Source organism: Arachis hypogaea, chromosome 4 (genome assembly GCF_003086295.3).
Source record: "Arachis hypogaea cultivar Tifrunner chromosome 4, arahy.Tifrunner.gnm2.J5K5, whole genome shotgun sequence".
Lineage (NCBI taxonomy): Eukaryota > Viridiplantae > Streptophyta > Magnoliopsida > Fabales > Fabaceae > Arachis > Arachis hypogaea.
Window position 1 is genome coordinate 120057664 of NC_092039.1, and position 72089 is coordinate 120129752.

The window sequence follows — 72089 nt, forward strand, 5'->3', positions numbered from 1 at the left end:
CACTGCAAACAAATTAATTTTACACATATTTTGTTTATCGTGTAAACGAAATATACACGTCTCATTACACCCACCATATTTCGTTTACAGTATAAATAAAATATATCTAAAATTAATTTATTTACACTGTAAACGAAATATGCAATGCGATGTAATTTGGTAAAAACACGGGAAATTATCTATATTGGTGGTAAATAATACCATTATTTAATGTATATAAAAAAAATCCCATATATATGCTTGTGAAAATATTTTCATTTTTTTCTTTTAATCAATATATGATTTGAAATCTGTGGCGATATAGTATTGTTATATGAATATTACCATAATCTGTGATAGTCATACATCTATATCTAGATTTTATTTTATCTTATTGACCATATTGGATATTTCATATGAATATATGATGCATGTGAAACATTATTTATTTATTGAAATTATATTAAAAGTCTAATTTTGTTCTGCGAGTTGACTAACATAAAGCCACATATAATATTGAGTTTGGAAGTTAGAGGATCTTTATTTATTTTAAAGATGAAATTAAAGGATACCTAGCTAGTAAATAGATCTCAATTGTTGGAAAATTAAATTAAGTATTAGCTTTGAGAAGAGCTATAATAATAAATTGGAATAAAAAATTAAACAAAAGAAAAAAACAATGATAAAACTTGACCTTATTTTGAGCCTTATTGGGAGTTTGTTTGTCTACCTTCGTTTGTGTGATTGTCCAAGTTATTTATAATAAAAAATTTTGTTATCCTGTCTTAAAGAGATTGGTTAAGTATACTATAAAAAAATATTTTAATTTTATTCATCATAAAAATATTTTTTCATATTTTTAATATATTAAATATATCAAAAACATTAAAACATTTTTTTATCATATACTTAACTAATATGTTTAGAGCACAATATAACAAAACCCTATAATAAAAAAGTGAAGAATGAAAGACAAAATTAGGTGTTGCATGGTTATTACTTCAAGTCCTAGATGCCTTGGATTATTTGGTATTATTATATACTATTTGGAAATAATTCAGACTCCTAATTTATTATTCTAACTTTTTTATTTTTAAATGAAAAAAAATCTAATTTCTTAATATTTTAAAAAATAATATATATCTAAAATTTTATTTAAAATTTAATAAAAGAATTAAAAGAATAAATTAAAACTTCCCATCATTATTCATAAACAAACATGAATATTAATCAATTGTTACACAGTAGAATGCAAAAATAATTATATAAAAGTAGACAAAAGTATGAGTATCGTAATGATCGGTTCGTTGATACTTAATATTCATGTTTGTCATATATATAGTGTAGATTCGCAGAAATTTCTTTCATGGTTGTTAGGATAAGCTCTTCCAAAGAAAGTAGTTTATTACTTTATTTAATTAATTACTTGCTTTTCTCATTAAAAATTCATTTCATGTGGCATGAATAAAAAGAGGTGGGAGATTGTTAAAGTGAGGAATAGGTTTGGAAACATTGTTTTGGAACCAAAAAAATAAAAAGACAATGATTTCTGATTGAGGTTGCTGGGACCAAATTAAACCAAAGCTGCTTTATCATCATGCAAAGCTTTAGCTTTGAAAGCTTATCCAAAAGAGAAACTTTTTCACACGATCATTACAATTACATACATGTTCGAAGTATATCATACAATAGTTAAGTGAATCAATCAAATCAACTAGGGAATCAAGAAAAACCATCTCATTTATTATGCAAGTTTTAACTTATGGAGATGGGTTAACTTAAAGAACACTAACATATAAAATTCGCTTTCAATAGTAATTCCAAAAATTTCTCTTACTTAAGTGATCTCAATTTCAGAATTTGCTTTCTCAAAATCTTATCACATTTTGAAATTCTTCCAATATTTCAAAAAGTAACGCATGCATCTAAAAATAATTTTATAGAAAATAAATGACAATTTGTACTCATAACAGATAAAAATGCTGACATTTGTATCTATGATAGTCTGAAATTAAAGTTATACTCATGATAGATGCTCTCTGTGTGGCAAAAGTGCCCTGACTTAGATCTGCGCTTGATTCGTGGGAATCTGATCTTAGGTGGCACTCCCTCCCTTATCTTCAACCCCTCTTTGCTCGAATTGACCCAAAGTCTCGGGACATAAATTTGGAAGAATCTAAGAGCCTCACTTCTCGGACAGAGTCAAGAAAGCCCATGGAGCTCGAGACCTCTAAGCTAGTGGAGGTAACAACCCATTGTAATGCCATAGACATGGCTAAAGCTCTTGAATTCTATCTACCTTCTCGTTAGACCAATTCCTATACTTTTCTAGTTCTTATAATCCTTCAGAGTAAAAAACTCAAGACAAAGAATTCAAAGAGACTTGCTTTTATCCAAAAATGGAAGTCTTGATTCTCGAAAAATCAACTAGTTCTACCAAAGCAATCTATGATTGAAACAAAAATAAGAACCATATTCAGTATTTCACACAACCATTCTCATCAGAGAACTCATAAATGAGAGAATCCAAATCCAAAAACCAAAAATAGAATCTTTGCAACAAAGGGTATCAATATATAGTATTAGTTCACAGATAAAGCATGAGTTCTCTCATTCATTCCAGCACCATCGGCGTCAACCTCTCCTCCTCCGACACTGATGCCGTCAACCAGAGCCTCATCGAGGAGACTAACCGCATTCTCGCTGAGATCCGCTCCGACTCCGACCCCGACGACAACGACACCCCTTTCAGTCCCAACGCCAGCGCCGCCTTCTCCATAGGCCCCAAGATCTCCGATTGGGATCAACAACGCCAACAATGGCTCCAGCAAAACCCTGAATACCCTAATTTCGTCAGAGGTAAAGCTCGAATCTTGCTCCCCACTGGTTCACCTCCAAAATCCTATGACAACCATCTTTGGATTCTCCATTCCGCCGTAAGGAAAACTCGGCGATAGCACTAAAAGATCAAACATTTCCTAGTCGTATTTTCCGGAGAGCTTCTCTCCTTCCTAGTCGGTAATGAGGCAAGGGCAGCGGCATTGTCGTCATGAGAAGGGCGTTGTCATCACGCAATTTGCAGCCATGACTGCGGAGAGCTCGGAAGGGATGCTGAGGATGGCAGAGTAACAAATCGTTCGGACAGAAATGCTGTGGGAGGAAAAGATAGAGCGCGCATGGATGGTTTGGCACTGAGTGTAGACGTAAGGGTGAGTTTTGTTGCAGATTTGTGGAGGAAAGAGCCGTTGGAGTACGGAAGAGGAAGGGAAGGTAGAGAATGTGAGGATAAAGGAATAGTGGTTGGAAAGCATGAGAGTGAGGAGGGTGTCCTTGATGGGATCAGAGGTGGTGGGGAGGGAGAAGAGGATGGCTTCGTCGGCGTGAAGGGTGGAGTGGATGGTGAGGGAGCGAGTGTTGAGGAAGAAGGGGCCAGAGTGGGGTTTGGAGAGTGAAGAGTGCGGAGGCGTGAATGGTGGAGAAGGGGAAGTCGAAGTGCAAAGTTAAAGCTGTGTGAGTTGTGGCTGGCTAAGTTGACTTAGTAAATATGTGAGAATCAATAGCCATTGTTAGAGAGAGAGAGTGTGTGTGATTGAGAGAGAGAGGGATTGAAGATAAGGGATGGAGTGCCACCTAGGATCGGATTCCCACGAACCAAGCTTATATCCAAGTCAGGATACTTTTGTCACACGGAGAGCATCTATCATAGATATAACTTTAGTTTTAGGCTATCATGGGTACAAATGTTAGCATTTTCATCTCTTATGGATACAAATGGTTATTTATTCATTTTATAAAAATAAAATATTTTAAAAACATTTTGGGTTTAGTTAAAACATATCCATCTAATGTTAATATTACCAATTGAAAATATTTGTATAGAAAAATGTAAAATCTAAATTTATGTTAGATTTGTTATTCATTTATTTAAAGTAAAAATATAAAAATTTATATTAACAATATTCTTAACGTATGTTTTTAAAATATATATTGACTAACAGAAATACTAAACAACCAATTTTTTTAACTAAGTTTAATCAGGTCAAATTTATATATCTTATATTTTCGTTCTCGTTCTTTTTTTATTTTTCGTCTTTTTCCTCATTCTCCACCTTCATTATCATCTTCTCATCATCATTATCATCTCATCATCTTCCTTCTTTTTTTTTCTTCTTTTCTCGTTTGATTTTATTTTTCTTTTCCTCCTCATTCGTTATCATCATCATTATTATCATCATATTCTTCTTCTTAGTTAGTTTAATATCACACAATTAATTTAACGATAACAAGAGTGACATAGAAATCTTAGGTTAATAACACAAAAAATTTGTTGAAAATGACACTAAATTTTTTTATAAATAATACAAGAAATTTTAAAAAATCACATATCCAAATTCTTAACTCACTCAACCAATAAAATATATTCAAATATGTTTTGGAACAAAAAAAAATAGCAATTTATTACAAATGACATAGGAATGGCAAAACATCTTATATGTGAGTTCAATACCACTCAATTAGTTCAATGATAAGAAAAATTGGCTATAATTATTTTTATGTCACAATTAAGAAATTTCTGTGCCAAAATTAAGAAGCTTTATGTGTTACAGTTAAAAAAGTTTGGTAATATTTTTCTAATAAATTTTACACAATTCAAAATTCTCATTTCTCTTCCTCTTCTTCATCATCATTTTTTTCTTCTTGTTTCACGTTTTTATGATTTTTTTTTGTTTCACTCTCTTAACAAGAACCCGTGTCATGGTTAAAAAATTTTGGTACTATTTCTAATAAATTCTACACAATTCAAAACTCTCATTCTTCCTCTTCCTCTTCCTCTTCTTCTTCCTCTTCTTTAACATTATCATTATCTTGTTTCACATTCTCATATTTTTTTTAATTTTATCCTCTTAACAAGAACTTGTGTGACGGTTAAAAAATTTGGTATCAAAATTAAGAAATTTATTGTGTCATGGTAAAAAATTTCGGTGCAATTTTTCTGGATATATTCTATATATTTCAAAACTTTTTATCCTTCTCTTTTTCTTCTTCATCATCATCTTCTTCTTCTTCATCTTCTTTTTCTTGTTTCACCTACTCATAATTTTTCTTATTTTACCCTCTTAATAAGAATAAAAATAAAAAAATAGAAGAAAAAAATCAAACAAAGAAAAAGAAATAAAAAATAGTGCAACAACAAGGAAGAAAAGAAGGATGAAAAGAAAAAAATTGCAGCACCAAAAGAATGGAAATAAGGAAGAAACATGTGAAGAAGATGAAGTATGTGATTCATGCGCATATTTTGTGAGTAATTTTTATTGGGTTTGAGCAAACTTAGTTAGACTTTGTTGACAAAAATGCTTGGATGTGTAGCAAGACCAATTAATTAAACCTAAATATTTCAATCAAAACTAAGTGAATACTTTAAGCATATTATGATTTTTTAAAGAAAAAACAATCATTTGTCCTCATGAACTTTGCAAATACTGAGAAAAGTACCCATCAAACAAGGAAACTAATGTTGTACCCATGAAAGATGGGTTCCGTATGATAAAAGTACCCAAACCCTAATTTTTTGTTGATATTTTAATAAAATTTTCAAATTACTCCCACCATTTATCTTCAACCTCAATTCCACACCATCTCTTCTTCCCCAAATCCCAAGGTAGAGCTTCTGGTGGTTATGGGAAGTGACATAAAACAAGCTGTCTTTGGGCATATAATCAGTAATGAAGAGCTTCTCTCCTCCCAACGGTAGTTGGTAAACGAAAGGCCCTAATATATTCTTATGCCTCATCTCAACATCAAACACATCCCTTCCTATTTTGTTCATATCCCTTATATTCTTCACCACTACCGACATCCCGTTCGTCATCCCCGCCTTGTACGCTGACCTCAGCCCCCTGTTTTCCAGCACCTTTATTGATGCCTTCATCAAATCCTGCAACCTAAACACCCCTCTCTTGTCATTCACCATTACAAGGTCCCCCATTCTCTCTCCCCTCCCCTCCCCTCCCCCATGTCCCTCTGGTTGAATTCCCTCTCTTCACCATCCATACCCTTGCCACCGACCCCTCTCCCTCTGACACCCTCTAACCGTTCATGCTTGCCACGTGAATGCCTACCAGTGAATCTATACTGTTTATTCGAACTCATCATTTTTTTTCGTGCCTTTACAAACACAAACAGAAGTGCTGTCACTACCGCTGGAAGCTCCAACTTGGGATTTGGGGAAGAAGAGATGGTGTGGAGTTGTAGTTAAAGATAAATGGTGGAGACAATTTAAAAATTTTATTAAAAAGTCAACAAAAAATTAGGGTTTGAATACTTTTGTCACAAGAAACCAATTTTTCATAGGTATAATATTAATTTTTTTGTTTGATGGGTCATTTTATCAGTGTTCACAAAGTTTATGGATACAAATGATTGATTATTTTTTCTTTCTTTTTTTAGCAACACCTAATAGAAATTTAATTGAAAACAATTACTTATTATAAAGATTTAATTATAAATTTTTAAATTGTAATAACAAAATAAAAATTTAGTAAAATAAATCTACAAAATAATTATAACTATATTTAATACATTAAAAATATTAAAAGCTTCTAATTTCTATCATTGAAAGTTTAGTTAATAGTGTTTAATATGATAGCAGAAAAAATCTTTTGTTTATTAGGTAAAACACGCACATAAATCAAAGCAATGCCGATATCACATGAATCTCTCAAAACAAATAATATTATGTAGATGTTTTCAATTATACTTTTATATAAATCGAATTAAAGAGATTCAAATAACACATTATAATACTAAATCGAAACAAGTGTGTTCGAATTACATGGGAACATTGTAAATAGATATAATTAGCTTCGATTTACATGCGAATTCACCCATGGCGTTATGGCACATAATAATTCGATACTGCTTGATTCAATTTAGCCCATGGTAATGTATCCCATGGTAAATCGAATTATATAAATTTGAATTACATCCCATAAATAGTAATTCGAATGAACTCAATTCGATTTAGTAGTGGTGTTGTGCTCATAGTAAATCGATACAGATAAATTCAATTTAGTATAGATTTTGCTATATATAAAATTCGGATTCACTTGTTTCAAATTACATTTTACCATACCAAACCCATCCAAAAGACCAAAACGAAAAATCCAGAGTAACTTTGGAAATATATACTAGAAGATTCAAACAGCGAAAATAGAAGATGAGCCGAATTAAATCTATCAGTTGGACGGAGTTGTCCATATTGCTGGTAGCGTCCATGAAGAGGTTAGTGAATGAAACTTAATTTAATTTATTTTCTTAAAAAAATAAAGAATTGTTAGTAATATTAAATTTCTTAGAATTTGGTTATTATAATTATTAAAATTTTTAAACTTCAAATAGTAGTTAGAGTATTGATTTAGGGGTAGTAGTTTGTTAGAGCATTAAAATTACAAATGCATATTAGATGCAAGATAACTAAGTGTGTTGACTGAGTAGTGATAACTGATTTAGTTACAATTTGTAAGTTTTTAATGTTAGATGTTTAATTATTGGAGTTTGGCTTAATTTAATTTAGGTTTCAAGTTTTAGATTGAGTAGGGAGTAGAAGACTAGCAAGGATCTGACGTAATTTAATTTATTCAAAATATAAAATTATTAACTATTAGATTAACGAGGCACTACGAGTTTAGTTATAATTTAGGGTTCAGCTTTCTATCCTAAATATTAGATTAACTATGTTTTGTTAGAATTTCATTTAATTTAGATTAATTTGATTTAATTTAATTTAACATAATTCAACAATATTAGGCTATCTATGTTCAGATTTTGCAATATTCGTTACATGAAAGTTTTTTTTAATTATCCGTTTTAGGTGATTTTTGTTTCCTAAATTGTTATGGTTCTTATGGAATTTTTTCATCATCATGCAGTGCTACCGATGTATCACGCGCATGAGGAGGTAGCATGATATGCCCCTAGACGAGAGGATCATGTTGTACTTGTAGATGGCCGCGTTAGCCCATCTCGAGAGGCTCAACGACTATTGATTTAGGTTGGATGAGCCATTAGTTAGTGCAATTGTTGAGAGGTGGTGTCCAGAGACGCATACTTTCTATATGCCATTCGTGTGAGTGCACAATTACGCTACAAGATGTAGCGTACCAGTTAGTGCTCCCAATCGATGGACAGTACGTTAGCGGATGTCTGACAGACTTCAAGCGGTACATCGATGGCGACTATCCAACATGGGCTTGGTTCGATGAGTTATTGGGTGTGTTGCCGCTAGCGGACTGCATCGACAAGTTCACTGTGAAGTGCACTTGGGTGCAGGAGACATTCAGTGACCTTCTCCAGGGCGCAGACGAGGAGACAGTTAGGAGGTATGCAAGAGCGTACATCATGATGCGATTATCGACACAGCTCTTCGGTTACAAGTTTGGTACATACATGCATATTAGGTAGCTGTCGTACATAGCGAGATTAGTTGACATGGGCAGATATAGTTGGGGATCTGCCGTTCTATCGTGGTTATACCGGTGCCTATGCTGTGTGGCCAACAAGCATGTGGTTAAGTTGGCTAGTCCACTGTAACTCCTCCAGTCATGGATCTTCTGGCGGTTCTTGGGTTTTAGGCTCGATGGATTTGACGTCTTTAACTGGCCCTTGACAATGAGAAACTTAATGTTAATAGTTGTTTTGTGTGTTACTATTTTTACGGTTTATGCCAGTTGTTGATAACATATCTTGGGTCACAGATGGTCAGGTTATCCGCCAACATTGAGCGAAAAGGGACCTTGAGTCACGCACTGCAGACTAAGGATAGATTTACTTCAGGTTGGCAATGTGAGTTTTTGACATTTCAATCTTTTATTGTTCAGTTATTTTGTCTCATTACTGGTCATGAAGCCTTTTTTTGGAACTATTTCTCGATAGTTCGCTTGGATTCCATACAACTTACCGAATGTTATACAGTTAGTGCATCCTGAGATACTAGAGCCATGGCACACAGCGTTATAGAGGTATGTAACGACATTGATCTACTTTGCTATCATAGAGTAGCATAAGGTGGATTAGGTGCTACCACAGCTTGGAGGAGTATAGCATCGGCCGCTAGCTGCACTCAGGATCAATTTCTTGATGTCAAAGGATGGCAGATCTAAAGATGGCAATAAGTGGTTTTTTTTACCTTACAGAGTTGGCACATCCATTGGAGCAACCGGGTATAGCATGTGTTACGATTTGACGTTGTTCTAGATTCAGGACCATCACATGCGTACTTAGAGTGGTGACATCAGCATGGTCGGCGATTCTTGTCGCTTGAGCTATTCCTCGGTGACCCCAGAGTAGTTGCGATCCAGATAGAGGCATTACAGAAAGGGCCAGTACAGGCTCCAGATATGGATTAGGCGCCTGATGTTTCAGACAACCGTCATGTTAAGCGGAAATGTCGTTTTGGGACACGTTCGAGTCAGCGTAAATGGAGGTGGCTTGACGATGTCATCAATGCTTTGGAGGGGAGGAGTCGAGGTCATAGAGGAGCTAGCTATCACAGCCGTAGAGGAGCTAGGGACGGTGGTCGAAGTAGAGCACGACATGAAGAGAGAGGCAGAAAGGATGAGGGTAGCAGTAGAGACGAGGGTGGTGATGGTAGAGATGATAGTGGCGATGACGTTGGTGACGGTAGTGGAGATGAAGGTGGTTACGGAGGCCATGGTGCTGGACGTGATGGTGGTATGGGTGGTAGTAGTGGAGTTGGTGATGGTAGTGGTTGTGGAGGAGGTGGTGGAGGTGGTAGAGGTGGAGTTGGTCATGATTATGGTTGCGATGGATATGATAGTTATGGTGGTGGCGGATTATGTGACGATGGAGGTGACGAAAATGCCGGTGGAGGGTTTGGTGATTATTTTGTTGGAGTTCCTAGCAGTGACATGGCAATACACGATAGTTAGACATACATTAGCCCATGTGAGATGTTATTTAACTTGCTTGCCAGTGAGGGCCTTGACGCAGAATTCGGAGGGTCACACTTTCTTGAGGAGATTAGCATCATCATGCAGGAGAATGATTTGACAGGATGCAGATCTCAGGTAGGTAGATCCCATACACACCTAGATGTGGATTTAAATGAGCCTCCTATTGGACCTGTGGATGACACATTTGCATTGGGTAGGACACCCCCCTCGACATTCGCTACACATACATCGGATCATCCCGATCCATCAACTTCATAGGATCGCATACCAGACGAGATGGAGCATGACGGGGACAGAGACAAGGATAGGGTCCCTCTGGCCCAGAGAGCACGACAGATAAGGCGCCCCCACCGCTGCTTCACAGGATCGCATCTCCTTTGATTGGGGGTTATGGCACTAGGCAGTTCATGTTATGTCTTCCATGTTGTTACATGTTATTAGATATTATTTAGTATCACATCTATGGTCATGTTTTCTCCGAATATGGTTTTGAAGTTGTTAGTATGACATGTATGTTCTGTTTTCATGATCTGTTTTTTTACGTTTCTTATGTGCACAAATAACATTATTCAGAAGCACATGTATGTCAGATCGTTTAGAATCACATGTATGTTATATGACTATTTCATAATAAATTATACCACTATCTTATAACACGAGTCGATAACACGTAACATGTGCGAAACCAAATGATGAAGTTCAATTAACTGTGGTCGGAGAATGCAAACAACAATAAGACTTACATGAAGATACCATCATTAAAATAAAGCAACAACGAAACTGAAGACAAAACATTACACTAAATAAGCCCAACATTAAAAATTATGGGTGGAAGCAGAACCAACGTTCACTCTTCCCTGTGGACACACCCTACGTGTGTGGCCAGGCTATCTGCAAAGCCCATATCTCTTAGGTCTATTCGGGTCAGGCTTGTACATTGTATTCTGGATCCTAGTAGTTTTGGAATGCCCTTCAAACGCACGTCTCTTGGCGGGATCGGGTATGACTGTCGAACCATTATATGGTGGCCAAAACCTTTCAGGGATTGGAGGTGTGAATCCTATCCGAGAGACATTGAACACCGAGCTAAGATGATACACTTCATGAACATAGGTTCCCAATCCAGACGTGAGTATGAACAGCAAGCTAAGGCATGGGCGACATGGATAATGAAGTGCCTGAAAATATCTACAATCATAGGTCTGGTCTCTGAGGGACACTCTGTAAGAGCCAAGTGAGAAGCTCCCTAACGGAGTGGTCTCGGCTACAGTGAACTCAGAATTATCCCTGTTGTACAAAGTCATCGTGAAACACCTTGAGGCCTTCAGATTAGTTTGTATTGCCTTCATCAGATGCTGACTAAACTGCTGCCCAGTTCCTAGCTGTGCCTTTGCTTCTCTTCCTTTGCGAACAAATAGCTCTACCAATCTCCCATAGGTGGACTTCACCAACGAACAAACTGGAAGGTTCCTTACCCCCTTCAGTATCGAGTTTACACACTCGGAGATATTCGTAATCATATTCCCGAATCTCAGACTTTCATCTCGATGCTGAGTCCACTGCGCATACTCAATCCGATTAGCCTAGTCACACATTGTAGGGTCTTTGGATCGGAGGATGTCAAACCAATAGTCAAACTCGACCTCAGTCTTCGCATAAGCAACATTCACTAGAAACCTCTGTGCATCCTTGCCCTCAAAACTCAGGGCAAAATTTACCGCCACGTGTTGTATACAAAATGCTTGGTATGCATTAGGTGGAAGCCAACTCTCATTAGAGGCCTCCAATGCAACCTTGATCCCATTGTGTCTATCCGATATGACTAGAATACTTGACTGAGGCGTTACGTGTTGCCGAAGGTGAGACAGGAAGAATGACCATGAATTTATATTCTCATCCTCCACAAGTGCGAATGCAACAAGAATGATATTGGAATTACTATCCTGAGCAATCGCAACGAGCAGTGTACCCCGTATTTGCCGTACAAGTGGGTGTTGTCGACACTAACCAATGGCTTACAATACTGGAAGGCCTCGATACACAGTAGGAATGTCCAAAAAAGCCAGTGAAAATAAGCTGACGACTCATCGACTTGCCCACCAACTCGAACATGACTCGTCCTCAACACTGCAACACTACCTGACATCATCATATGCACACCTAGGACCCATCGCGGCAACTCATTATATGACTCTTTCCAATATCCGTAAATCTGAACCATGATCTTCTGCTTAGCCAACCAATTCCTCTTGTAAGTCGGTCTAAAACCGAAATATGCCTCCGTCGTATTCTGCAGTACTTTGATCGACACAGCAGCATCAGCTCTAATTATAGACAGTATAAAGACTGAGATCACATGATAATCAAGCATCATGTGATCACTAGATATCGACATGTCCAAACAAGTATGAGGTCCATTTGTATTATTTCACCTCCCAAATACCTCTGTGCTGGCGGAGACTGGTCCGAATCAATCATGTGCACCCGTTGCCAAACTCCTTACACTTTCTATAGTACTTGCGATGATCGGATTCTAACACTTTGTACTCAACCCCACGGCGGATGCTATAAGTCTTCACGCTTAAGACGACCTCCTCTTTATCTCTGGCCCCAAATCCAAGAGGTACGCCAAGTATTTTCTGCTGTGTCATGGCATCCAAATTCAAAGTTGAAAAGTGCGCGGGAGGGAGGGGGGAGGGGAGGGGTACTGTTGAGTTCCTGAACTAGCTGCTCCACCACCCCAGCTGAATTACTCCTCGTTATGTCATCGTCACTATCATCATCCTGTAGTACATCCTCCACACCATCTGGGGCTCCACTCTCTCAAAAAACCGGGACCATAATAGGAATACCGGCCATCGCAATCACAAGCTCACCGAAGGATTGAGTATCACCTATTTCTCCATCACGATTGCTGTTTAGATCAGCTGCGAAAGATGGAGATGTAACCAAAACTGCCTTAGGTGTAATCACGAGCACAGATGATGAGGCATCAAGAAGCATTGAACTAGAGCAGGCTGGCAATGCTGAAGGTTGAGGATTTCTGTTTGAACCTCCTAAACTACAGACCACATCTACAAGCTTGGCCAATAGCTTAGGGGTCCTCACCTCGAAAAACTGACGACGACAATGGAACATAACTTGCAAAACTTCACCACTGCCTATAACGAATGAATCGTACTTCACATCATCCCGTAACACAGAAATCGGAATTTTATAGAATAACTTCTCCACCTGTTTCACGCCTTGCATCCCCAGTTTTTGGATTATAGTATTTTGAAACTCGGTAAAACTCGTTGAAGGTTTAAGGAAAACACTAAGCGAATCTTTATCAGTGAATTTAATTACAGATCGCGTTGTTTATTGACTTTCTATAATGCACCAGAACTAAAAAACTATCATTACTAGCCATTGTGAGTCCCACTATGATGAGGAATTCACGTTCAAATCCTATTTATATACGTTGGTATCATACTAAATCAAATTCTTTAAATTCAATTTATATATAAAACTCGTTGAAGGTTTAAGGAAAACACTAAGCGGATCTTTATCAGTGAATTTAATTCCAGATCGCGTTGTTTTCTTAATCGACTTTCTATAGTGCACCAGAATTAAAAAACTATCATCACTAGCTATTGTGAGTCCCACTATAATGAGAAATTCACGTTCAAATCCTATTTATATATGTTGGTATCATACTAAATCAAATTCTTTAAATTCAATTTAGATATATATAGCTCAATGCATACTAATTCAAGCATAATGGGTTCGATTTACCCATCGCCACCATTGAGCATAAATCGAATTTGTTACATTCGATTTACTAAAGGAATGTAAATTGAATTGACTTAATTCGATTTATTTGTGCACCATATAATTCGAACATACTAATTCGATTCGATTTAGTGCTACGAGGCTAATTCAAATTCGATGAATTCGATTTATACTTAAATTCGGGTTTCCATGTAATTCAAATTCTTTTAATTCGATTTATATAAAAATATGATTAAAAACATATATGTAACATTATTTATTTTGGAAGATTCATATAATGCTGGCATTGCTTAGTACATATTTTACCCTTTTTTTTATTTCCGAAAAGTATAAGTAACTAATAACATTTTTAAATAATGTGAATTAATAGGGTTAAAAGAATAAATTAATTTTAAATTTAATTAATAATATTAAATTAGGGTGTAGTATATTTTTATTTGATTGATAGTTATTTATATTGTTTAAGATGATCATTGTTTACTTAACACTCTACTTTTATTTATTCACCTAAAAATTTGTAATTTTTAACTAACAAGAAAACCACCCAAAATGTGAAAATCTTTTTCATTTTCTCAAATTTTCCCGCCAAAAAGCAAAATGAGAATCGCCGAGATCTCATCGCCGGAGCTCAGGCCAAGTTCCCCTGACACAACCGACACTTACCACCGACTCATCCCCAAAATTGAGTCCACCATCAAGCAGCTCGAAGCCCAATCTGCCTCCGGAAAGTCATCACTGGGAACAACCTCCGCCGCCGCAACCGAGCTCCGGCAACTCGTGACTCAGCTGACTCAATTCGCTCCGTTTCCCAACTCCCTCGTGCTCCAGATCTGGAAGCTCAGCTACCGCCTCTGGAACGCTTGCGTCGACATCTCCAACACCGCCGCCGCCACCATCCGCTCATCCGCCTCAGAAAACCATGCCGAACTCCGGCACATAGCAGCTGACTTCCTTTTCATCGCCGGCGACGTATCCGGCGTCCCTTCTCCGGCGATAAAGACGGCCTCGTTCTACCATAAAACCGGCCTGATCTGGCACAACCTCCGAAGGTTCGACCTCGCCTCCAAATGCTTCGAGAGAGCTACGGATCTTCTCTCGAAGCTCGACGTCTCTTCGATCTCCGACGCCGGAGAGCGAAAACTGCTCCTAGATCTTAACCTCGCTCGTTCCCGAACCGCGTGGGAGATTCGGGACCTGAATCTCGCGGTTGCGCTTCTGAATCGAAGCAAAAGCTTGCTCTTCGGTTCCTGCACTCACTACATCGAGCTCGCGAAGCAGTGCATGGAGTTTGGGAAGCAATCGCTCTCGAGAAGCAACGAAGAAGAGAAAGAAAGCGGTTATAACGGTTTGGGCGAAGCGTTGAAGCTGATGAACGAGGCGTTGGAGGTTTTGGAGAAGGGATTGTGTGCGGCGAGAACACGGGAAGAGAAATTGGAACTGAGAGGGTTGAGGTATAAGGCTTTGAGGTTCATTGCGGCGATTCATTTGCAAAAAGAAGAGTTTGAGAGTGTGATTAAGTGTGTAAAGGTTCTGAGAGATTCCAATGATGGCGGTGATGATCACCCTAGCATTTCGGTTTTGGCTATGAAGGCTTGGTTAGGGTTGGGGAGGCACGGAGAAGCGGAGAGGGAGCTGAGGGGGATGGTGATTGATAAGGGGATTCCGGAAGGGGTTTGGGTTTCAGCCGTGGAGGCCTATTTTGCTGCGGCGGGAACTGCAGGGGCAGAGACGGCGAAAGGGGTGTTCTTGGGGCTGTTAGGTAGGTGCCATGTTAGTGCCAGCGCAGCGGTGCGGGTGGCACATAGGGTGGCTGGAAATGGTGGTGGTGAAGGGGGTAGGGTGAGGGCTAAGGTGGTTGCTGAGCTGGTGTCTGATGAAAGGGTGGTGGCACTCTTTGCTGGGAAGGAAGCTGATAAGGATAAAGTGGCAATGCATGCGATTCTATGGAATTGGTATAATAATAATTCATTGATCGATTTGCTAATTGTTTCTTCTTGTTGCAAAGCTGCAAACAATTTGAGTATGACACATTAATGTTTTATTGAATTCAGGCATACTTTTTTTGTGTAGAGTTTAGGGCTTAAGACATTTTTACATGAGATGCAAATATAACGACGATTCATACTCCATAAAACTGTGAACATTTTGTTTTTCCCCTCAACGTACAGTCAACTGTTTCGGATTCTATGAACTTTATCATGAGTGCTATTATATATGAACTATTAGATTTGTTCTATAAGAAAGTTTCCTTTATTTAAGATTAATGGATGATAAACTAGATGGTTATTTGATAAATTGAACTAGAAGGACTCGTCATCATTCCAGAAGTAATAAATGAAACTCATTATGGGTCTGGCATAGAATTTCTAGCTGACATGATTTGTCGGAGCAGTGTGATAAGGTGGGGTGTGTCTTAAACTGTTGAACTTCAAACTCAGAAGTAGTTGGATTTGTTAGTCGTCAGCAGTTTTATCATTTCAAATTTTTATGTGATCGACAGTGCTGCTGATAATTTTCAATCAAAAGATTATGAGACAAGTGCAGAACTCTTTGAAAAATCAATGCTGTATATTCCGTATGATACAGAGAACAGAATACTTCGAGCCAAAGGCTTTAGAGTTTTGTGTCTCTGCTACCTTGGTCTCATGCGGCTTGATCGTGCTCAAGAATACATAAATGAGGCTGAAAAGGTATTACATGAGTCACGGACTAACGACAATGAGAATGTTGAATTTATTAATCTGAGTTTTACCTACCTATGAAACCCTGATATATTATTCATAATTTTCAATTTCTGCAGCTTGAGCCCAACGTTGTTTGTGCTTTTCTTAAGGTGCCGAACTCTCTCTCTCTCTCTCTCTCTCTCTCTCTCTCATACATATAGGGGTTTCAATATCTAATCATACAAATATTTATGTTGAATTTATCTAACCATACAAATATTTAATGATTTAATAATGGGAAGTTTATATTAAAAAACTAAAAGCTTAAGTGTCCAATGCATTAAATATAATCAAAATTTAAAAGCTTTCCCTGTCTAGAAAGTAGAATCATTTAACTTGTGACCTTAGCAAGGCACCATATTGATATAGGAGGTCTATAGTAGCAGAAAATTCATAAAGTTTACTGATAGGTCGATTTCCCATGTTATTCTTTAGGTTGATCACACGACTTTAAGACCAACCCATTTTCTTTTCATTAGGATAACACTCTTGATTGATATGAAATGATAGCTTACAGTAGCGTTCATTTGTTCAAGTCAGTTCAAAATTTATCTCCAGAAGAATGACCACCAAGGTGCTATTGCTCAAATCGAAGCGATGACTGCATGCCTTGACTTTCAACCAGATTTTCTGTCACTTTCATCCCATGAAGCTGTTGCTTGCCATGCTCTTCCTGTTGCTGTTGCTTCTTTATCAAGTATGCTAAATTTATACACTTCAGGGAAGTCCATGCCAACAACAGAAGTAACAGTCCTTCGCACCTTGGTAACAGTCCTCTCTCAAGAACCAGGCAATGAGCAACAAGTCCTCAAATTCTTAAAACACGCTCATACCCGGGCATCTGATCTTGGTCCTGATTGTTTCTTTGGAAAAGAAGAGGTTGGAAGACGGGAACGGAATTGGTTTGCTGTGACTTCCTGGAACCTTGGTTCAAAAACAGGGAAGGATAAGAACTATGACTTATCTGCTGAGTTCTTAAGATTGGCATCAGATTTTTATGCCCTACTTGAAGGGTCCACTGAGAACAATATCATGGTTTGTAAGTCACTGGTACTTTCTGTATCATCAATGGTAGCTTTAGAATTTCAAAGGGAGGCTGCTATGTCAGAAAATGAAGTCAAGCGAGTTGTGCAATTGCTAGAAAGAGCCGGGCAGGTATGAAATTTGAGGGGTTTTTATTTTTTATTTTTTATTTTTCATTAAGTGTACTATGTTAATAAGTAGACATTGGAGAGTATTTAGTTTTTGGTTTTGTTTTAACTTGGAATCCTGTTGAATATTGTCTTGTTTCTCTGTTGTGTATGCAGATGCTGAAGTCAATTACAGCTGGGAACTCACTCAGCGATGATCAAGATACCATTGATCCTGAACTTTTTTTCATATACACTTTCTGTGCTTATGACATACAAGGCAGGCTGAATGATTTAGGTTCACAACTCCTCAGTGTAAGAAGTTTCGCCAAGTCAAAGGCCTGCAAACCCCACCACCTCCTTCAGATAGGCCTCTATGCCTCCCAGGGTGTGCGGTCGAATCATGAAGTAGCCACCTTTGCTCTAAATGAGTGCCTCTCATCTTTCCTTTCATCACCAACTCCAGATTATCAAAACGTTGCCCTTGTTGTTCGCAAGCTTATAGCCATTGCCAGCATTCACAAGGGCGATACAGACGATGATCTTGTGTATGGCATGTACAAGCAAGCATACCGGATAATGGTTGGTTTGAAGGAAGATGAGTATCCAGTTGAAGAAGGAAAATGGCTAGCTATGACTGCATGGAACCGAGCAGCAGTGCCAGTGCGGTTGGGTCAGATTGAATTGGGCAAGAAATGGATGACTGTTGGCTTAGACATTGCAAAGCATGTTTCGGGGATGGATGCTTACAAAGCATGCATGGAAGATCTCCTTGGAACATTGGAAAAGAAACCTTGATATGGAATGAATCTAAAATCCAGTTTCTGACAATTGAAAAAACTCTATATACATCTTGCACAGGAAGGAAGTGATATAGGACTAATAGAATAGGAGTGTATAAATTAAAAAATAGCTGGTGTTTATGCTTTGTGTGTTCCGTAAGATTTATAAATAGAATCTAACTAGAATTCTATTCCTGGTACACCTGATAACCTTCCAATACTTTTATACTCTTACACAGATAATAAACATCAAAATCGTAATAATTATGTTTTGTCTAGATTTTTTTTGTATTTTTTATTTTAAATTAAATTATAAAATCCCATCTGGAATTCCGGATATAGAAAGGAGTTTTGAATAGAATAAAATAATGTGTTCAAGTACAGGACATATATTTTATGTACATAACATAGATAAGATACACATAAAGTAAGCCCTATCTCTATCCTTGTGTATGTAATTTCTCTCCCTTGTCATGGATTCACCATCTCTATTCCTCTCCTCTTATCCACTCTTCAACAAAAACCACCCTAAAACCCAGAAATTCCCCACCTTCAAAGCCTCCTCTTTACTCTCAAACCATCACACACCACACTCTTCACCCCAATCCTCTACATCTTCTCCTCAACCCTGCAAGAATATATCATTTTCCACACTCCAAACCCATTCTCCTAGCTCACTTCAAAACCTTCTCTTTCCCCAAAATCTCTTATCAAAATCTTGCTTTTCATTAACTGTGATTGACCTCTTTGCTTCTCTTCCATCCCTTGCTGATGAAGCTGCAGCATCATCCCCTTTAGTTGAGTCAGATGCAGGCAAAATCAACTTGGAAGAAATTCTGGTCTCCATTGATAATTTCTTCAACAGATACCCATTTTTTGTTGCTGGGGTTACCTTCATTTGGCTTGTTGTTATACCAATTGCACAAGAGTATTTCAGGAAGTACAAGTTTGTGTCGGCCATTGATGCTTTCAGGAAACTCAGGGATGACCCTGATTCGCAGCTCTTGGATATCAGGGACAGAAAGAATGTGAAGTTTTTGGGGTCCCCCAACTTGAAACTGTTGAATAAGGAAGCGGTGAAGGTTGAGTTCACAGAGGGAAACGAAGATGGGTTTGTGAAGAAGGTATTGGGGAGATTCAAGGAACCTCCAAACACTGTTCTCTGTGTTTTGGACAGGTAACAGGGTTCATAGAAAAGTAATTCAAATTGAATTCTGTATCACGTACAATCTGTGTGATCAAGATATTAAGATTTTTTTTTTCATTTGGCATTTACAGGAATGGATGACACTAGTGAGTAGATATAAGATATGCTTAATATGTTTAGCTACCGAAGATGTTTAAATAATAAATTAACATTTTGTTTTCATTTTTCTTTTCTTCGTCATTTAGGGATATAATAAATTTTGGTGCAGATTTTCATTTTATATTTTGTATAAGATACACCCCTCTGTGGCTTCTATTGTGTGTTTTGGCGAATTTGGATATAATTTGGAGAATAAAACTCCAGTTATCTAATCACTGTTCTCTCAAGTCTCAGAATGATTTTATTTTAACGTGACACAACCTTTTTGTTGACTTTGCATGATAAAATCCAATTTTCTAAACATAATTTATAACTGGACATTATAACATCAATGTAGCTGTGTGGAGTTTGCAGTTAATAATAGCTTGTATCCTTTAACTTGATTTCTCAAATTTCTCTTTTTCATCTTTCAATATGTTATTGTGAATGAATGCATAGTTGATTGATTCAAACTCTGGTTATCTTGCTTGGAAAGTGCTGCAAAATTCAAGTGCAGCAATAAGCTGATGATCTGTTTTAATCATAGATTTGGTTTGCTATTTCTGTTATATTGTCTTCTCCTTCACATTTTACATTTCAAATCAAGGATTGGAAAAGAATAAAAATAAATAAAAATCTGTTTACGGAAAGATTCTTAACTAAGATTATATAAGTCACTTTGTTGACTAGAGTATTTTCATTTCTTTTACCCTACATTATATAATACATGTTAGCAAACTTTTCTCATTTCTCTCTTTTTTGAGTGGAAGGTAGTTTTGACGGTAATTCATTGAAAGCTGCTGAGTTGCTATTCAAGAATGGCTTCAAAGAGGTCTATGCGATCAGAGGTGGAGTTAGAGGACAGCAAGGATGGATGGTATGACCTTTCTCTTCTCTTTTGCATGTTGTTTTATTTAGCCGAATGCACAGTACATCCTGCGGATATTTTTCTTTGGTTAGAAAACTATTCAAATTTGATGTAACTTGACATTCTTACATATTGCAATACATAGAACAATCTAAATATTACATTCCAAAATCAAATTTTAGTAAATTCAATACTGTGCTTCAACTTGAGTGAACTGAGAAATGATTGTATTTGGTTTTGGAAAATCTGGATTTACTTTATCTTTGTGCTTACAGTCTATACAGGATAGCCTTTTGCCGCCATCGGTGCACATTAAACGAAGGAAGAAGAAAAAAGCTTCACAAGAAGTCGGTGCAAATGGAAATGGAGCCATTCAGCAAAATGATAGTAATTATGAGAGCGCCTCAACCCCTGATATTCCTGCAGATGGAAATCAAGGAAAAGAGAATGGTCATGTGAAAAGGTCTGAAGAGTCTGTTCCAGAAGGGAAAATCAGTTCAGTAGTTTCTTCCTCTCCCTATCCCAATGTATGCCCTCTCTCTCTCTCATATGCTAAAATGAATGTTGATTGCTGAGTTCTGCAATTTTTGTAACATATTTTAATTGTTTAGCAGATTTGTAAATTCGCAATACCATTGTAGGCCTTAATGTTATCTTGGTTTTGAAGATTGACATTGAATTGGTTTAGTGAAGTATAACTAATCCTAGGGATTTGTATTAACATCTTTCAAGATTGGATTTGTAAATAACCCTAGGCACAGCTCAATTCTTACCTAAGTGATGTTATTAACGCTGTTGTAGTAGATGACATACAATGACTACCTGTAGAGATTGGAAAGAGAATCAGGAAGATTGATGTGGAAGGATCATAAGATGGATTTTAGGGTGAAGCCCATCGGTTCATCGGACCTATGGGGTGTTTTAATCCTTCCGACAATGGTTCTTTTAAGCCCAGGTTACTTGGTTAAGGGGAATGAGCAACTAATACTCCAACCAACCCTTCATTGGTAGAAACCTATATTATTTCAGTTAAAGGATGAATACATTTCTTGGATTTTACTGAACCTAGAATCTTTCAAGGCTGAAATAACCATAAGCAGCACTTCATATATGCTAATGCAGGACTAAGAATTACCTCTGTTAGTTTTAGTTTTCTTTCTATATGAATCTTCTAGTTGCTTCCCTTCGAATAACCTTGTTGCATGACTGCATTTTCGGTTGAAGGAATGAACAATTGACAATTCCAATCAATGTTTGTTAGTTGATTCAAATGGCAGAAAGAACACCATGCAGTTGTAGGAAAGTAGGCCAGACTTGGCCATGAGTCTTCCTGGATGACCAGAGTGGCACTTGCACCTTCTTGTACAGCAGGACAGGCAGCCAAGTCTGGCCGGCCATAAATCCTAAACCCTAAACTTAGAAACATTAACATTAGCTCCTATGAACACACTTGAGCACAGCTGGATGGCTCGAAATTGCATTATATGTATGATAGGATATTAGTTATAGAAATGAAGACCTTCTTGCTCATTAGCATGTTATTCATTTATTTTCTGTAGTTCACAACACCTGAAAGCTTGAATAATTTAGTATTTATTTGCTGAGTGGTCACTGATTGTGTATTATATCTCTAATCATGATTAATCATATTGGTATATCAATCATGTTAAATAACTATTAGTATGTCAATGTTGTTATTTTATAAATTTAAGAATGAACTACATCTAACAATTTGTGTTCTCTCGTGTATATTATCATTTTAAAGACGATCATATTCTTCTATATAACTTTGATTAAATATGATTAAAGTGTTAAATACAATGATTTTAAAAACATGGGAATATGTTCAATCCTATTATTCTTATAAGGTGGGAGCCACCCTGATCATTCGTATCTTTCTTCTTTGCAGTACCCAGATTTGAAGCCACCATCATCACCAACTCCTTCAAAGCCACAATAGTGATGTTAGTTAATATTATCATACTCAACATGCATGCGTCTCTTGGATGGAAATGATTATGCAAGGAATAGTACAAAATGGTGGCTGTCAAACTATTCAATTTCTAATTTTATAACGGTGATCTATTATTCCTTACATGGCTGTCAAACTAGTACAAAATGGTGGATGTTTAGCCAGAGATTAAGTGGCGAGATGATCAAAGTACTTTGATTGAATTGAATATGACTTGGGAGATTAGTAAAATGATTTCCTCAACTTGAGGGCAAATCTTACTTTGTTCCTAATGTTATAAATGTCTTATTTTAATGTCAAAAAGTTTTTTAACGGATTCAATGTTGTGTTAAATTTGAATCGAATAATTAATGAAAAAGCTTTTATATTAGTGATCATTGGTAGATCGATTTTATTTATGTACTAAAATTGAAGGGTAAAATACCTAAATAAATTAAGGAGCCACTAATATTACTCAATAGTCTCAATAAAAAACGTTACATAAATATCTCAATGCATGTATATATTTATGTAAATCGAATTGATTTAATTTGAATTACACATTTTGGTACTAAATCGAATCAATTTGATTCGAATTAGTAGGGTTATTGATAAATCGAAGTTATTTGATTCGAATTATCAAATATTGATATTCGAAATATAGCCAATGAGTAGTGAATCGAATCTACTATTGAACAACCCATATATAGTAAATCGAATCAACTTAATTCGATTTAATATTGATACAGATTATTGACATTTACTACTTTTAAATTAATTTATTAACTTTAAAACATAAATGTCAATAAGAAAATACTCCCATTTGGATTCAAATAAAATATTAAAAAAATTAAAACAAATAAGAATAGAAATCCAATTTTTGTGTTTTAGTTCAAATTCCAGAAAATCTATATTTTTATAAACTTATAAATTTAAAACGGAACAATAAACAATTTCTAAAAATTCAGTAAAAATCATTTTTTGACTCATTAGCATCTAAAGAATTATTACCGGAATTTTTGATGTTGAAAAAGTTAATATAAAGTATAGCCCTCTAAAGTAAAATAGGGGTTAAAACTTGAATTTTTTTAGAATAAAAAATAACAGATAGTTATACAATATAAAAAGACTAACTATATTTATACAATATGTAATTTGAAACTTTCAATTAACTTTGAGAAACTTTAAATTTAAATTTCAAAATTACATTTTATATAAATATATTTAAATTTTGAGAAATAATATATTTAAAGTTTTAAATTACATATTATAATGTAGTTAGTCTTTTTATATTGTATAACTATTTGTTATTTTTAATTCTAAAAAAAAAAATTTAAGTTTTAACCCCTATGCCACATTAGAGAGCTATATTTTATATTAACTTTTTTATCATCAAAAGTCCCGATAATGATTCTTTAGATGCTAATGAGTCAAATAATGATTTTTAATTTTTTAGTGAATTTTTAGAAATCATTTATTGTTCCGTTTTAAATTTATAAGTTTATAAAAACATAGATTTTCTGGAATTTGAACTAAAACACAAAAATTAGATTTCTATTTATATTCGTTTTGATTTTTTTTATATTTTATTTGAATCAAAATGGGAGTATTTTCTTATTGATATATTAACTTTAAAGTAGTAAATGTCAATAATTTGTATCAGTACTAAATCGAATTAAGCTAATTCGATTCATTATATATGGACAATAGTAAATCGAAGCAACTAGATTCGATTTATAGTTGATTCGATTTACTACTCATGAGCTATATTTCGAATATCAATCATTGATAATTCAAATTAAATAAGTTCGATTTACCAATAACCCTACTAATTCAAATCAAATTGATTCGATTTAGTACCAGAATGTGTAATTCAAATTAAATCAATTCGATTTACATAGATATATGTATTGAGACATCTACGTAACGTTTTTATTTTGGGATTATTAAGTAATATTGGTGGCTCATTGGTTTATTTAAGTGTTTTATCCGAAATTAAATGTTATATTGGCTTTTAAATATGCTAATTGTTCGTGTTGATTTTAACGGTAGGATAACATTAAAGTCCAATTTCGGTAAATAGTTTAATTAAGTTTTTTTTTTTGAAAAAGAGTTTAAACAATAAATATTTATATTAAAAATAGTTTATAAATAAACTATTTTGTGTTTAGTTTTTTAATTTTAAAAGTACTTATTTTAAAAGAAAAATAATAAAAAAAATTAATATAAAAAAATATTTTTTTTTATTTTTGTATAAACACTTAAATAACTTTTTAAAAAATTATAATTTGATTTTAAAAATTACACCAAATATTAATATTATAATTTTTTACTAAATTAAAAGTAAAAAACAAAAGTTACTTATGAACTTCTCCAAATTGGTCTTGAATCTATTTAAATTTTTTTACAACATTTGAAATGTTAGAAATTATAGTAAGATTTGACTTACGTGTCAGAGACCAAAATAATTAGGTAACTAATGATTATAATTTTTTCCTTAAAATAAACGTTTTCTCTTCTTAGGTTCATTGAATAATGTATCTAGACAATTCTATTTTTTTAGATACATTAATTTTTTAATAAATCAAAAAGTGAAAACCTCATTTATTTTGAAACGAAAGGAGTAGTTTTTTGCTGGTTTATAAGTACTTCCATGGGTGCAACAACTAATTTACAATTTTTAAAGCTTTTCTATATCTAAACAAAAAATTTAACCTTCTACGTTCGGTTAGGTGAAAATCATAATAATTAGTTTTTTTTTTTTACCAAAAATAAAAAATTCGAACCCACAACCTCTTAATTGAGTATAAAGAGACTATGCTATTGGAGCTATTACTCATTGGCTCATAATTAATTTTTCTGTTTTAAAATAACAGTAGCTTTTATTTTTTGGTTTAATTAAAAAAACTCATGTATCTAGATAATGGGTAAAAGTTGTGCATAAGACCAAGCTGTAATTGGCGAAACTAACTGTCTTACTGTGTGCATTGATAGATAGTGTATCAATTTGATAAATTTAGTACGAAAAATTATGTTGCCCATCTTGATATCTATAAATAGAGTAAATGTCTAAAATGATCCCTAAATTTTAAATCGTTATTCAAAAGTTCTTAATTTTTAAAAATGATCAATTAAATTTTTAAAATTCGAAAAAATGCATCTCTATTAATCTCTCGTAAAATTGTTGTTTAAACGTGATGATGTGGAGCGTGAACTGCCGTATGAAAATTCCAAACGACGTCACTGAAAGAGAGAGATGCCCTAAGTGTGTGAAACGACGTCGTTCAATATCTTCTCCCCTTTTGAATAAACAATTCTCACTGGTCCCCCCAGCCCACATTTTCGACGTCTCCCATCAAAACCTCAAAAAAACATTCTCTTCTTCTTTGTCCGTTTGTTTCTCCGTACTTTTCACTCACATTTTTTCGCCGGCGATTATCCTTGAAATCTATTCTCTCCGATCAGTAAAGGGCTTATCGATGAAGCATCTCCTTCGCACACTATCGACGATGAGAGGTAATGGTTCATGTTGATCCTTCTCTTCTATTTTTTGTATTCCATTGAGAGTTCTTAATACTTATGTGTGAATGAGTCGTTGTATATGTAAATAAGTGATTTAGAATGCCGTGGTTGTTAGTGGCGCAAATGTTAGGGTTTAGGGTTTCTGATATGAACCTTGTAAACACTATGATCATAATTTGGTTTATATATTCATTAGGAAGTAAATATATGTATTCTTATTACAAATATAGTGTTGATTTCTTGTTCTATGCAACATGGTTGTTTTGCTACAAAATGACTAATGCTCTTTGGTTTTGCATTGTGCTATAAACTTTATATGCCTGATCGATTGAAATTTATTTTTCACCATGGTAGAAAGTTTGAGACAGATCCTTATGGAAGTGTTATCTACACGTCTGACTTGTATGATGAATCGGTTGGAGTCGATAAAGACTATCTTGACGTGTTTGCGATAACAAGTTATTATAGGAAATTGGGGTATGACAAGACTGAAGCATGTTGGTTTTTGGACCCTAAAGATGGGTTAAAATTTGGTCTTAGGAGATTACAAGTGGATCAGGACCTTGTTAATATGATCAGGCACTATCATGAGAATAATAATATCATCCACATCTATTTTGAGCATGGACCTTTGGTTCCTGATATAATTGATGTAATGGAATTGTGTGAGACTGAAGAAGATGATGATCATGCTATAGGCCAGAAGGTTGGAATGAAAGGCATGGAAGAAGTTAAAGTAGAAGGTGTTGAAGCTATGAAGAAAATCAACACAATATTAAGTCAACTTGAAGAGCCAATTACCTTTATCCCAATTGAACTGAAACCCACTGCCTCCTGCCCACTGCCCCCAGTCCACTGCCTCCAAGTCCACTTCACCAAAATCCACTGCCCTCAAGATAAATGCCCCCAAACCTTGCTCACAGGCCAAGTTCCCTAAATCTCTATCCCAACCAAATTTCATTACTTCCAAACTCATATATCACAAAGTCTTCTCTCAACCCAACCCCTCAACCAATAACGCAAACCAAAAAATCTAGTGCATCAAAGAAACAAGCCAAGCCTATTAACTTTAAATTCAATACATCTATAAAAATGCCTAGAAGGTACATCACAAGATCACAAGGCTGAAAAAAATAAGTAAACAAGAAGTCAGTTCACTTGAATGTTGATAGCTCATCTGATTCTTATGAGTCTGCAAAGGACAGTTTATACAAGTCATACATACCACTTGAGTGTGTAGAATCAAGCAGTGACAACGATGATGTTGGTCTTTTCAGCGATAAGAGGAAAAGAAAGACTGATAATGACAATGATAAAAAAGGCTACTGGTGATGAAGATGTTCTCCATCCCCCTTCAATGGATGCATCTACTTATAAGAAGGAAGTAGATGATGATGAGGAAGAAGAAAACTTGCAATGTATGTAAATTATATGTTTTACTATAATTAATGCCATTTAAGTATAATTACTGATTTTATTCTTTTTTTTTGCCGGTGATGTAATGCATAAATATGTATAGCAGTATCTTTTTCTGATGATAGTTAGAAATTTGATGAACTAAAGACTCTACCAGACCTGAAGACGATGCAGACCCAGCTGTGAATTTCATCTTCAATGATGCTGCCAAGTTTGGACATGTGAGGTTAGAGTTAGGTATGAAATTTACAACTAGGGATACTTTTAAGAAAGAGATTAGAAATTATACGTTGCAAGAGGGTAGGGGTGTTAGGTACAAGAAAAATGACACTACTAGATGTAGGATGGTATGCAAGAATGAAGATTGTCCCTGGATAGTGTTTTGTTTTTATAACAAACAGAATGGATGTTGGTAGATTAATACTTTTAAAGATGATCATACATGTGAGAGAACTTTCAAGAATAGATGTGCAACTAGGTCTTGGATAACTGATATACTTGTTAAGAAGGTTAGGAAGCTCCCTACATTTAGACACTGTGAGGTTTTTAATTACTTTAAGGCAAAAATTGGAATAAAATTGTCTAGGACTACAATTACGAGAATTTTGGGTGATGCAAGAAAGATAGTGAGTGGTGATGAAGCCGCAGAATATGATAAACTCAGAGATTATGCAGAGGAGCTATTGAGATCTAATCCGGGTTCAACTATCAAGTTAGGTGTTAGTCCGATGCCTAACAGAGACGGTGTATTTAAAAGGTTTTATGTCTATTTGGATGGATACAAGACGGATTTTGTGGGTGACTATAGACCCTGAGTAGGACTAGATGGGACTTTTTTGAAGACCTATTATGGAGGTTGGTTGTTGTGCGCTATGAGTTATGACGCAAATAATCAAGTATACCCAATTGCATGGGCTATTGTTCATGTTGAAAACAAAGACAACTGGAAGTGCTTCTTGGAGCTCTTGCATGAAGATATTGGAGACCAGACAAAGCATGGTTGGTGCTTCATCTTTGACATGTAGAAGATAACCTATATGGTTCAATTAGAAGCACGATATATGATTTTAAGGATCATTTTAAATTAATAAACACAATTCGAAAGACTATTTTGTATTAATAAAAATATTTTTGTTCAAAACACACCCTTACAAAATTAATATCATTGACAATTTACTTATTTAAAGGCCAAAAAAGGTTGTTTTTCATAATGTCTGCTATGTTTGGGGTGAACTCATAGTTACTATCACTTGATATATTAAGTTCTGGAGTACTTCATTTGATATATTAAGTTTTGGGTGTCCTTTGTTAACTTAGACTAGTTCTTATAGACTAACCTTGCTAGAATCTTTTTTTTTTGTGACTAGCCTTGTTGGATTTATATAGCATAGAAACTTGATTAGAAACTTGCTGGATTGGTAATACTGATCCAAGAACTCCATCTGTTATCTGTCCTTTGTAGTTTGTAGCAATATTTATGCTACAATTGGATTAAATGAATATGAGTTGTTCTTAACCTGATATATTTTCTGATGAGAATGTCATCGAACTGCTACATTTCTTGAAAATGTTTAATTACGAAATATTGAACTATTGTTGTTTCAATTGTAGAATTTAGGAATCCTTAAGTGCATACACTTCAAATTAGCTCCTGTTTTTCAATTTATTATTATATAACTGGTAAAAGTCAAGAAGTCTCTATTTGCTCAAGTGTTTGATTTTGAAAATAGCATCCTGTCTTGTTGAAGGAGCTAAGGATGTTATTGGTGAATGTAACATATATTGAATGATTATTTTGTTACCTTGTAGGGTTTGATCCTAGTATCGCGTCAGGTTATGCCAGGTGCACATCACCGCTTCTGTGCGTGGCACCTATAGCAAAACTTCCAGAAACAATGGAAGGACTCACACTTGAAGAGCTTTCTTTGGAAATGTGTTAGAGCAATGACTGTCCAGAAATTCAACGGGCATATCCAGTTAATAAATAGGGTGAATGAGAAGACGTGAGGGTATTTAGACAAGTTTCCTAGGTAGGCATGCACCAGGACTCACTACAAGGACTTTCCAAAGGTTGACAATGTGTGTAACAACATGTGTGAGGTATTCAATGCTGCCATTAAACCATACAGATGCAATCCCATCTGGACGATACTGGAGGAGGTTAGGAGGTATGCCATGACTAGTATGGCAAGGAAAAAACTAAAACTCTTTAGCCATGTGAGACATTTACTTCTGATTCAACAAAGTAAACTTGCAAAGGAGTGATATCACAGTAGGTATCATACACTAATATGGTCTGAAGATGCGGCTGAGGTCATGTTTGAAGTGCATGATCAACCACATAATGTGGTGGTTGATTTGGGAAACCAAACATGTAGCTGCAGGTCTTGGCAGTTATCGGGTAAGTAATATTTTGTTTTTTGTGTGTAATTGCACGGTAGCATATCTATCCTAAACATTTAATTACTCAATTTTATTGTTTGCTAGGGTTACCTTGTCGTCCTGAAATAGCTGCAATTTCAGTCATGAATTGTAGGTCCGAGAATTATGTTTATGCATGGCTAACAATGGAATCATACAACAAGCCTTATGAGCACCATATCAACCCAGTAAGAGACCAAAAGTTGTGAGAGACCTCACAATACCTCCATTTTTTACCACCTGTAAGGAGCAAGCCCCGTGAAAGGCCATCACATTATGCAAGAAAAAAAATGCACATGAGGCACCTGTTTGGGGGAGCCAAGAACGCACTACAACAAAATTGAAAAGAAAATATGGCAAATTCACTTGTTGTACATGTGGAGATGTTGGTCACACAACAAAGGGTTGTAAAATAGCAAATAAATAAAAGGTTGATGAGCTAGCAGTTGCTGCAAAAGTTGTTGAAGATGCTGCAAATGAGGGTGACGCTAGTGTTAAAGGTAAGGAAGGTGAGGTTGTTGGTGCAGAAGGTGAGGCTGGTGCTCAAGGAGGACAAACTAAAATTCAAACATAAGTTACTGCTGAAGGGGGTCAAGAAGCTGAACAAGAACCTGCAACTCAGATAATAATAATAATAAAAATATTAATCAAAATTAGAGTTTGAGTTAATCAATTTGGATTGACTTGTGGAATAGATTAATCGTTAGAAACAAATCCATTTTCTTGTTCCTTGAGAGGATATATTTTTGGTTTCATGTTATGATTTTGGACAGTGTTGTCATCCATGTAATGATACTTTTTATTGTCACAAGTCCATCATTATTATTATTAGCATTACAAATGTTATTGTTGTTATTGCTATCACATGGTGTAAATACTACAAAGAATGCCAAGAAAGGATTTTCGAGGACTAAAAGTGAGAGGCGCAACAAACTCCTTATCAAGAGGACAACTGTATCCACTACTGCTACTGCTGCGGCTGCTCCACATCCAACTGAGATTTCAAGAGAGACTATTCAGGGAACTAGTGTAGCAATCTCTAGAAAACTGGCTTTTTTCTTGAAGTTTGTTCCAACTCCAGGATTCAACTCAATGAGAAAAAATGTCTAGCTAGTACAATGTGAAGTCGCCTTTTGAGTTCATGTCGTTGTAGTTGAATGCTATGGTTAAACAATGTCATGTTTTTTGTAATTCAACTATTGAAACCTGTATGCATGGCCTTTGATGTTCTTATGGCCTATGATGTTTTGGGTTGTGATATTATGTTATGCACAATGTGCTTTAATACAAACAATACTTGTTTCATGCTCCGGAAAATGTTATGTTAAATTCAATTCATATTTAGCTTCGTTGAATGTTTTGATTTATCTCTTTTTTGTTTAATTGATCACAATTTTAGCAAAACAAGTGCAGCATTAAGAGTTGAACTCATGCAAAATTAGTATTTCATTTCATTGCATCTTCATCAAAACATTACATACCACTTAAAAAATTTAAAATTTCATAACATAATCATCATTTATTGACTATAAACCCCAACAAGCTAAGACCTAAACACACACCAAAAGTAACTACAAAAGCCAGCAGCAGCACCATTGTCATTATTTTCAAGGTCTTAACATCACTCTCCAAACTTGTCATCCTCCAATTGAACTCATGCAAAATTTTTTGTGGAATAGGTGTTACACAAACTGGTTCTTCACATCCATCAGTCCAGTAGAAAAAATTACAATGAATTTCATATTGTAAATTAAAAAACGATGGTGATCTAAACTCAAAGTGAAACCATCTTAACATTTTCTTCAGAGTTATAACCTTACTTCATAGTTTGGGCAACCATAAAATGGTCTACAGGATTCTCTGTCATCGTTGAGTACTTCATCACCGTCCGAAGCCTGTAATTGCAGAAAACAATGTTCTTACCTCTCCTATTGCACACTCCTTTGCTGCCATAAGGTCTCCTTGCAGAGTTGTTTTTACTTGAGCTACTTTAGCCTCTCTTCCCATCACCTATCATCATTCACGCAGACGAGAAAACAAGATGAACTGGAAAAGAGCGAAGAAGTCGAAGAAGAGAAGAAGACAACACAGAGGTTGAAAAAGAGAAGACAATAATTTTGGATAATTAGGACTTTATAATTAAAAATGGATTAATTTGAACATTATTAAGCAATTCCAGATACCAATTTGAATCAAATTTAAATTTGGTATACATTAGCATACATCTGGAATCCTACATGACAGTTTACACTACTCTACATAATCAACATTTAGACAGAACTTTTACAAGAGACTAATAAAAATACATTTTTTTAGAATTTTAAAAATTTAATTAATTATTTTTTAAAATTAAAGACTAAATTAAATAACAATTTAAAATTCAGAAAGTATTTTAAAGCATTTATTCTCTATTAATCTTTATAATGTGCTATGTTTTGTTTTTGTTACTCATGACTACGACTTGACCAATTTGATGTTAGTTTTGTTAGCTTTATAATATTTAGAAGGAAAAACTACCATTTGTACCCATGAACTTTACGAATGCTGACAAAAGTACCCATGGAAGAAGAAAAGTGACTTTGTACCCATGAAAGGCTGGATCCGTCTGTCGATAGTACCCGAACGTCATTAAAACGTTAGCTCCGTTAAGTTAAAAGCCAACGTGGAACGTTAACTGCTTACCTGGCATTGAATCAGTAGTCTAACGTGTCCAAGCATAAATATACGGTTATAACATCACCCATTCCCCTAATTTATCTTCAACTGATTCCCCAATTTCAATTTCAAAACCCTAGAATGTCTAGGAGAAGCAGAGGTAAGCAATGTTCTTCGAATGGAAGCATCAGCGAAGAAGGGACTTCGTCTTCCAAGAGGGGTGAAGAGAAGACTTTGTCTGGGAGATGCTTTTGTGGACAGGGTGTGGTGTTGCTACAATCTGGAACCTTAACAAATCCTGAGAGATGGTTCATAAGGTGTCCTCTATGGAAGGTAAGTCTTTTTGTTTTTGTGCTTCTGATCAGATTAACTTATTTTTAATGATTCCTTATTCCTCCCTTTCACACTACAAACGATGGATTGCAAGTATTTTGTATGGGTGGATGAGATTGACGGAGGATGGGAAGGACTGGCAAGAGCCCTTGTTAGAAAAAATCAAGATAGCTCCTGTAGTAACCATGAGGTCAATCTCACTGGGCAAAGAAGAGAGATTGAAGAGAATAGTGTGAAGATCTTGTTAAAGATAGGGAAGCTCCAGGGTGAAATTAGAAGTATTAGGTCATGGATTATAACTATTTTTTTGAGTTTACTGATTTGTGTAGGGCTGAATCTACTCCAATTAATCAATATGTAACTGTGCTTATGGTGTATGTTGTCCTGGGTTCTTTTTGTGCACCTTTTTTGTTTCAATGATGATGAATTTAGAAGCTAGTTGGTCTCGATGATGATGAACTTTGAAACTCTGTTACTATCTTCACTTGTTGTGGAAAAAGTCAAGTTGTGTAATGACATTAATCTCCATGATTGTTAATGTATTTGATATCTGTTAGATTGGAGTTAACTCAATTTTGACAAAAAAAAAATAAATATAAATGTCGTGATCTGTCTTAATCTAGCCAGAAACATGGTATTGTAAAATACATAGCAAAGTTGTAACCTGAAAATGGAACTAAATATTCATTCCATAAGATATAATAAACCCTGAAGTAATTTACTCATATGCAGTTATCAACAAAAGCCTCAAAAGGAGGATATGAGTTTGATGTAGCAGTAACAAATCAAATGTACCTAATAGAACATTTACAAACCATGAACATGAAAGCATCAAGTTGTGTTGTTTAATTACTAGGCATAAATTACAAAAAAAAAACATAATATAAGAGTTCATAGAGCTCTCATTACAGTAAGTACTTCATCAAAAAACAAATTCACACAAGAAAATCCTATTTGTTGGGTGTGGAGTTGCTGCTGCCACTAGAAACCCCGTTGTTGTTGCCACTTGAAGATGCTCCTGTTGGTGGACGGAACCCCGGTACTGGCTATCTGCCTGATGTTTGAATTGTGGATGGTGGAGTTGGCATGAATTGCATAAATCGTGTAGTGGTACCTCGGCTTGCAGCATGCATTGTTTGTCTGGTAACTCTTGGAGGCGGTTGGTTAGTTGGTGATGTAGGCCTAACAACAGAAGGTTGTGGTGTGGTAGGCGTTATGGGAGTAGGTTGTGGTGGGGCAGGTCTGAGTAGAGAAGGTTGTGACGGTGGTGGCCTCTTAATATTTCTCCTCCTAATTGGTCTCTTGGATATGGTTGGTTTTATGATAGGTCTAGGTGGCACATATGCAGTAGAGGAGTTAGAAGGTGGAGGTCTTGCTGCCATAGGTTCTTCATAAGGATTCACACAGTTCAGATCATCAACATTCACCTATAAATGTTGATAATTGCATTAGCTCAAATTTTAATGCAAGATAAATTTATCTTCATGCCAATAAGTATAAGAAGAGAGTGGATATAAATAACTTACACTGGGTGAATCTGAAGCTGATGCTTCAGCATCTGCTGCCTCCAAAGTCTCTTTCCAATACATCTCTTGCTCTCTGGCAGCATCCTCATCAAGATCATTAACACCCATACCTTCAGATCTCACTGCTGGACCCTGATGCTGACGACCACTACCTGATGCAGCTCCTCCACTAGCCATAGCTTCTTTCTTCTTGTCACATCCTCTGCTGTTATGACCAGTCTGAGAAAACAGTAGCAATAATTGCAATTTTAATTTTTTTACAATACAACCAATATGCAGAAGTAAACAAATGAGATATGGAATATAAGGTTATACCTTCAGACAATATGTACATTTAATGGGGCCATATCTCCTCTTTGCTCTATGGGGATCAGGATTCTCTCTAGGACCATCTCTACGAGCGTCTCTCTTTTTAGTAGGTCTCCCAATAGGCTTCCTATACACTAGAGGCAACAATGGATAGTGGTTTCCCTTCTCCCAGTACTCCTGGCTTGGGACAGGTTGAACTGTCCACTGATATGCTAGGTTGTATGCTCCCATAGTAAGCCAGTTGTGAGCAAAGTCCTCGGCTCTGCGATTTTGGTATGCAATGGCAGCACAGGCATGCCTACATGGAAGTCTAGTAAGCTGCCATAACCTGCATGAACAGGTCCTTCTCCCCAAGTCTACACTCACCTTCACAGGTAGCCTTTGAACTTCATAGACATTCCCATCTTCATCACCGGATGGGAAGGGCCTCCAATAGTTGCTCTCTTTTTTCTCCCTTTCCAAACGACTTTGTTGCACAGGGGTTATTCTACCATGATATCCGACAAGTGCCTTCTTGTTTCTTGCCAAAATCCTCATTACATAACCTCTCACTTCCTCTAACATGGTAATAATCGGCTTTCCTCGCATCTTTTTAATTTTGCCGTTGAAGGTCTCGCAATTGTTATTTGTATAGAAGTCAACCTTAGGGTACTCACTGAAGTGAGATCTTGGCCACTGTTGCGGGGGAATTTTGTTAAGATACTCCCAAGCGTGCTGGTTTATTCTCTTGACCCTCCCCATTGCTTGTTCAAAATCTTGTGGTGTAGTAGCCTTTGAGCATGCCCACATTGCAGCCTTCATTTCTAAGTCTGGCCATTGTTTTCTAAAGTTCTGATAGATATGCATGGCACAGAATCTGTGATGTGCACCTGGCATGATATCCTTCACTGCTGGAATTAGGCCCTGACCATACAACGGATAAATGACTAAGACAGCTGAATATAAATCAATAAACTCCTTCACAAGGTGAGGTTTAGACTAAAATTTGATACTGAACTAAATGAAATCAATTGAATCAACTAAACTAAATTCAGAACAATTAACATAGACCAATCAACACATTTTCAATTAAGAACCAAGTTTCCTGAAATCAGACCAATCAAAATATATACAAATCACACAGAGACTATTAAATGCCTTCAATTCAACCAACCTAACTGAAAGCAGATCAATTAAAAAATATACAAATCACACAAAGAAGATATTAAATTCCTTCAATTCAACCAACTTAAATATATACACAACCAGATACAGAGTACTGAGTTTAGCGAATTACAACAACTAATTAACCTGACTAAGCTTTACTCAATTAGTCAGTTAAAACAGTTTCGAATAAATACAATATATTTACCTTTTGCATGTCCGACATGAGGTTAAAGCCATTTGCTGCATGGTCACCGACATCATCCTGTAGGAGCTCCAAGAACCATTTCCAACTGTCCTTGTTCTCTGACTCAACGATTGCATATGCTATTGGGAAGATATGATTATTTGCATCGGCTCCAATAGCAGTAAGTAACTGGCCTCCATAGTATCCTCTTATCAATACACCTACTATTTCAACAAGGACATTCAACTAGCGCATGACCAAAGTTTAATCACAATCATCATCAAAAAGTTCAGTATACAATTGCACTTTATTTGAGACAAGCAATAAGAGAAGCTAAACTGCAATAGATAGTATGAATACAAAATACTACTTTTTGAATAATAGTATAAATCTTGTAATAGCTATATCACTCAAATAGATGTACCCAACTACATGTTCTACTGATTCCACTAATAAACAAAATCACAAAAGGCACTATAGCTATTATATTGATAAGGTACATTTGTGGACTCATCCAATACACTGATAAAGAGAAAAAAGAAAATTTAATAAACTTATAAACAATTGCTTCTTTGTTTAAAAATTGAAAACTGAATTTAAAAATCATTGCTTCTTTGTTTCATGATGATATTACATCCACCTTATTTAACATAGCTAGTTAAGCTACTGCTGAAATCACCTAATAGGATAATGTTGCAGAACAAATTCCAACAAAAAATGCAAACATGACAAGTTCTTATAAAGTGAAATTTAAACAAACCTGCCAAGAGTTCCATATGGCCAGTTCCCGTAGCTCGATAAGCAACAAGATCGCCTAGTAATCGTGCCATTATTTAAAATTTTAACTAAACTTATTCATCAGCCCAATACATCCATTAATTCTTTCCATTATTTATTACACGAAAAATGGGGTTTCAATTATTGATTTATAGAATAATGTTTTGAGATATATATGTTATGATGTTTGGTGAGGAATACGTAATAGGCTATGCTTGCTGCCAACCCGTGTAAAATAAGAAGAATTTACCAAATTATATTTTGTTAGGTAGGTATCTCTTCATTGAGTGACAACAACATATAGATAACTTGGTGTAAAACAAGGACATTCACCTAACGCATAACCAAAGTTTAATCACAATCATCATCACAAAGTTCAGAAAATTGCATATTTGTGAATTAAAATGCCTAATGAAAACAAAACTTAAGCCCTATGCTGATCAGATATAAGGTTTAAATAAAAAACTTCATTCAGGTGATATATCGAGCATGTGGTGTGCAGCAAATTCAGACAACGTGTTTAGTTCTATGTTGGCGTCAAACAACCCAGAAAATTCAGCCACAGCAAACAAGTGAACAATAAAACACAGAAATCATGTAACTTAACCTACCCAGGTCACTAAAACGGAATGAAAAAGCAACAAAATTAAAGAGAAGAAAGACAGGGAAGTAGTGAAAGGGAATTGAACTTGCGCTGATGAGAGGGAAGGACGAAGAAATTGGGCGACGTGGAGGAGCGGCGGTCACATCGGCACAAAAGTTCCCCGCCCTTGGTTCCTCGCCGGACTGGAAGATGCAAAGCAGGGGCTGTTCGCGCTGAGACAGAGTAACTACGTGCAAAGGAGAAGAAAATGGAAGAACGATTGGGTGATGCTGGTCGCCGGTGGTGTTTTGGGCGGACGGAGGTGGTTGGGCGTCGCTCCAGTACGTGGTTCGCGTCTCTCACTCTACTAGGGCATGCATAAGGGTGGTGAGGAAGAAGATGGAATGGCGCGAAGTGAATCTAACGTTTCTCTCTCTCTCTTCTATATCCACCTGGAAAGTTCTTAAAAAAATTCAAATTAAAATTCAAAAGCCAGGTAAGCAGTTAACGTTCCACGTTGTCTTTTAACTTAACGGAGCTAACGTTTTAATGACGTTCGAGTACTATCGACAGACAGATTCAGCCTTTCATGGGTACAAAGTCACTTTTCTTTTTTCATAGATATTTTTGTCAGCGTTCGTAAACTTCATGGTACAAATGGTAGTTTTTCCTATTTAGAAAAGTACTGTAATATTAAATTTTAATAAAAATCTAATCTAATCCTCTAATTTACGTGGACTAGAAGTACAAATTGTGGGAACATATGGCATATAGATAGCATGTTAGTATTATCTTTCACCTGCATGCATTTATGACTAAACTGTGATTAATAACGCCCCACCTGCCTCCTCACCTACGTGCATTTATAATTCTAATGCCCCCCTCCCTCCTCCTTCAACTTTCTATAGAAATTATATTGCTTCTTGAGTATCAATGTGTGAACAGAGACAAATCAAGAAGAAAATTTAATTGGAGAAGTACTTCAACCTTGCGTGGAACTCGTTTATTTGTACGGCCGTTGAGACGGAAAACAACGTTCGTCAAATTATAAATGGGAGTTATTCAGATAAAGATGTTAAAAATATTTTTTTATAAGCATATTTTTTAATAATTAAAATTTAATATATATAATCAATTAAATTGAATTATTTTTGTTAAAATTAGGTTAGATAAATTAAATGGATCAAAAAATAGTTAATCAAATCTTGAATTGATCTAAATTAATATTATTCTTTTATAAAAAATAATTACAATATCCAAAAATGACTAAAATATTTCTATTATATATATTAATTTTGAGAATCCTAAATTTTAGTCTTTTATTTTTCTATTGTAGGGTTAGAATTTAAAATTTTTAAAATTAATATATATATATATATATATAATAAGAGTATTTTAATTATTTTTTATAATAAAGGTATTGTAGTCATTTTTTATAAAAAAATAATATTAATTTAGATCAATTCAAGATTTGATTCACTATTTTTTCGGTTAAATTAATTTATCTAGCCTAATTTTAACAAAAATAACATGATTTAATCGATTATATATATTGATTTTTAATTACTAAAAAATATTTTAAACATCTTTATCTAAGTGACTCCCATTATAAATCCAAACCAATCATATTAAAAAATATTCTCATTTAACAGAGTAACATTGTAAGATAAAAGAAAAAGTAACATTCATTTTTATTTAAAATTAAACAATATTGTGCCCTCTTATTAATAAATTATAAAAAAAGTTTTAAGATAGGTGAGACATTTTATATAATACGTAAAAAATATGTAATATTTATCATAATTATATATATATATATATATATATATATATATATATATATTTTGATATGTTACTGACACATCATCTTAATTAAAATTATGTACGTATCATTTGTACGTCAATTTTAAATTATTATATAATTTTTTTAATTACGTGAGCTCCTAAGCGTATATAATTGAAAACATATTTAAATTATTAGAGACAAAATGAAAATAAGTTAAATATTAAAAGTATTTTTAAAATTGTTCAGAAAGTATATTTTTCCTTTAGGCTTTAGACAGTGGTTTAGTATTTATTTAGTTACACACTACACATTAGTTAATAAAGTGACAATAACAAATAATATATCGACAAGATTTTTTTTTAAATGACTATTATTGTAAAGAGGAAGAAATCTCATTTATATTAAGCCGATTTTTTATTTAATGTATCAAAATTCTTTTTTCTCATTTATATTAAGTCAATTTCTGATAACCATTCTTTTTCTTCTGTTTTCACCTTCTTATTCATCTTCTTATATATGTTGCTTTTTTTTTTTGGCTGCTGCTTCTTCTTCCACTCATATTTTTATTGCCATTACATTTTTCTCTCTTAATACTTTTATCGTCTTCTTTAATTATGTTATTTATACATAATTGGTTAGTTATATATATATATATATATATATATATATATATATATATATATATATATATTTTCAAAATTTTTTTATTTTTTATTTCAAAAGTTTATATATTTATTATAAAATATTTTATGTTTGTTTCATAAGGTTTCTATATTTCTATTATTTAAAAAATAATAACTTTTTAGAGACATACTTAGAATTTGATTTAAAAAAAACTTATTTATCCGATATTTTTCTTCTTCTTTTTTTTTAAATATAGTACACATTTATTGTATTTCATTATCCTGGTTATATTCAAATAAAAAATATATACAAAATCTTATAGTGGCAACACCAACCTTATACGAGTTCATTAATTGGAGCAACGCTCTGGAATAACTTAATCCACACATTCCTTTTCCTACTCTTATTATTTATACAATTTCTTCAAGCATGCATGGAGATATAAACATCCACTAGGGAAAGCTAGCATGGCAAATGTAATAAACCATCCTTCAAGGTTTCTCCATTTAGCCATCTCCCTAATTATTCTCATAATCTTCCTAATACCCTTAATCACCTTTCTTAATAACAACAACTCATTGATCTTCACCATGATTACTAAGCCCTACTTTTCTTATTACTTAACCTCCTTTAATAATCAAAGCCACCAATCCCATTATCCTTGGAGATTTTCTTGGAGGAATACCTTTATCAATAGCTTAGAATTTGAAGGAAATGTTAATTATCCATCATCATCATCATCATCTAATTATTCCAATGATGTTTCTAGAGCAATTTCACCAGATTTTACAAAGTGTGGCCCAGTTGATTTGCCTCCCAATGCAATAACATCACCCTATTGTTGTCCAACTTTGGCAACTCCCTTTAAATTCATAGATTTCAAAGATTATTTAATCAATGCCACTTACAACAAGTACAAAAATAATAGTTCAATTATTAGGGTTAGAAGGCCAGCACATTTGGTAGATGATGAGTTCATAGCCAAGTTAGAAAAAGGTATTGCCATCATGAAATCACTTCCTAATGATGACCCACGTAATTTCATACAACAAGCTAAAGTTCATTGTGCTTATTGCAATGGTGGATATCCTCAAAAACACCCCTTCCAAGATCAAAAGATTGATGTGCATAGGTCATGGCTTTTCTTCCCTTTCCATAGGTTTTACATTTATTTCTTTGAGAGAATCTTGGGAACCCTAATTGGGGATCCAAGTTTTGCTTTACCTTATTGGAATTGGGATTCCATTCAAGGTATGCAAATTCCATCATATTTCACCACTCCAAATTCTTCACTTTACCATAAACTTAGACACTACAAGCACATGCCACCCCACTTGGTTGATCTTAACTATGATATTCTATCTCCCAAAATTAGAACACAAGATCAACAAATTTCCTACAACCTTGCCTTCATGTACAAGCAAATGGTTTTAGCCAACACCAAAGAGTTATTCATGGGAAGCCCTTATCGTCTCGGAGACCCAGCTCAACCGGGTCCTGGCTCGGTTGAGCTTGCTCCTCATAACTCTATCCATGATTGGTTGGGTGCGGTCGATACACCCAACCATGAAGACATGGGAACTTTCTACACGGCCGCGAGAGATCCTATTTTCTATGCTCATCACTCCAACGTGGATAGATTGTGGGAGTTATGGACAAAATTGGAAGGTGGTAGAAGAGACTATAGGGATGATCCTAATTGGTTAGATTCCAAATTTTTCTTCTATGATGAGAATCTTAATCTTGTTCGAGTTAAGGTAAGAGATTGTCTTGATACTAAACTTTTGGGTTATGTTTATGAAGAAGTTGATCTTCCTTGGCTAAATGTTAATCCTAAACCAAGAAGAACAAAGATGCAAAGGGAAGCAAAAAAATCTTCAATTTTGGCCTCAAAGCCAATTACCAAATTTCCTTTTGTTTTGGATTCTAAGGTAAGCATTAGTGTAAAGAGACCAAAGAAGTTGAGGAGCAAGGAAGAGAAAGAACAAGAGGAAGAGGTTTTAGTGATAGAAGTGACTGAATTACAAAGCTATGAAAATGTTAAATTTGATGTTCATATTGATGATGATGAAGACATGCTTAGTGATGAAAACCATGCAGAGTTTGTGGGTACTTTCGTGAGTTTGCCCCATGGAAATCATGGACATAAATCAAATACTCGCTTTATGGTTGGGATATCTAAGGTATTGGAGAATCTAGAAGCTGAAGAAGATGATCATATTGTTGTTACTTTGGTACCTATGATTGGGAAAGGAGATGTTACCATAGGAAGGATTAATATTCAGTTCATGTCAAAATAGTAAGTAAGATCCCTTTTGAAATGTAAGAGAAAAGTAATTAATTATAGTATTTATAAGACTATATGAAGTTAATTTTAGGAATTAAAAAGAACTGTGTAAAATAGTAATAGTTTAGACAGGTCATTATAGTATAGAATTCAGTGCAATATATATAATGGGCAAATGCTATTCGATATGGACAAGTAGTTAATTATCTAACTCTAGATTTTTTTTTCCATTATATAAGTTTTGATTTATGTTATAAAATCATCTATTCTAAAATTTTAAACGATTGAATAAAAATACATAAATAATTATATATCTAACCATTAATCCATTATTTAAACTCATGCAAACTTGTTTTGGTATGATTGAGAAATAATGAGATGAACTTGCTGTTATTCTCTTTAATAAAAAAAATTAACTAAAAATAATTAAAATTATTTTATTTATTAATTATTAATAAATATTAAATAAAATAAATTTTGACTTTTTTATTTTGATAATATTATTATTTTAAATAATAATTCTAGTATAAACATGACACCAGGGACGGATATAAGGGGGACGAGAAGCGGCCTCGGCTCCTCCAACTTTTTTTAAGAGTAATAAGTTATTATGTATAATTTAATTTTTTTAAAAAAAATATTTAGTATTTAGTCTAGTTTAAATAAAAATTCAGTTTAATTTAAATATTAATAATTTTTAATATCTAAAAAGTAAGTAACAATATTAAAAAAATTTGAAAAAGATATTATTACTAATATTTTTTAATTAAATAAAAAATTTTAAATATCATAAAGTGAATTCTTTTTCTTCTTATAGCCGTCTTTTTTTATTTATTTGGTATTAATTCTCTCTGTTTCAACTGCTACAATTAAGAGATCTTTTTCAACTATGAATATTGTGAAAAATAACTTAAAAACAAAATAAAAGATGAATTTCTTGATAATTTTTTTTAATTATATTAAAAAGAAAATTACTGAAAAATTTTACACAAATTCTATTATCGATGAATTTTATGATACGAAGAATCGACCATTTCGTTAGTAAAAATTATACACATATTTCTTTTTACTTTAAAATATATTCTTTGTCAATATATTTTTGTAATACATCTTATATTATATAATCTTTTTACATAATTTTTAATATTATATGTGTTATTGGCCCCTGGATCCGTCCCTGGATGACACATCCAATATAGTGCTGGCAAAAAATTATGACTCACGGTGAGAGATTATTTCAATATAGAAATATGTATCTTCATCATTGCATTAATTTTATCTATTAAAAAATTATTTTTAATAGTCATTTATTTTTTTTAATGATAATAAAAATTACTATTAATATATTTATTAACAACTAAATATTAATATTCATATACTTTATCGTAAAAAAATTTTGTTAACAATTATATATATAATTACTAGTAAAGATTTTTTAATGATCATTAAAAAATATATTTATCTCAAAAATATATAATTACGATTTTAGTCCTTAAAATTTAACTCGAAAATTGAATTCGTTCCTAACTTTTTTTTATTCGAACTTGTCCTTATAGTCCATTTTAATTTTAAAATTGTCATTTGGACAATTATACTCTTACCTCACCTTATCACCATCTCATTCTCTCTGTGCCATATCTCTTCCTACTTTCTCTCTTCTCTATCTCTGCAATCTCTTTCTCTCTCCATGTCTCTGTTCCTGGCCTCTCTAAAATTGTTGTGTTGTTGTTCTTGAATGTGTTGAAAGGGGAAAACAGTCACAGCAAAGATGCTGAAAGACGCACACTACAAAAAAACACTGAGTACCGTCGAAAAGAAGAATAAAATACGATGCTAAGTTAATTATTAACGAATTTACCATTGGAAGTAATCTGAATGTATATACCTCGTCAGTAATCAGTTACCGTCAGATTTTTCATCCGAAGATAATCATTGTCAGATTCTGCGACAGATTACATGTCAGAAAAATCATTTGATTACCGACAGATTTTTTTAACGATAACGTTGGTGTCACAACATATAGTTTCCCGCACTATTACCGTTGGATTATGCCTTCGGTAAATCTAAGGGTAATGTCAATATTTTTTAAAAATATTTTGATGTAATTTTTTTAAAATTTTTCTTTTTAATTCTAATTTTTTTATTTAAATTTATTTTTTACACAATTAGTGATCAAATTATAAATAATAGAAACCAATTATGTAATATTATTAAATATCAAATGTTTAAATAAAATTAAAAATAAAATAAATCAAATACAATGAAACAGTAAAACAAAGCTCTAAACCCTAAAGATTCTTATAGTCATCGTCGTCAATCTCGTGGTCCTGCTGATTTGACAAAAAAGGCGGTGATGTCTGTGTCCCACCAGCAGCACTGCCACCACCAGCAGAGCAATGCTGCTGCCATTAGCAGCGCCACTACTACTGGCGCGCATCTAAGTCTGGTACACCGCTATCTGCTGCTCCATTCGTTGAAGCCGCTCCAGTTGCTCCCTCCACTCTAGCCTGATCTCATCCGTGTCCGTCATGCATGTGAGGATCCCCAGATACCTCTCTCGAGTCTCGTTCAGCTCCCAAGCCTATTTGTGAAGGCTCCAGGTGAGCTCTTACACTTGCAACCTCAAATTAGTGCCTTCCTTGTGATCGACGACTCGATTGGTGACAGAGGCGGACGTGGAGATGTGGAGGCTACTGGCGAAGAACAACTCCAGCCCGTATACACAGTTCTTGTACACCGTTGAGGCGCTCTCGCGCCAAACTGTATCGGGATCGATGACTAAAGCAGCAAAGCCACTAGCATCCTCCCCACTTTACTGAGATTTCTAAGTTGCGGCCTCCAGTCTCTGTGTGTAAGTCTTCTGTGTAACACATGTTATTATGATTAGGACGATAATTGTACAGCTAATTGAAAATTTTATATCACATGTTCAGATGTTTACTCACATAATGATCCACAGAGCACTGATCAGCAAATCTCTCTTTGTTCTCCTTCAAAGTGTGGGTATACTTGAAGGTCTCCGCCAATGTCGCATCAGGATCCAACGACTTCGAGTTCACATGTTGCATTAAAATAATATGTTAGGATGCATGCCTACTAATGATATGTCAAAGAATATAACTAAGTCAATAACAAAATTAGAGAAGCTACATACCAGCCTGCCTTAGTCTTCATGAAGGATGCTGAGCCGCTAGTATACTTGGATGACCTGGCTGATGCTCTGTTAGCCCTATTTGTGAGACGCTACTGCCTGAATCCCTCATCGATCTCCCAGTGAACGTACGAATCCTTCTTGATTTTCGGGTGGAGCCAGGAAATGAGATGGTCGCGCTTCTCACGTACATCCTTCAGCATCTGTTGTAGCCGCCTATCCATACGATGGTCTTATATCTTTCTAGTGATAAGATCGTGCTCCTTGTGCCGTATAAATTTCAACTGCAAAAAGAAACTTTAAAATTAGTTAATCAAAATATATCGTATTAATAAACAAAATAGAAGATATAAACTAGCTAAGAAGGTTTGACTATATTAAGTTGTTACCGCCCACTTCTGAAACCATCGCTCTCTAGTCTCAGAGGGAATCTTCTTGTAACTCGGCCATGGATGGTCATACATCAACTTGATGACGTTGATCATCTCCTGAGTACATGTGTTGTTGTTAGGCGCAAACCTATCAACAATTCACAAACAAACCAATATGATGGCAATATAAATTAAAACTTCAGAAGCAAATAACCATAATATATAGAGAATATTTTAGAAATTTCGGCAGAGTTTCATCTATAACTAGAATGTGCCACAAACTCTATCCATAAACAATTAACTTAAACAGCACCAATTGTCAACAATCAATGAAAATTATATATCAAACACTTTTAGCAATTCAAACCTACAACCCTAAATTCACTAAAACTAGAATGAACTATCAAGAATCACTAATCACGATATATCAAACACTTCAGTAGTTTAAACCTACAACCCTAAATCTACTAAAATTGGAATCAATAATCTGACATTTTCAGCATATAGAAGACTTAAAGTAGTACATATGTTGTTCCTCTATCAGGCTAAATCGTCAACCATACGATGGGAGGTGGCGGAGGGACATCAGATGGGTCACTTATGTGAGAGGATTCTGGGGCCGCAGTGTTCGTTGCTGGAGGCAGCGTCGCCGAGACATTGGGCTGCTAAGCGGATGGAGGCGGCAACATCACCTTCACTACAAGAATTTGACAAATTAGCGACAAATTTTTGCAAAAAATATGTTTTGTCACTAATCCATCACTAACTTGCGAGGAATTAGTGATGTACTAACGACAAAATTAATGAGTGGTCACAAAATATCCGAACTTGAAAAAAATGACTGATTAGCGAGAGATTTACGAGTAAGTTTGTTTCTCGCAATTGACTTTTGTGGCTAAAAAAAGAGCAGAGAAAATTTCCTTGCTAATTTATCACAAATTAATTAGCGAGTGACAATGTTCTAGCAAATCAGTCGCTTAGGGGTTCAATCGAATAAAAGTAAAGTAACGAGTGGTATTATTGTCACTATTCCGTCGCAAGTGTTTGATATACAATTAGCGAGAAACAATTCACACACTAGTTCATCGCTAAATAAACTTTGTGCGAAATGGCTAATTAGTAAGGAACAACGTTCATCCATCACGAAGAATTGAAATGCATTTTGCGATGAATAATTTCCTAGCTAATTTGTCACCAAAGCTTTTATTTTTTTAGCGAACAACTAGTTTCTCGCTAATTTGTCGCATAATATTGTAAAATTCAAAATAAGAGTAGCGACAGAAAACAGTCGTTGCTAACTTGTCGCAACAGATAATTAGTCGCTAAACTGTTCCTACGCGTAGACACATGGATATAGTTGGGGTTAGGGACCATGATGAACGGCTGGTCTGATGCACCCAAAACCTATGAGGTCACCGGGGTAGTCGGAGTAAAGTGAGAGGATTCAGAATTCTCAGGAGTACCAGTACAAAAACCATCCCCCTACCACGACCACGAGCATGACCATGACCACTAGGCTGATTTGCAACACCTCTACCTAACATCATGTCTACAAAGTACATACAAATTAAACAAAGAGAACTAAATCAACTATAATCAACACAAATCAACAATAATTAGAAATTCAGAACAACAAATCAACCTTATAAATTATAATAATTAGTTCAAAACAAATCAACCATAATCAAAATATGTTTTAATTAGAACTGAAACAAGTTTAGTACCCTAAGTTCAAAACAAGTTCGTACCCTAAGTTCAGAACTAAATAAGGAACTCAAATCCGCCAATGTTATAATTAAAATTGAAACTACACAAGTTCAGTATCCTAAATTCAGAATTTTAGAAAATCATAAGTTCAAAACAAGTTATGTACCCTAAGTTCAAAACTAAATAAGGAATAAAAACCAAAACATATTCTAATTAAAATTGAAATTAAACAAGTTCAGTACCCTAAGTTTAGAACTAAATAATCAATAATATGTTCAAACATAAATGTAATTCTTATAACTAATACCACAAGATTAATTTCAACATTTAAAATTCATTCCTAATATAACCTAAAACCAATTAAACATACAAAGTTGATATAGTTGGGTTAAAAATGACCAACTTAATTAATCTTGTACTATTAAATAAATGTCTTAATTATTAAAAAATTCAAAAGTTTTGGTCAATAAAAAATAAATCAGATTCCATTATCAATGCATAATAATAATCATAACATTCAAACGAGCATTGATTTTCAAGAATTAAAACAAAAGTTGCATTAAAAGCTCTAAAGCATATGGACGAACACTTGGCATGCACAAACATCAAACATGCAAAATCAATATCAAATAGCAATTAACAGCCCCAATTTCAAATCACCAATAAATACCAACAACAAATAATTCAAAACCAGCAACAACCAAGCATAATCCAAATAATCCGTCAATCAAATCTCAGCAAAACCAGCCGTAACACAGTGAATCAATATAATTAAGACAATTTTAAACAACTCTAACAACAATATTTAACAATTCAATTCAATAATCCAAACACTTTTCAATAATTTAGAACCTAATAACCTAATCTAACCTATCCTAACCACTTAAAATCTACTAACAGAAAATTAATTCTAACTAACTAACTAGAAATCAAAATAATGAAACTAAAATTAACTAAAACATAAATTAAAAATGGAGTAGTAACCTGGGTTGCCTAAACAGAATAGAATGAAGAATAGGAAAGGAGTTACAATGGCACTATGATGTTGCTGGTGCAAGAAGCGGCAAATGAATGCTCACCGTAGTTGGAAGCTAGGCAGAACAAGGAACAGGGGATATGTTGTTGTTCTGTTCTGCAAACGAGAATGAGAGACAGGGGTCGAGCTAGAGCGGATTAGAGAGAGAAGGGAAAAAAGAGAAGGTAGCCACGGCGGCTTAGGGTGGCTGACGGCGACAGGGAAGGAGGAGAAACAGGGGAAGAGAAAGAGAGAAGGGATAGAGGGTTAGAGAGAGAGAGAGAGAGAGAGAGAGAGAGAGAGAGAGAGAAATTCAGATGAGGGAAAAGAGGGTTCGTGCTTAAAATTTACAGCATAGTTACCGTCAAAAAACTCCGACTGTAAACCATTGCGGGTTACCAAAATGCAACTTCACTAAGTGGGTTTACTGTCGTTTTTTCCAACGGTAAATCTGACCCTAAAGGACGCGCCAATTTATTTTTGTTTTCCTCCAATTATTATCGGCGAAATTCTATCAGAAACTTAAATCCGTCGGTAACTACTTAACCTTACAAATTCAACACCGTTATCGCCGGTAAATCTGCCACTACTCAACGACGCTAAACCCGACGATAAATCCAACAGTACTCATCATTTTTCTTATAGTGGCACACGAGTAGAGGCTGTCGCAGCACAAAGGTGGCAGAGACACAGGGGCAAAGTAGCGATGCAAGATGAGAGGTTGAATAGAGCAACGATATCAGTGATGGAAGTCGGCAATGGTGTAACTTCCATCGATTACAGAAAAAGAGAAGGAAGGAGAGGTGAGCGATGGAACGATGTCGATTATAGAATAAGAACAATTTTAGCAATGGTGGACGAGGCCATTGATGCGATCAAGGTGAGCGGCTAGGACAACACCAATGATAGTCACCTTCTAAAGCCGTTGCAGCATCACCAACCACAGCATCGACAAAGCAGCGGCGGTAACACCCACAATCGAAGGCGACAACCCTCTCTCTGTTTGCATCACTCCCCTTTCTCTATTCAGTGAACCAACGATGACTTCTCTCGCTGTCACACCTTCCTTCTTCTTCTTCTCTTTACAATTTTGCTTCCCGCTCTTGCCATTTCTCTCCTTCGTTCTACCCCTTTCACTCTCGCTATTGTTGCCTCTCTGAGAAGGGAGAAGAAGAGAAGAAAACATTGACAGAGAGAGAGAGAATGTGTGTAAAATCTCTAAAATACCATTCTCTTTTTTTTCCAAACCGAAATCCTAACCCTAATTTTGACATAACACACTCCCTCACACACACTCACCAAAACCCTAGCAACCCTTACCCCTTACCCAACAGAAGAACAAAAGAACAGAAAGGGAAATGAAAAGAGGGGGAGAACTGGAGAGGGAAGAGAAGAGGAAGGAAGGGAGGTGGCGCCGGTGGGCATCATTGCCACCGTTGCCACCGTCGCCACCGTCGTGTCGTCACGAGGAATCTAGAATCGAGGGAGAGAGAGATCACGCGAGGAGAAGGAGGCGTCACCGTCAAGGTCTTCATCGTTGCCATCGATGGAGGTTCGTGAACAGAGGGAAGACGCGCCGTTCTACCCAGAGACGCAACGGGAAGGGTCGTCGCTGTCAAGCCCAGCCACCATTGCTATCGTTCGTGCCGTCAGATCTGTCGATGTCGCCGGGAGAGAGACAGAACACGCGTGGAGAGAGAAGGGGTTGCATGGAGGTTCTGCCACTGTTGGAACTTTGCTGCTGCTGCTACCATGGCTGCCGTGCCTCTGCCACCAAGAAACGCCTAGCCGCCGCCGTCAGAGCCAGCCTCGCCGTCGTTGTCGTAGTTGCAGATTTGTAGCTTCGAACACAGAGGAGTTCCCGGAGAGAGAGAAACGCCAAGTAGGAGGGATCGTCCACTGCTGCGCTGTTCCTATCGCCGTTTGGATGTACCTGAACCAAGCCATCGTCCTTGCCGCCGGAGTTGTTGGTGCTGCAGGAGCTGAACCGTTCATGTCATTATCCCGGTCCAGCCCTTTTTTTTTATTCTGCTCTAGCTTTCATGTCTTATTATGCCACCATTCAATCTGTCTTGTCCTTGTTTTAATTCGATTTTAGTTCTGTCTATTTTAGATTCCCAGAACTATCACCAGCTCCATCTTGTCGCTACTCCGGTCAAAATTCTATGCTCATTCGTTTTATTCTACTTCAATCCTCCTCACCTTGAATTCGGCACTTCGAGTTTGGTATCTTCGGTCTCTTGGGATCACATTGTGAGTAGACTTTACATTTATAATTGGTTGGCTTTGCATCTATAATTATTTTAATTTGATATACATTACTTTGAACTTATAATTACACTTACATATTATTATCAAAGGATTTTAAATTAGATTAAATAATCGATTTATTAGAACTAAATATTTATCTTTGTTAAGTTCATTTTAATATGCACATGATATTGTATATTTTTGTGAGGTTATATGCATGTTTGATGAAGCTTTATATTATTTTAAAATATTTAATTTTATTCGAATATGTATTTTTTTAAAGCATTGAAGTATTTGTTGTTACTCACTTATTTTGAAATTGTGAAATATTTTTAAAATGTTTTAAGATTGAGAAAATATGATTGAAAATGATTTGGATGAAAAAGTTTTACTTGATTTGATTTGATACATTATATGTTTGAAGACTGAAGAATTTATTATATTTGAAATTATATGTTTTGAATTGGTTTGGGAGGCTCGTATTAGAAAACCATAGTTAATGGCCGTTATGACGTTAACCTAGATGCATCTGGCTCAGTCTTCAGCTAGCAGGGACATTGCTAGCCTAACGTGTAGGCCACACGTTGGATCTGTTATTCCATACGGATACACTAGAGAAAAGGACTACCTATAGAGGTGGAGCCGTCCAAGTGTGAACTTTTGTTTTGATTTCTGTACGAGAACTCCCTTATTGATTCACATATTATTATCAACTATTATTTTCTAATTAAAATTATTTTGATGATAATGTTTGTATAGTCTCATATCAATTATAGATGTATTGTCTAGTCACTGAGTTGTAAAACTCACCCTGTTTTTTTAAAATATTTTTTAGGAAACAAATATTTAACTATATGAGACTTTCTATTCAAGATTAATGGTCTGCAATGAGTACCTATCTTTTGTCGAATTCCTAGAAGTATATACTCCATACGTCACAGGCAAGATCCAACCATTCTTAGTTATTTTAATTTTTTTGTTAAAATATATACACTACAACAATATAAATTATTTTTTAGGGTTATATGTGTAAAAAAAGAATTAAAATTTCTCAAAAAATAAATTTTGACACTATTTTAATTATGAAAATATGTTAGTAAAAGTTTTGTCAAAAATAGTATTTTTAACATATAAGTAATTGTGAAAAAAGTTTAAATCTTATTTTGATAAATAATGGCTGTCAAAAATAATTTGTTAGAAAAATTTGAAAATATATTTTTTGTGATGCTTATTAACCATCAAAAATACTATTTATTTTGACACTTATTGACCATAAAATATTCTCAACAAAAGTTTTTAAGAAAGAATGAGATGAAATGTTGAAAATGAAGAATAAATTGAGATTTTGAAGATAAAGAATGAATAGTATAATCCCAAACTGAAAGTAGTATGATGTCAAAATTGACAGAGCCCAAAAAAAAGAAAAATACTGGAATAAATTGAAAACAAATGAGTGTCAAAATTGAGAAGTAATTTTCTACGGTCAAATTATTTATCAAGAAAACAAAGAGAATTTGACATTTGTGATATTTGTCAAAAATATATATTAATTTTGACATTTAATTATGGTATTAAAAAATAAAGTGTTAAAATAGCTCTCTTTTCTTGTAGTGATAAATATTTATTTTAGAACTTACAAAATATTTGTAACTTACTTATTCAACTTATATTTGAGTATGTTAGTCTTGCTATAGGATTATTTTCATGAGCGCTGGTTGTGACTCATTTTGGATCGTCAGAGAGAGAGAGAGAGGGGAGTTTAGTGGAGGGATAGTGGTAGGAGTATTTTTGTCATTTAAAAAATTATTGTCTTCAAATTAATGATTTTAATATTAAATTGAATGTTCGAAATCATTTCGAACCCAAAAAAAGGTTAAGGATGATTTCAATTTTCATATTAACTTTAAGGATCAAAATCGTACGTATTTTATTATAATATATAATAATAACGATAAATGTATAATTATTTTAAAAATATAAATTAAATAAAATATATAGTTATTGTTATGTTATTTGCCACTAAATTTTTGTTGTAGTGATATACATTTGATTATCTGTATGGAGACCACTTTAATAAAGATATTAAAAATATCTTTTTTTTAAGATGTTTATATGTATCACGTTATTATTGGACATCTTTATTAAACCGGTTAATAATTTATTTTTTAATAAACTAGAACAAAATCGTTTATTATAACAACAATAATAAATCCAATTGTCTGTATTATAATTATTAGACCTAATTTGATCCGATCAAATTAAATAATCTAAATCGAATATTTTAAATTTTTTGATAAAAAGACAAATATATCTTTGACTTTTGTTTTGCAGACATTTAAATTCTTAAAAATTTAAAAATATAATTAAATCTTTAAAAAAAATTGAGTTTATTATTATTATTATTATTATAAAAAAAATTGGTTTTATTCTAATTTGTTAAGAAATTAAAAAATAACTAATTTATTAATGCATCCAATAATAATGCGGCATGTAAGCGTCTTTACAAAAAGACATTTTATGCGTCTTTATGGAAGCATCCCCTATCTGTATTTGTACTGTTTTGGTAGGTAATAATTTTTTTTGTCTACGATATCTCCCAATTCGACAGATCAAGAATTAATTTATTACGGATCTGAATCACATACACAAAACAGAATTTAAATCTCCAACACTTATTTAAGCAGACGAGTGAGCTAACTACTTGACAATCCAAATTAATTACTGGTTCTAATTTAATATGTATACGAGTAACAATCTTAATTAACATATAACGTTATTATATATGAAAGAATGGAAAGATGTGTAAATCACTATTACGTACAAAGTATTTATATCTGATACAGTGTGATAGATATATGTCCTAATTAACCATTAATGAAGGGAAGAAACAATCATTTTCAGTTACACAGTATACATAAAGCTTTGTTGTTAGGCGATTAATAATGGCTTTTAATAAGCCATTGAAAAATTCAATAATGTCGGCAAGAACATGGGAGTATACATATAAAGCATTCAAAACACATTTGTAAGTTTTATGTTTTAGCTAGTTTTGTTTCGGAGTAAGATTAGAATCATCTTTTATTGTCGTAGAACATGAACATACAGTATCAGAATATAAAGCTGCAATGAATTTTTTTGTTTTAAGTTGTCAGATCTACTGGTGACTGGTGAGATTGTATTTTTATAAGACTCCAATATGTATGTCAATAATAAAATTTTAAAATATATAAAGATTAGAGATATATATATATATATATATATATATATATATATATATATTTTTGGTGAGTGCTAATTGTTAAGGGTTTGTTTCGGTGAGTTTCTAAGAAAAGATTTTTTTTTGAATTATTTTTTTCTAAAAGATCTTATGAAAAAGTAAAAATAATTTTATGTTTAGATATATCATGCAAAAAGATCTATTTATCTATCAATTATATTTGGGTATAATAATATAAAAGTACTTTTTATTTATTTATTACATAAAAATATATTTTTAAAGAAAAAAAAAAGATGTAAATTGCAGCTTCTAAAAAAGATTTTTTTAATATTTTTACTTTAAATATTAAAAATTTGTCAAACACACTAAAAAATAAAAAAATAATCTTTTTTTTTTTAATTTTTTATCAAAATAATAACGTCCAAACAAACACTAAGTTCTTTATGTATAATATTTGAAAGAAAAAAATTAAAAAAATGTAATTAGATTTTACAATATAAATAAAATTTTACGTAAATATAATCTGAATTACGTTTTTTATGAGTTGACATATCTAAATAAAAATTTTTTTTGATCAACTACCATTTTAGACCCAACTTGAGAATTAAATAATTGTATTAGCATTGAATCCTTTGAGCTTCTTGTAATTAACTTAGATTAAAGAATAAAATCACTCTCATATTGTTTAGGATAAGGATTTCTTATTAAAAGAAAGAGTTAATGTAACTACCAATTTGGTTCCCGACTTATGATAATACTACAAAAATTCCCAAATATAAAATAGCCTTCTCTTTCTCTGGTAAATTAGTTGAGGTGGGAAACGAAAATGATAATTGTTTTGTTACACCCCTCCTCTTTTTTCGCAGTTGTTCTCTCTCACTCTTTCCCGCCCCAAATCTCTCTGAAGTCACTATAACGACGACAACAATAATAATATCTGTTTCTCTCTTCCTTTCTCCTCCATGCTTATGTTTTTAATAAGTTCAATTTGTTGGGAAAATTTTTTTTTTCAAAAATAATTTTATTATAATTTATGCAATTAAATAAATAACGTCAAAAAATACTTTAAACAGCAAATATAATGATAGAAATTAAATATTCAAATATCATAATTTTTATAGTAGAAAATTTTTTAAAAGAGAGACAAAAATATCTACGAGATCTAATCTAGTAAAATTTTTTACTATCAAAATAATGGATACACAATCATTTTTTCTAATAGCACTAAGGCATCTCAATAATCAACATAATACATAATCAAAATTGATGAAATCAACATAAACTCTCCATAAAAGTGGATATCTCAAATCAGACAAAAGAGAAGGCAATATAAATAGCAAGTTATATCCTAATGTTCATCTTAACACCAGAAACAATATATTAAAATTTCATAAAAAATACAACAAGTTTATTAGTTCAGTAGGATCAAAATAGCACTACTCTTTTCTCCTAATTTCTTCTTCTCTTTGACGATGATGATCTCTCTCTCTCCCTCTATATTTCTTTTTCGTTCTTTCAAAAGTGAGAGATTCAAATTCTCTCTCTCTTCTTACCATAGCTTAAAGTCACTTTTTTTTTTATTATTATTTTGTTTTAAAATGTGGGTTCCACTTGAGTTGGAATCCACCAACAAATCTCTTCTTCACCGACTCAAATGGAAATAGGTTGTCCATCAAGCCTTCCTTCTCTTTGCAGGAAACAAACTTCACTGCAAGTAAATTCTTAGTCATCATATTTGAACCATTATCATAAGTATGGATCTTCTCAAGTGCATATGACTTCATCTCAAGCGCTTGACGTATCTAATGATAACTCACTTCTATGTGCTTCGATCTAGAATGAAACGTCAGATTCTTGCTGAGATGGATAACACTTTAACTGTCACAAAATAACACAAACTTTTCTTGAATGATGCCTAACTCTTGTAGAAATTTCTTCATCCACAAGAGTTCCTTAGAAACTTCATATCAATAACAGCAATATATTCTGCCTCTCTAATAGACAAAGCAACACATTTCTGAAGTCGGGATTGCCACAACACAGCTCCCTCTGCAAAAGTCATCATATAACCAGAAGTAGACTTTCTTGAATCAAGATCCCTAACCATATCCACATCTGTATAACCATCCAATACAGGTTGGCCACTCTCAAAAAACATAAACAAACTTTAAAAGAACCATTAAGGTATCTGAGAATCTACTTCATTGTTTGTCAGTGTTCCTTGCCAAGATTAGAGAGAAACTGACTAACAACTCCAACAGCATGAGAATTATCTGGCCTGATACAAGCCATAGCATACATCAAACTACCAACTGCAGATGCATACGAAATCTTCTTTATTTTTTCTTTTTCTTTTTCACTTGTAGGACATTACTACAAACTCAGCTTGAAATGACTAGTAAGTGGAGTACTAACAAGTTTGAAATTATTTATGTTAAACATCTCTAAAACCTTCTCAATGTACTTCTACTACAACAACCACAGTTTTTCATTCTTCCTGTCATGAGTGATACTTATGCTAAGAATTTTTTTTGCAGGACCTAAATCCTTCATAGTAAGGGATTTGTTCAAGTCTTTCTTAACACTTTCAATCTTCTTAGTGTCATGACCAACAATCAACATATCATCAACATAAAGCAAAGAATTATAAAGTTACTACCAGAGGATTTCTTATCATACACACAATGATCAAAAGAAGCTTTCTAGTAGCTTTTTGGCTCCCTAGTCTCAGTGTTCATCACATACTCATGAGAAAAGTATCTCTAAAACGGATGATGCTCTCTAGTATATCTTCTCAATTCAGGCTCAACTAGTGGTTAAGGTAAAATTTCAACATCTGGTGGACCTTCTGCGTCTAAAACCTCAGGTTGAGGTATAGGTTCATCATGCAAATCATCACCATTAACTCTTACATCTTCTCCATCAACAGGAGGTCTAGTGGAAGGACACGGTTCATCATCAGCAGACGTCTAATAGTTATTGTTAGCTTATCTGTCTTTTCAAGATCTTCAATAGTTTGGTCTTCAAGAAAAATTACATCTCGACTTCTAATTTTTTTTCTCACCGGATCCCATAATTTGTAGCCAAAGTCTTTGTGACCATGACCCATGAAAATACACTACTTTAACTTTCCATCAAGTTTGGACCTTTCATCTCTTGGAATGTAAACAAAAACCATGCAGCCAAACACTCGCAAGTGACTATAGGAGACATATTTTTATCTCCAAACTTTCTTTGGAACATCACTATTTAGTGGAACTGAAGGAGAAATGTTGATGAAATCTACTGCAATCCTCATCGCTTCACCTCAAAAGAATTTAGAAAACTTTGAATAAGAGAGCATACACCTAACATTGATAGTGTGATTTATTCTTTCTGCAACTCCATTATGTTGAGGAGTCTTAAGAACTATTTTCTCAAGATTAATCCCATGTCCTTTGCAATACTCTTCAAACGGACTCCTGTATTCATCACCATTATCTGCTCGAACACATTTCAATTTCCTTCTTGTTTCTCTTTCAACACTTGCATAAAATTGCTTGAAGACACTAAGTGATGCGTGAGCATCTTTTCTATCTTTTCCTAGTGAATTTGCATCTAATTTGTTGAGTTTAATAAAGAATTAATTATCTTTTAGCCAATATGGATGCTACTTTGAGTCTTTTACAATTTTGTTTATTTTAGGTAGCATTCGATTGGATTTGATGGAGTTTCTGCAGCTCAAGAATTAAAGGAGATAGCAGCGAGAAGCGACGCGTACATGTGATTTGGAGCTTTCCACGATGACGCGTACGCGTGACTAACGTGTACGCGTGAATTGAAGATTTGCTCAACGACACGTCCGCGTGACTTGCGAAAAAGACCATCGATGCGTACGCGTGACTGACGCGTACGCGTGACATGTGCCACATGCAGAAAATACAGAAAAATGCTGGGGGCGATTTCTGGGCTGTTTTAACTCAGTTTTCAGCTCAGAAAACATAGATTAGAAGTTGCAGAATAGACAAAATATGTGGTCCCCACCCATCAACTGAAGACTTGTCAATTAAATTCAAATTTAAATTCAAATCTTATTTTTAGGAAAAGATATTATTTTTAATATTAGATAATTAGATTTTAAATTTATTAGGATTAGTTATAAATAGAAATTTAGATGACATCAGATGGGAACTCTGTACATTTTACCAGAATCCTAGTTTTCTTCTCTGAACTATGAGCAACTAATCCTTCATTGTTAAGGTTAGGAGCTTTGTATATTTGTATGGATTGATTCGTTTGATCTTTCTAATTTAATCCATGTTTTGATTTATATTTCAATAATTATTTTCGTTCTTTATTTTATGAATTTGGGTGGAACGGAAGTATAACCCATGTTCTAATTGAGTTCTTGTAAAACTTGAAAAGGCTCTTTACTTGAACAACAGTTTGAAAACATATTATTCTGAATTTCTAATTATTTGTATTTAACGGGATACGTGACATAAAATCCCCTTATTTTTGGATAATTAGAACTCTTGTGGCATATAAACTGGAATTTGATCATCACCTTCTAATTGGAATTAATTGACCAAGGAATTGGCAGTTAATGAATTTTAGAGTAGACTAAGAAGGTCTAAGGAATTAGGGTCTAGTCACATATAGTTTGCCATGAATTAAATCTTGCATGATTAAAATGGTTAGTAAGAAAAATCAATCTGAAAAAATAGATAACTCTGAAACCTTAACTGTTTTCCCCATACTTTATTCCCAACTCATTGCTGCTTGCTTCTTGAAATTCTTAATTTACTTTTTAATGCTCTTTGAATACCAAAACACTCTTCTCTATTTGTCTAACTAAGCCAATCACTTAACCATTGTTGCTTAGTCCATCAATCCTCGTGGAATCGACCCTTACTCACGTAAGGTATTACTTGGTACGACCCGGTGCACTTGCCAGTTAGTCTGTGGTTGTAAAACACCGTATCACTAAGCACCTAGTTTTTAGATTTCAAAACAAAAGCTCACACTTTTTGAGAATAATCATCAATAAAAGTAACAAAGTAGGATGCACCGCCTAGTGTCTTAGTATCCATAGTGCAAACATCAGTGTGAACTAAATCTAGAACATGTGATCTTCTATGAGATCCAGAACTATGAAATGAAACTCTAGCTTGCTTTCCAACAAAATTATGAGTACAAGTATTTAAAGTTGTACCTTTCATGGGAAGTGAGTGCTTCTTGTCTAAGACGCATATGCCAAAAATCAGAAGAAAAATCATCACCTACATTCACCTCTTCTTTTCACAACTTTACTTGCAACCGGTAGAGAGTAGTAAGACTATTATCTTCTTTAGAAACAATGAGAGTCCTTTTGGTAATCTTATTTTTCACTCCCAAAAAAAGTGCAATACCCTTCCTAATTCAGTGCCTTCACTGAAATCAGATTGAACCACATATCTGACGTATGCTTAATATTCTTCAACTACAACTTGCACCCCTTATTAGTTTCAAGACACACATCACCCATGTCAATGATATCACACACCTCTTTATCTTCCAATTTAATCTTATCAAAATTTTTAATAGTATAAGAAGTGAAAAATTCATGCCTCAAAATGACATGACATGAGGCACCAGAGTCCATAATCTAAGTGAAATCATCACAAACAAAATTAACATCATTTTCGTCATAGGTGATAAGAACATCTTTATAAACAATAGCAGCAGTTTTTTATCACTTTCTTTACTTTTGTCTTCATGTCTTCTCCTTAATTGCTCTCTTTTCAGGAACCCGTCATACCTCTTGATATGCTCCGATTTGCCACAATGGTGACAAATGAACTCCTTTCTTGACTTGTACTTTTCTCTTGACTTGCTTCAACTATCTGACCTGTCAAAGCTGTGATGGTTTCTATTTTGCCTTCTCTCCCGTGACACTGAAACAAGTGCTTCTGACTGGGAGGAGGCATTAATTAAACCCCACTCTCTTCTTCTGCCTTCTTCATTCAACATGCTCTTTTTAACCATTGTTATCGTTAACTTTTTTTTTTGAGCTGAATTAGTCAATGTTACAACCAAAACTTTTCAACTATCAGGCAAAGAACTCAGCAACAACAAGGCTTGCAACTCATTATTTAAGGTGATTTCATTATTTGTCAGTTAGTTTACTGTCTCATGAAAAATGCTCAAGTGCTCTGGCATTGATTTATCTTCAATATATTTCATATTGACTAGCTTCCGAATCAAGAATGCTTTATTTTGCATATTCTTTCTCTTATGTAACTCCTTCAATTTCTTTCACATCTTCTCGGTATTAGTTTTGGTGTCAACATGTGGATACATGCTAAGATCAAGCCATTGCCTAATCAAAGCAACCGCCTTTTAATTCAACTTCTTCCATTCAGCATCAGATTTGGTACCTTTAAATTTATCCCCCTCCACAGGATCATACAAGTCCTTGTTGTACATCATATCTTTCATGAGGATCTTCCAAATCGAGTAATTTTTTAAATTTAATTTGACTATATTTGTCCCATAAGTATTTTTCTCTATTTAATCAGCACGGAAATAAACAACCAAAACTCTGGATACTACTTTGTTGGAAAAAAATCAAGGTTCAGATAAGAACCTGTCTAATAGCAGAACTGCGGAAACACCAAAAATAACTTTTTCACAACCTGTGCGATTAAATAGATAACACCAAAGATATTCCAAGTAGCAAATATAATGGCAGAAATTAAATAATCAAATACTAGAATTTTTTTCGTAAAAAAAAATCCAAAAGAGAGACAAAAAAATTCACAGGACCTAGTCTAGTAAAATCTTCTACTATCAAAATAATGGGTACACAATCAGTCTTCCTAATAGTACTAGGGCGTCTCAACAATCAACAAAATATATCATCAAAATTGATGGAATCAACATAAACTCTCCACAAAATTAGGTATTTCAAATTAGGCAAAAAAAAAAGATAATATAACTAGTAAGTTATATTTTAATGTTTATCTCTATATCAGGAACAACATACTAAATTTTTATAAGAAATGGAACAAATTTACCAATTCAATAGAATCAAAATGATATTGCTCTTTTTTTCCAATTTTTTCTTCTCTTTGATGACGATGATCTCTCTCGTCTGTTTCTTTTTCTTTCTTTCAAAAGTGAAAGACTCAAATTTTTTTTTTTACTGTGACTTAAAGTCACTTTTTTAAATGTAGATTTTATTTGAGGTAGGGATTCACCAACACAATTTACTCTCACAAATAGTTGGCAGCATAACGAAAGAAGAAGTAGAAGAAGAGAGTCATCGGCACAATAGAAATGATGAAAGGAGTGGAGGGAGAAGGGAAATAACAAGCAGGAGAACAAGTGAGGCAGTGTGTGACGATAATGAAAGGAAAAAGGAAAGAGAAAGGATATTGTGGCTGTGGTAACTTTGGTAATAGTTTGGGAGGATTAGAATTTTAATAAAAAATTTAGGAGGTTTGAGTTATTAAATGAAAATAGTGTCATATTATTAATTAGGAAACGTTTCAAGTGCTCCAGGGTATTTTTTTAAAGATCAATATGCCAGATACGATTATATTGCAAGTTTTATTTTATCTTAAAGTGATGCAGGAAATGACCAGTTTATCCTTGAAAAATAAATGAAAAGGATAATAATGGACAGCTGCTATGGGAGACGGAGAAAGAGAAAAATTTTAAATTCATCTATTTTATGACCACACTTTTTTTAAAAGAAAAAAAAATCTAGTTCAACATCAAATCTACTATGAATAAAAAAGGAAAGAAATTTTTTTCTTTAGTTTTTCTTTGAAAAATAAAATTTGCAAATTTTAGTTAAATTAAAATAAAAAAAAGTTGAGAACCTTATTTTTTATCAGACTTATTGAATATTAAATTAAGTATTCATATATATAATTATATTTTTTCTATAAAAAAATGAATATAAACATTTTTATTTTAATAATATTATTTAAAAAATACAATATACAATATAAAAAATTATGTGTGAAATGATATTATCAAAAATAGAAGAACGATTATTATTTATTTTTGTATGAATTATTTAGATAAAAATATTATTGTATATACTAAAAATTAGCTATTAAATTAATTATTGTATATTTATGTATATTTATATATAGGTTCATATATATACTTTCTCACTGAATGAATAATTAGTTATAAGAGGAAATAACCAAAACAGAAAAAAGACTCTATTATTAAGAATGATGACTAAGTAAATAGAAAAGAAATTTTAAAAGAGTTCTACTAACAAAAATTTATTGTTTGTTTGTAAAAAAAATAAATTAAAAAAATTCAACTTCTATATTAATATTAATATTTTTATAAAAATAGCAAGATTAACGTAGAAATGCTGAAATGATTTTATATATGAAATATTAAGTAGTGTAATTTAAATATTATATTTTTTTCTTTTAAATGCTAAGATTGATGAACATAGTTAAAATAGTTAAATTCTATAAATTTTTGTGTGTTAAAATATCTAAATTAAGAATAACACTTCATTGAAATTATAATAAAAAAATTTTCTATTAGCAAAATAGCAAATTATTTCTAATAAAATAAAATATTTTTTGTTTTTTAAAATTATAAATAATTTAATTCCTCAATAATATTATTTTTTTAAATGAGAATTAATTTATACTTTATAAAATTTTACAACAGATTATTTTTTAAAATAAAAATCTTAATTTTTAATTTTGTATTATAAAAAGGTAATTTTTATTTATCTATATTATTTATTAATTTTATTGTACAGACCAAAAAATTAAGAAAGAAATGAGTATTTCAAAAACACAAACTATAAAATTATAAAACAGCAAAAAAAATCACTTTTATTTTTGCATGTTATGCAAGTAAAATCATATAATAAAAGATATTCTAATCATAAATTTTAATAAAAAATATTTTCGTTTTTATTTAAATAAAATAAAAAGTAAAAACTAATACAAATTGAAATCTATTATTTTAAAATCAAATTTATTTATAAATTTGTGTTTTTTATAAATTTATAACTTTAAATTACACATTTTGATTTTAAAATAATTTATCTAATAATATATAACTTTTTAAGGTAGCACGAAAAGTTAAACTTAAGAGTTTAGAATAACAAATAATTATAATAAAATAAAGTAAGAATACTAACTAAATTTATGCAATTATGATTTTGAAAATAATTAAAGCATAACATTAGTTAAATTACTATTTAATTTGTAAAATAAATATAGTATAACAAATGTTTAGATATTATTACATGTTAGTTCAAACTCTAAAAATTTTAACTTTAAATTCATATGTCATATGTAGGATTATATGTTAGGTGTATCTATTTAAAATAAAAAATTTTGGTAATGATTCCATGGATGATGATAACTTAAAGGATGATTTATAATAAAACTTAAGAAATATGAATTTGTTTTAAATTGATAAACTTATAAAAAGTATCATTTTTAATGAATTTAAATTAAAACACAAAATTTAGCTTTTTATTATATTTTATTTTTATATTTTATTTGAATTCAAATAGAAGTATATATTTTTTATTGACATTTATATTTTAAAAGTTATGAAAAATAAATGTTTAATTTAAAATAATATTTTAACTTAATTAAAATTTCTTTTATGTGATTTTACATGCATAGTCTGTGAAATAAAGATGAATTTTTTGTTTTGGTTTTTAATTTTGCAAAAAATACTACTTATGAAATATTTTTTTTAAATTTATCAATATATCTCAACAAAATAAGACTATTTGTTAAATAAAATTACCCACAAAATTGACAAATAATATGCATAAGACTATAGTAAATTTGTTCTTTTTAACACAAATTAGAATTTTTTTTAAATAAAAACTCCTAATATGTTTGGTATTCTAAAAGATTAAAAACTAATTTATTTTTCTATATTAAAAACTACTTTGTAGAGAAAAAATTATTAAAAACCAATTGAAGTATTACTAAAAAATAAATGAATGAATTAAAGTCTTAAAATTAATGTTTTCTAATATAAGCCAATGTTATTTTTTTATTGTGTTATGCAAATTTTGAATATTTTATTAATTGAAAGTGTTATTATTAGTTGATAAATTGTCAATACGTGTGTATAATAAATTGAGTAAAGATGCAAGAGTAATGAGAATTAGATGAATATGAAATTTGTGATAGATATAATCAAAAATTGGTTTAAATGGACAAAATTACAGAACTTTTTTTTGTGTGTTTTTAGGAAAAAAAATTTTAGTGATTTTTTTAAAAGGTAAAAATAATTTTATATTTAAATATTTTGTGCAAAAATATTTTATTCTTTGTTTCATATGAAACTATAAAAATATTTTTTATTTATTTATAATATTAAAATTAAAATATTTTTTTAAGTTATTTTTTAAAAATTATAAATTATAATTTAAAAAATATTTTTAAAGTTTTTTAATTTTTATTGTTAAAATTTTATTAAATATATTAAAAAATTATTAAAAAATATTTTTATTTAACAATTTAATTACAACCAAATAAATTTTGGCTCACCATTTTATTGTAAGCCAACTACAGAGGGCACATGACACAAGTCATAAGCTAGTCCACATCATTACACCGTAGTGGATATTATGGACTTTTTCCATACCTATGAACTTGACAATGAAAAAACAGGTTAACGGTCCATTATGCACCCATTTATCTCATTTTCACAACATTCCTCTCTCCCATAATCTCATTCCTTTATATATTTTATATTATATCTTAATGGTTCACAGGCATGACGTACTAGACTTTCAATATAGTACAATGCCTCACCTGAAATGCTTCCTATTAATTATCAATGTCATTTATTTATTTTTGTTTGTCAACTCAGCTGATTCTATTAACAGAAAACATTGTTTATTGTTAAGTATTTTTTTAGTGTTTTAAAATATAGAGACATTTTTATTGTTAACGAAAATAAAAATGATTTTTGTCAACATTTTTATAAGAGGTGGAATTTGTGGTTTACTGTTAATTATTCAAATAATAAATCCCACTACTTATTTTCAGACATATTTGATGTTATTAATAATATAAATATCAAATTCTAACCATTATTCATTTAGTACTTAAAGTTTATAAGTACTAAACTAAATAAATAGTTAAATTTGGTATCTACATTGTTGATAGCATAACTATAAATTTGTAGTTATGTATAACTCATATTAATTACTTTTTTTTAATTATTAGTAAATTTTGGATTGATTCTCAGACAGAAAAATCAAGTATAAAATTTTAGGATATTATCCAACACTCTAGAACTTGAAAATTAAATCTGATATAAGAATATAATTATCAAATTAAATAAAACTAAAACTAAATATCATAAAATCACTCATTTTAAATGTTTAAACTAATAGGAGAAGGTAACATAAATGACTATAACTCTAACACTAATTAAATCTTAAATCTAAGATGTAAAATCATAAGAAAATGATAAAAACCTTATGAAAATACCGAACATTTCTGTCTGGCATTGTATCAACAACCCAAACAATCACTATCGTTCCATTCATTGTAGCTCAGGAATGTCCTCCTTATTACGATGTCAACACCTGCTTCCTTGTTATTGAAGATCCTAGTATTAAGTTCCACCAAAATGTTCTAAATCACTACAAAGAACGCAGTCAGCCACCGCTTCTGCTCTTCTTTTCTCTTATGCCAACTAGTTCAACTCTCAAACAGTTCCTTTATGGTACCAGGAATAGCCCAATCTTCACCAAAGACCCGCAACCAACTGCACCACACCTGCCATGTTAGTTCACAGAGGAGAAATAAATGCTTGACCGATTCTATTTTCTTGTTACAAAGTACACAAATGTTATCAGCTGGCGGAATGACACGTATCTTGCTTAACCTCTCCTTAGTATTAACTCTACCCACAAGTACAAACCATCCAAAAAGCTCAATTCTCGGAGGTACCACCCCTCTCCAGACTGAACTTGTAAAACTATAGCTCGTGATCTCAGCTGACATGGTCTCCGATTGTAATACCTGCACCACAGATTTGGTAGAAAATGTCCCTTTGCAGTCAAACTTCCACACTATATGATCCTCTTGGCATTCTGCTATCTTCACCACCCGAAGCCTCTCATGAAGCTGGTTTACAAGCTCCAGTTTTCATTGGAATAACTCTCTTCTCCACTGGAAATTCCATATCCACTCTAGTCCATCCCAAAAACCACAATTCCCTATCATAGATCCTTGTTGGTTTGAAATAGTAAAGAGTATTGGAAAAGTCAGTTTTAGGGGCTCACCTCGCAGCTAGTTATCTATCCAAAACAGGGTGTTCCTTCCATTCTCTACCTCCATCGCCAGGCCAGCAAGCATTTTGTCTTTTATTCTCTGCTCTGTAATGTTCAAATGACAGATGTCTTTCCATGGTCCTCCTTTATTCGGTAGCTGCTGAGTTGCTAGCATTGCATCAGAGTTCAGGTTGTTACACGAGCATACAATCCTTTTCCACAATGAACAATCCTCCTTTGAAAACCGCCACCACCATTTAAACAATAGCGCTGTGTTTCGAAGCATTGCATCTCCAATCCCCAAGCCCCCAGCCTTTTTCGGTGCCTGGACCAGCCCCCACTTAACTAATGGGATACCATCATTACCATCCCCCTTGCACCACATAAATCTCCTTTGTAACGCAATCAGCTTATCCGCAACCGCCGTTGGCATCCTATACAAGCTAAGGTAATATATTGGTAAGCTATTCAGCACTGATTTGATTAGCACCAGCTTGCCCGCTTTGCTTAGGACCTTTGCTTTCCACTGACTGAGTTTCTCTTCCACCTTATCTAGTATCGGTTTCCAAGTCTTTACCAAACGGGGATTCGCACCCAAAGGAATCCCAAGGTATCTAACTGGTAAAACCGCTTCGTTGCACCCCAGTAGGCCACATGCCTGATCTACCCATTCCTGCTCACAGTTCACCGATATCAGATTTGATTTCTCAAAATTGATGCTCAGCCCCGACATCAACTCGAAACACCGCAGCAGTCTCTTATAATTCACGATTGTGTCTGTTACCGGGGGGCAAAACAATATCGTATCATCTGCAAACTGTAAGTGCGACAATGCGATATGTTCTCCTCTGACCAGTAGCAGAGCAATGCGCCCGTTCCTGACAGCTTCTTCCAACATCCGATGTAACACATCGACCACAAGCACAAACAAAAATGGAGAAAGGGGATCCCCTTGTCTGAGGTCTCTCTCCATGTGAAACGGCTTGGATGGTGACCCATTTACCAGAACAGACATAGTGGCCGTATTGACACACTCTTTCACCCATTTCCTCCAACGCTGTCCAAATCCCATTTTCTGCAACACTAAATCCACAAAACTCCATCGAACTCTATCATAAGCTTTATGAAAATCTAGCTTAATGATTGCCACTTTCTTTTGCCGCGCCTTCAGCCAATGGACCGTCTCACAAGCAATGAGAGCACCGTCATGAATTTTTCTGTCCTTGACAAACGCAGTCTGAGTCTCTCCCACCAGATCCGACATAACCGATCTCATCCTTCTCACCAGCACTTTCGAAATCACCTTATATACACAACCTACCAAAGTTATTGGCCGAAGATCCTTAATCTCCTTAGCTCCCACAAATTTTGGTGTCAGCGTCACCCATGTTATATTCGCATCAGAAGGTAACTTTGTGCTTTGGAAGAATTCCATTGCCGCCGCAGTGAACTCCTAACCAATCTCTTCCCAGCATTTCTTGATGAAATTCATATTGTACCCATCACTTTCTGGGGCTTTAGAAGACTCACAATCCCATACTATCTCCCTAATTTCCTCCGCTGTCGGTAGAGCCTCCAATGCCTCTGCCTCAACTCTGCCTACTTGCTTCAACAACCCATCCCGGACACCGATCCTTGGAGCAACCTCCTGATGATACAACTCCTTGTAGAATCCCCTGATTGCATGCTTTATTCTTGCCTAATTCCTCACAAGCCGTCCATGAATCATCAAAGCATCGATCATGTTGTTCCGCCGTCTAGCCGATGCAATATTATGAAAATACCGGATATTCCTATCCATTTCCTTAGCATGTTTGGATCGAGACATCTGTTTTCAATGAATTCCCTTCCTTATATAAATCAACCCAAGGTGGTTATCATCATCGTTGTTAATTATTCCCAAACTCTTACCAAGCTCCCAAATGCATGGCATTCCTTATAGTTCTTCCACAATTCCACTCCACTTAACCCAACCTTGAACCTATCATCCATAGGCGAGTTCCTTTTTTTTTTCTCAATTGAGAGAGGAGTTTTTGTTATTATTACCAGCAATTTCATTAAAGTCTAAACACATGGCCTATATCTTCCATCCAACAAGCTTAATTCTTATCTTACCTCGTAGCACAAGTGATTTCTTTGTCCGAATGATATGTTAGTGTATACATCTTAATTTAACGTATATATATAAGAACTTAATTTTGATGTATTATCGTTTTAGACATGTATCTAATTATATAATAATATTATTATTATATTAATAAAAATAATTAATTTTTATATTAATCACGTAAATGATTATTTAAAAAAATAATATAATTAAATGATAATATAAAACTTTTATACTATTAATACATACATCAAAATTAAATTATATATCTAATTGGGTCTACAAATTAAATCAATTTAATTTTGAATAAAATATATTTTTTGTTTTTAATAATTAATTTAATTTAATTTTATTATTAAATTTAAAATTATATTATCTAGGATATGATTTAAAATTGTGATAATAGAATAGTAGTCTAAATATACAATTTTTTTCTATTGCTACATTCACATAAAAAAAACACACATTTTTCTTAATAATCTTACATAAAAAAATAAAGTTAGGACAAGTTAAAAAAATTGATGAATTATATAACTATATGGGAATTTTTTTGGTATTTATGAACATTTTGCCTAAATTATTTAAAAATAGAAATAGAGTTAAGTGGAATCTGCCCTTTTATTTTTTAATCTTATGAGTAAAATTTAGAGTTAGATTTGGTTTTAAATTATATAACAATATAATCTTAATTGTATATTTAATAGTACAGATGTGGTATATACATAGGTAGAACCACTTAGACCAAAAACAAGAAGAAATTGATATTCTTCACTAAGAACGCATCAACAACGTCAAAACAAATTGGATCAAATTAAACTAAGAAGAAGATCCTTTCATGTTTTTTATTTAAAGTATCAATTTTTTTTTAATAAGTTTCAGGTAAAAGAGAAAAAAGAAAAAAGAAAAAAAAAAGGCCATAGACAAGTACACTAGCAAATTGGAGCTTAAAATCTTCCCTCGATTAGATACAGAACAACCCAATATGGACAACAGACTCCAACCGATAGGTGAATAAGAAGCTACAACTGGCGATTACATTATCAAAGAAGTAATTTGGCACGTGCATCTTAAGTAGTTATTTAGATTTCTCACTTATTTATTTGTAGCGTGAACATACGCCTGCTTTACTAGCGTAAACATATTTTTCTATATTTGTGTTTCTTTTTTTTATTCATGTTTATTCTTCTTCTTTGTCGCATTTTATCTTTTTTTTTGTGTGTTTTTTTCATTGTCGTTATTTTATTGCTGCGGTTGTTGTTGTGTTTTTTCTTTTTCTCCTTTCTTCTTAGTAATTTTACAGCATTGATTTTTTTTTATTCATTTTAAAAGAGTGAAACAAGAAAAATTATGAGAAAATGAAATAAGAAGAAGATGACGAAGAAGAAGAAACCTCAGAATATAAGGAGTAAGAAAGAGGAAGAGTTTTGAATGATCTAAAATTTATTAAAATAAAAATACACCGAAATTTCTTAAAATTTTTACACTAAGATTTTGTTATAAAAGCAAAAAAATGTCTTCTTTAATGTTGTATTTTTTCTTCTTCTTTTTTCTTTATATCTTTCTTTTTTTAATTGAATGAACGTAGGTTCATTGTTTTTATTATTGTTAAAAGAATAAAATAAGAAGAAAATTAAAAAGATAAAATAAAAAAAAAGATGAATAAAAAAGAATACGATGATGAAAAAGAAGAATAGGAAGCAGTTGCAAGACCTAGAGTAATTTATGATGGCCTAACGCAAGTAGTTATGGAATTATTAATACTTTAGTACTTCGACATCTTGTTAGCAAGTTAATGTGTAAGAATAATCAGATAAATTGGGTACTTTTTGGTCGGGTTGTAGATAATATTCGGGAGTGGATCCTCTCCAGTGGAAAAAAACTGGATAATATCCAGTGGAAGATCTCACCCTTCATTGCATTCTCTTTCTTATTTATTTCTGGTCCCACTTGTAGAATTAAAGGTGGGAGATTACACTTTATTCTCTCCAGTGACAAAAAAAATGGAGAGGATCCATTTTCGGTGCTCACCTTAAAGAATGAAGGGTTGAATCCATTTGTGCTGAGTTTTAAATTATGTATTATCAGAATAAAAATACACCAAAATTTTTTAACAATACACATAAATTTCTTAGTTTTTACACCAAAATTACTTAATAATTGCGACACGCAAATTCAATTCGAAAACAAAAACACAAATAAGACTAAATCATGAACAAAACCACATCCAAATTAATTTTGGATCAGACAACGTCATTAATATGACAAAAATTCAACGATAACAATAATAATAATAATAACGACAATACCGATAAAAAAGATGACGATAATGATGATGATAACGATGATGACGATGACGATTTGATGGTGATGATGATGAAAAAAGGAGGAGGAGGAAAAAAATGAACGAAAAGAAAAAATCAAATAAAAAAAAGGGAAAGATGAAGAGGAGAAGACAATGATAGTAGTGGTGACAGCGATGATGAAAGAAAAAAAGAGAGAAAAAAGAAGAAGAAGAAGAAAATAGCAATTGAGATGTTAGTAAGAAGAAGAAGGAGGAAGAGAATATGCGTGGTTTAAAAAAAAGTTATAACAATTTAGTTAGATTTGATTACGCATTTTACTTGGATATAGAACTTTATTCTATTTATTTAGTTATTCATTTATTGTCATGATAAAAAATTAAATTATATAATAAACTTAAAAACTTTTAATGAGGATTTTTAAAAAATTTAATTTTAATATTTATTAATATAAAATAATTTTATATATATATTTAATCATTTAATATTATGTTAATAAAAAAATTATATTTTATATTTAATCATATAAATAATTATCAAAAAATAATATAATTAAAAGACTACATAAAATTTTATAATATTAGTACATTAAGATTAAATAAACTAATTTCAAACTTTTGAAAATATAAAAATTCTAATATTAATATAACAGAAATTTAATCGAGATTATAATATTATATACAGTATACACTTACATCCAAAAGAAACCACACAAACTTGCCTCGCTCGAAATGAAAACTTTCTGGCTATCAAAAAGATCATACAACAACCACCTCATTGCACAGTCTCTAGAACTCGGATAGTTATTCTAAATAGTACAAGGATGTTCATTTTGTAGTTCAATAACCCTATACACATTGTACAAATAGTCTATTGTCTCCCACTCTCCCTAGCAGGATCCATAAAGTTTTCTCTCCAAAGTGAAGAAGAAAATTTAGATTAGAGTGAAAAAATGGATAAAATTACAAATTTATCCTTATATCATTAGTAAATTATAATTTATAAAGGATATTAATGTAATTTCATTTAAATATAATTTTCTCTCCTCTTATTTTTTCTTCTATCCAAACAAAAGAAACATTTTCTTCTACTTTCTCTTCTTCTATTTTCTCTTCATCCAAACAACACAAAAAATTAACTTTTCTTTCTATTTCCTTTCCTCTCATTTTTTTCACCCATTTTTCATTTTATATCCAAACAAAGTGTTAAGGTTGTCATGTCCCTGTGAGCTGTGACTAATGAAACCCAACACATTAGACTTTGCAATTCAATTCCAATGGCTTTGAAAACTTGCTTCACTTTTCTCCACAGTTCACAACACTCTTCTTCCAGAACCTTCTTCTCATTCCCCTCTTCCAATTCTGCTACCTGCATTTTTCACGATGAACCTCACAACAACTACATCCTGCATTTCTCAACATTTTTTACTAAGAGGAAGCTCCATCTTTCTCTTCTTCTCACAACTTTTTCAGAATCTAGTTCGTCTTGCAAATCTTGGAGACTTCGAGAGTCCTGAGTTTGTAGCTGATAAACTTTTACAAACAGAAAGGTGTAAGGTAAGGTTCTTGTTTCCATTGCTAGAACTTTGTATGACTAATGCAAAATTTGAGTGAAGTGATGATGATATTGAATAGGAGAATGAACTGAAAGATTTACTTTGGATTACTTTGA

At 33.3% G+C, this 72089-nt stretch overlaps 5 protein-coding genes across 5 annotated transcripts; 3 read left to right on the forward strand and 2 right to left on the reverse strand.

The window, feature by feature from the left end:
• Positions 1–14237: 14237 nt before the first annotated feature.
• Positions 14238–18637, forward strand: LOC112797619 (TPR repeat-containing protein ZIP4). Its single transcript, XM_025840652.3, has 5 exons — positions 14238–15676; positions 16225–16414; positions 16525–16557; positions 16988–17602; positions 17755–18637. The coding sequence occupies exons 1-5, from the start codon at positions 14322–14324 to the stop codon at positions 18373–18375; spliced, it is 2814 nt and encodes a 937-aa protein (XP_025696437.1). The 5' UTR covers positions 14238–14321; the 3' UTR covers positions 18376–18637.
• Positions 18638–18697: 60 nt separating this feature from the next.
• Positions 18698–22739, forward strand: LOC112797620 (rhodanese-like domain-containing protein 4A, chloroplastic). The gene is made up of 4 exons (XM_025840654.3): positions 18698–19536; positions 20419–20521; positions 20788–21039; positions 22422–22739. The coding sequence occupies exons 1-4, from the start codon at positions 18833–18835 to the stop codon at positions 22470–22472; spliced, it is 1110 nt and encodes a 369-aa protein (XP_025696439.1). The 5' UTR covers positions 18698–18832; the 3' UTR covers positions 22473–22739.
• A 10927-nt stretch (positions 22740–33666) lies between these two features.
• Positions 33667–34899, reverse strand: LOC114927673 (uncharacterized). Its single transcript, XM_072236137.1, has 2 exons — positions 34652–34899; positions 33667–34555 (listed from the first exon to the last, which is right to left on the reverse strand). The coding sequence occupies exons 1-2, from the start codon at positions 34874–34876 to the stop codon at positions 34271–34273; spliced, it is 510 nt and encodes a 169-aa protein (XP_072092238.1). The 5' UTR covers positions 34877–34899; the 3' UTR covers positions 33667–34270.
• Positions 34900–34955: 56 nt separating this feature from the next.
• On the reverse strand, positions 34956–36805 carry LOC114927591 (uncharacterized). Its single transcript, XM_072234561.1, has 5 exons — positions 36736–36805; positions 36400–36497; positions 35997–36221; positions 35012–35548; positions 34956–34973 (listed from the first exon to the last, which is right to left on the reverse strand). The coding sequence occupies exons 1-5, from the start codon at positions 36803–36805 to the stop codon at positions 34956–34958; spliced, it is 948 nt and encodes a 315-aa protein (XP_072090662.1).
• A 3325-nt stretch (positions 36806–40130) lies between these two features.
• Positions 40131–42220, forward strand: LOC112797621 (polyphenol oxidase I, chloroplastic). The gene has a single exon (XM_025840655.3). The coding sequence runs from the start codon at positions 40213–40215 to the stop codon at positions 42043–42045; it is 1833 nt and encodes a 610-aa protein (XP_025696440.1). The 5' UTR covers positions 40131–40212; the 3' UTR covers positions 42046–42220.
• Positions 42221–72089: the final 29869 nt, after the last annotated feature.

What these genes read in the sequence shown, in the direction of transcription:
- LOC112797620 (XM_025840654.3), top strand. Translation starts at nt 18,833, where the DNA reads ATGGATTCACCATCTCTATTCCTCTCCTCTTATCCACTCTTCAACAAA. An exon ending in GTTCTCTGTGTTTTGGACAG is followed by an intron (nt 19,537 to 20,418) that starts GTAACAGGGTTC and finishes AGTGGAAGGTAG; the next exon opens with TTTTGACGGTAATTCATTGA. An exon ending in GAGGACAGCAAGGATGGATG is followed by an intron (nt 20,522 to 20,787) that starts GTATGACCTTTC and finishes TTGTGCTTACAG; the next exon opens with TCTATACAGGATAGCCTTTT.
- LOC114927673 (XM_072236137.1), bottom strand. Translation starts at nt 34,876, where the DNA reads ATGGGAGCATACAACCTAGCATATCAGTGGACAGTTCAACCTGTCCCA. An exon ending in AATGTACATATTGTCTGAAG is followed by an intron (nt 34,556 to 34,651) that starts GTATAACCTTAT and finishes CTGTTTTCTCAG; the next exon opens with ACTGGTCATAACAGCAGAGG.
- LOC112797619 (XM_025840652.3), top strand. Translation starts at nt 14,322, where the DNA reads ATGAGAATCGCCGAGATCTCATCGCCGGAGCTCAGGCCAAGTTCCCCT. An exon ending in ACATAAATGAGGCTGAAAAG is followed by an intron (nt 16,415 to 16,524) that starts GTATTACATGAG and finishes CAATTTCTGCAG; the next exon opens with CTTGAGCCCAACGTTGTTTG. An exon ending in TGCTAGAAAGAGCCGGGCAG is followed by an intron (nt 17,603 to 17,754) that starts GTATGAAATTTG and finishes TTGTGTATGCAG; the next exon opens with ATGCTGAAGTCAATTACAGC.
- LOC112797621 (XM_025840655.3), top strand. Translation starts at nt 40,213, where the DNA reads ATGGCAAATGTAATAAACCATCCTTCAAGGTTTCTCCATTTAGCCATC.
- LOC114927591 (XM_072234561.1), bottom strand. Translation starts at nt 36,805, where the DNA reads ATGGCACGATTACTAGGCGATCTTGTTGCTTATCGAGCTACGGGAACT. An exon ending in CCATATGGAACTCTTGGCAG is followed by an intron (nt 36,498 to 36,735) that starts GTTTGTTTAAAT and finishes TCTCTTTATCAG; the next exon opens with TGTATTGGATGAGTCCACAA. An exon ending in TCATGTCGGACATGCAAAAG is followed by an intron (nt 35,549 to 35,996) that starts GTAAATATATTG and finishes TTGTATGGTCAG; the next exon opens with GGCCTAATTCCAGCAGTGAA.